The sequence below is a fragment of the Patiria miniata genome, unplaced genomic scaffold (genome assembly GCF_015706575.1).
Source record: "Patiria miniata isolate m_02_andy unplaced genomic scaffold, ASM1570657v1 HiC_scaffold_18, whole genome shotgun sequence".
NCBI classification, from domain to species: Eukaryota; Metazoa; Echinodermata; class Asteroidea; order Valvatida; family Asterinidae; genus Patiria; species Patiria miniata.
The window spans coordinates 9,548,981-9,605,802 of NW_024037056.1; the positions used below are offsets into that span (position 1 = coordinate 9,548,981).

The following is a 56,822-nucleotide window of genomic DNA, read 5'->3' on the forward strand; positions in this document are numbered from 1 at the left end:
AAAGAAATCATGCTGTCTATACAAACGACAACTTGTCCTTTGTAGATCACCAGCCGGTCTCACCAATATGGCGTCAAATTCGTACATTGTGCGGCTCTTTATTAGCTATCCAGTCTTTATATAGAGATCAGTGGATTCAGCCCGTGAACAAACCCGCGCGCGTACTTGACCGTTCGCGCGTTCATGTGCATGAGTTGATAACCGCGTGTCGTTGAGAACGGACGTGGATTGCGGCGTCTCGTGGAGAACTGACGTGTGTGCGTTGTCGTGTTGCAGCACGGACGTGCTGACGACACACCGGAGGCACACAGGGGATCGACGCTTGGTCCGTGTGTTGCTACCTCGTGGGCTGTACTGTATCCACTCGGCCCTCGGAAGTCCTCATATCCTGCCGCCGGTAACTTGGGGTTGCCCGATAGTTAAGTCGCAATAGAACATGGGGATAGCGCTGCGAATAGTCAGCCCTTAAGACAGGTGCCGTTTCAGTACTAATTGTTGATTGACTCTTACATTCCAAATTGAACCTAGTGGAGAATTTAGAGAACTTGATTGTCATTGTTGTCTGATAAATAAAGGTGTCAGTATATGCTCCTTAATCGTCTGTTCAGTCTGTCAGTCCGTGTCTCTTCCGAACGTACGCATTCCCTAGGTCACCTACATCGCCGCTCGTCAAGGCTTACCAAAGGTATAAGTCAGGAGGCCAGGGCGACCCCAGTTCAGGGGAGCCCCGGTTCCAGCGCCACAATAATAACGTGCCGAAGTTATCTTTCCATGTTTTCAGGTCCGTGTGAAGCTGAAAGCTACGCAGATTTGACATGGCCTGTTACGTTAGCAGGATCAACTGCAGAGTCATTGGAGAGATGTCCACTTGATACCATAAATGGTAAGAACACTACGCCACCCTGCAAAGGCTCTTCATTTTTCTATTTCAACAATATAATCCATCATAGTTATTGGCATTTCAACCCTTATGTAGGCCAACTTCCTAAAACGAGTATTTCTACAAATAATTTCTCTCATCAGCCGGTGAACCTCGAGCTGTGAGGAACTGTTCAGTTGTAGAGCCTCCTTTGTATTTCAAATGGGAGGAGAACGAGCCTCGTAGCTGTGGTGAAAATAGGAACGATGTTACCTTTGCGGACGTCGTACAGGTGTTGTTGTGTTTAAATTGGAAACAAAATCGGTCAAAGGTTTTTAAATATAGGATCAATAATTTCGAAAAACAGCTATAGTCTGGAAAATCCAGTCACAACTTTTAAGGCCAAAAAAAAAGTCTCCGGTTTCTGGTATCGAGCTTGCCCCAAAAGTGGTGCGGCTACGCGGCTTGTTTTTTTCCTTTGTTTTTTTTTCTTCAAATGTCGGCTGATGACTGCAAATGGTGCCAGACTAAATTTAATGCAAAATATATGGGAGTCCAGAGAGGCCACATAAAGATCATACTCGATCGTAACCCCATCTAAAAACACGTTAAAATTGAGCGGCAGCAGGATTCCAGTCAAACCAGTGAGTTCGGCGGTTTTGAGACATCATCTTACATTGAAACAAAAAACACTTTTTTTCATATTGCCGACGCACATGGCTACGGCGACGCGCGCGCATACCAGAAACCGGAGAATTTGTTTAGGCCTAATCATTCGTTTTTAATTTCTAAGAGGTAAACCTATACGTATTTCAAAGCAGATCTGTTGCTTGAAACATGTGTCCTTCTAAGTAAATATATACATATAAGATCCAGTTACCATCTTTTGGTTACAGGTTGAGGTAAGTACAGGAAACGTGGTTGAAGTGGCCGAATTTCTGGCCAGTCAGACGTCAGAGTCGCAAGAGGGTGCAAAAGATGTGGAGCTGGTGTCCAACATTCTTGCAAACATTGTCATGGCAGGATCTGGCGACACGGAGGTGTGTAATAGTGATAATTACAAATTACTTCGAGCAAGTGTTGGGAAAAGAGCCCGATTTACGAATAACGTCAACCTAATAGGCTACGTATTGGGATTTACTGTTTTCCTCTCTTCTTATTATTTAGCTAAAAATTAATGAATCATCTAAATCTTGGAGTATGTACCGGGGACTGTTGGCCATATTACCACGAATGCTCAGGAAACTCCTGACTCTCAGTTTTCCGATATGAATTAGAAGTCAGAGTACAAATCATCTTTGACAAGAGATTAAATAATTGAACCAAACCAGAACGCAACCATTAGGGCCCACCACATAAAAATTGTTCTGAGAAAGAACCAAAAATAAGCAACGAGCTCAAATGTAATGCATTCGTAGTGATGTCATTGTAAAGGTTACTGAATTGGTGTTGGAGACTGTAAGCAATGTCATCATGAGTGTTGGGGAAAACTCCCGTTTCTCAGTTTTCCGATATAAATTAGAAGTCAGAGTACAAATCATCTTTGAAAAGAGATTGGATAATTAAATTGAACCAGAACACAAAAATTAGGGCCCACCACATAAAAAAATAGTTCTGAGAAAGAACCAAAAGGCAAACAGCTCAAAGGTAATGCATTCGTGTTGTTGTCCATGTAAAGGTTACCAAGTTGGTGTTGGAGACTGTGAACAATGTCATCATGAGTGGTGGGGAAACTCCTGACTCCCAAGCTCCCGATTTCAATGGTAGTAGCTCCTCGGCCATTATCCAGTCCTTAGAGAGTCAGGTTTCCCTTTCTCTGAGACAAGAAGGTAATTTCAGTATACGTCAGGACACCATCCACGTCGAGGCAGTCAGTCTGGATCCAACACTGGCTCAAAATGGACTCAGCTTTGTATCTGTACGACATCCTGGACAAGGGTCACCACAAGAGGGCTCACTTGTTGGTACTGAAGTCCAGACGTTCATGGATAGCAGCAACATCCCTTTGAGTATCGATGTGTTGGCATCGGTTCAATTACCAAGGAACATCATTGACTTGATCCAATCATCTGACAGTAAGTAACTTCAGTTAGGGCCAATGCTTTTGATTGTTTTTTCTGAGGAGTATAGATTCTCTTGAAGGGAAGTTGAATTCTTTGTTTGGGGAAGCAGGTTTGAAAGAAGATCTGACACCATGACACGGACGTTATTCAGCTGAAGAGAAAACTAGCTGTTTCCCAAAATGTACATTTACTACTTTACAGCACATTATTTAATTGGTATTGCTGAATACCATAATCACTTTAACTGAATTACGTTTGCTTATTTAATCTGAATGTAGGTGACAGCTCTGCAAAACTGCAGGCCAGTTTTCTGATCTACGCTGACGATACGTTGTTCCAGTCCACTTCAATCAGAGAGAATCGAGGGGAGAAAAACTCGACTCGTAAGGTCGCTGGATCTGTCGTCTCACTGACTGTGGAGAATACTGAACTTGTCAACCTTACTGAGCCAGTCGTGATCAAATTCAAGGCAAGTTAATACGTGTCTAAGTAGGAAATTGTTTGCAGTGTAAATTATTAACGTCCCAACAATATTAATGTCCCCAAACGTCGTTCATGTCATGTGATAGGAATACATCAATCAAACTTTGATATTTGTATAACTTTAACATATCTCATAACAGATACAATCCAATCATTAGTTTGATTTCTAAAACAGGCACCTGATCATACCACGAGTGAAGAGTTAGAGACGATCCAGTGCGTGTCCTGGGACTTTGAACTTGAAGATGGAGTCGGTGATTGGTCACCAGCTGGCTGCGCGCGTACACAACTGCACAATGAGCAAGTCTCCTGTAACTGCGACCACGCAACAAACTTTGCCATCCTCGTGGTATGTATCATAAGAAGAAAGAATCGTCGCCTTCATGATAATCTTTGAAGAATCTTTCCATGAAAAAAATCATAGTCATCCCATCTATCAAACTACGTTTCAAACTTTGAGAATTTGAAAACTGTTTCGTTGTTGAAAGATTCAGCTAGCTACTCTTGTCATGTTAGCCACTCTTGGTCTAAAATTGATCTTTAAAAACTGTTTTCCTTTTTCCTAAGGATGTGAAGGGCCAGGCACCTGATGGTTTAATTGACGCTCCTGCAAAGAAAGCGCTTGATATCATCAGCCAGGTTGGCTGTGCATTATCAATCATAGCACTGGCCATAACGTTGATTATATACCTAGCTATCAGGTAAGATAGGTCATGGTATAACCATAAGTAGGTACTGTCCTCAACTCTGAATGGAATGCTTTGGTAAGGTCTTGTGTCCGTGAAAAAGGCCACGGACAACTAAATGTCACATGGAGCTACGTCTGGTAATTAAGTAGGCGGGTGTTCCATCAGGTTATGTCCCTTTCATCTAGGAGCATCTTGGTAAGGCGGGCTTGTGAGACCTCTTATTGTCGTTGTGCAGTTGGATTCGAGATGGTCTTAGAGATAAGAATGCAGTGATGCATAAAAGCCATATATTTTTTTAAAATGCAAGTCTAGATAATGCAAGCCTATCACTGTGGCGGTACGCGTAACCTCGTAGAGGTGTTTTGTGTTCACATCACACAGTATATCAATCTTTAACTATAAAGTATTAAAATCAATCATAAACACCTACTGGCATAGCTCTCCACATTTTTTTTAAAATCTTCAATTAACGTCCAAATGTCCAAATTAATTTGGTTTCCAGGAAGCTACGAAGCGGCAAATCTCGTCAGATCTTCATTCATTTCTGCTTCTCCCTGTTCATGTTGTACGTGGTGTTCCTTGCCGGCGTGGACGCCGCCAAGGTTAGTTCTTGAAATAAGATGACATTCAAACTGCTAGATATTTTAACCATTCCTACACCCCCAACACCCCAACTGACCCTAACAGCAAATGAAATGACTTACCTTCAAATGGCTTTTTGATACCCAAAGGCTACCACAGGTGGTTGTGCGTTCGTGGCAGCTTTACTCCACTACTTGACTCTGTCCACTATGATGTGGATGGCCGTTGAAGCCAGGAACATGTACGTCAGTACGGTGAAGGTGTTCCCAGAAGACACGCCTCACTACATGCTCAAGGCTTGCCTCATCGCTTGGGGTGAGTTCCTGTTCTGGCAAAATGTAGCCTTTTTAAACCCTTCCAGAATTATTTAAATCATTATTATTTGAAAGGTATGATATGGTTTGGAATTTTTGGAATACTCCTTTTGTTTTCCCTTTTTAGGCTCACCATTGATTGTCTTGACAATCACTTTAGCTGCAGCGTCTCATCACTATGGTAACGAGCATTAGTAAGTACATGATATTGTTGTCTTTGTTTTAATAGAGGGACGCTTTTAGGTTCATCTGCAAATCAACACGATCTTGGATACGATGTTTGTAAGAGTTCGGCGTTATCTAAATTTTGGAATATATTTTAAACCACTCTCAACACACACAGAATATTAGATTAAGGATGATGTGTTCTGAAGTAAAACAACTGGGTCTGAATGAATCATGATCATTTTGTTTTATCCTTTCAGTTGCTTCATTGAGCCTGGCCTTGTGCTTTATCTGGGCCTCCTTGCTCCCATTGGTCTGATCCTCATCCACAACATCATCACCTTCATCTTGGTCATGCGCAGTCTGCTCAAGGTCAGAGAAGCCTCTCACTCCCAGCAGATCTCTAAACGCCTCCAGAATGCCGTAGCCATCTCGGCCCTAATGGGCGTGACCTGGTGTTTTGGATTCCTGGCCATCGAAGGAGCGACGTTTGCCTTCCAACTTATCTTCTGTCTGGCCAACTCCTTGCAGGTAAATGGAAAAATATCAAGCTGTTTACTAAAGTCTTCGAAAAAAAGTATGTTCACATGAAGCTGATTTGATTTTTCAAATTATAAATAGCAGATGTACCTCTGACATGATTAAATGTTCTCTTTTTTTTTGGAAGGGCGTTGTTGTCTTCATCATGTTCTGCGTTCGTCGCGAGGAGGTTCGTTCCGCCATTGCACCGTACCTCAACCGTATCAGTCGCCGTTTGACAATCGCACGCCCAGCTAAGTCCAACGATACGGAGCTGGTTTCAACATCAGCAGGTCCTACTTCAGCATCCAGCATCAAAACTTTCAGCTCTGATGTCTCCATTTCTGGAACCCAGTAAACGTTGACATTAAGAACAAACATCGGTATCGGTTTACCACAGCTCAACCCCCCCCCCCCCCCAGCCCCCCACCCTTGGGTGCGCCACTGGTTTAACAGCTATAAGGGATCGTTAATTTCTTTCATGTATAGTGATCATCCAAAGTAGAACATTAAGACATATACCTTTTGAAGTGTCAGCTGAGCGAATATCGAAAATAGTGGGAAAACCTTTTTATCACGAAACACGCTTTCGTCCGCAGCGCTCTGTACTTAAACATTCCTTGATTTTTGCTCAATCAGAGCAGGCCAGACGAAATAATTAAACGGGGTGTTTGGTACCAATATAGGCCAATATGATCTTTAACCAAAATAAGCCTTTTGATGGTGATTCAGCAGGTTACTTTTGAGAATATGCAAATACCTTTAAACATGGTGAACAATGCGTGTTCATGAAATATTTGAATTTTAAAAACAATGGTTTTATTTCTTCAGGTTATTTTTTTTATTATTAATATGTATTGTATTGTACATCTTATCATTGCCTCCATGGTGAGTAACACAGTGTTTTAATTCGTGCGGTAATCTACTCTATTAAAGCACTATTGCATTAATCACATATAGCTGGAGCTGTCATTAATTTCTGAAATTTTTACAGCTTTGTTACGACTTTGGAGGTTATTAGAGTACAACTGTTTGTATAATCAAGGTTATGTTACACAGATACATTACTGCTTTGCAGGCACTTGTCAATGAAACAGTTTATATCTTACTATGTTTAATATTATGGCAGAACGTATAAGCCAATAATTATAACATCATACTCAGTTATTTTCAGTGTTGTCGTAAATGGTTTTGAAAATGAAGGTAATTTTAAATCATACCTTTTTTGTGATATGAATAATGCGTTGTCAAGAAGATGTTTTTTTTCTGTTTTGAAATTCGTTAAAGAGAATATTGGAATGAAATTTGCCTATATTTGCACCATGTTGGTACTTTATAGCAGTAAAGGCACGATATATAATTAACAGTTTAGAGAAAATAAGACAAAGAAGCGGATGTACAGGCGAAAAAAAAAACCTTTGCATATTTTAAAATTTGTTTTGTGCTTGCACTATAGAACGTTCAATTGCTATTGCTGTAAACATGTGCAACAAAGATATCCACGATATGTAGCCATATTTGCCGTAGTTTGCAGAGATCTGCAATACATATCGTTCTGATCGAATGAGGGAAATGAAAGGACGTAATTTTCCGGATAATAACAGGTGAAAATCCCAGTTATTGAAGCAGTTTAGTAACTTTAATAGGACCTCAACATTTTGGGTATATAACAAGTGTAAATCGCATCATGTCTATCACAATTAATTCGTGAAACAATCACGTACTATTCGAAAACATTAATGATCTAGTCTCGGATCAACGGATATATTCCATGGGGCCTTGACTAAGACGTTACTTTGTCGTTAGTCAACCCACACCTTGAAGACAATTGTTACTGATATTCAACTTGAAATTACGAAAAAACAGTGACTTCAACAGGTACTGACTTGTAACATGCAAAATCCATTAATCATTCATCATTATCCATTCTTCAGACTTCATAAAATATTGGCTATCAAGTGATGCAATGCATTTGCTTTATTCGGGTAGAATATATAGACGTGATCAAGAAAGATGGTAACAGATATAGGGTAAATCGTTATAAATTTAGCTGTATGTAAACCTTTAGAGCTTGTACACTAGAACCTCAATATATCCTCGAGGTATACGCTTATATTAAATTGAATCATTTTGTTGGGAAACTCAAATAAATAACATATAGTGGGTCTACTCACTTTAGTTACCCGCAATCACTCGATCACGTCTCTTCTGGCTTTAGAGATGTTATACAGGTTTTTCCTCTCCGTTTAATGTATTTGGCAGCCAAATTGATGATGAATTGTGGTGGCAATGTATTCATTGGCAATGAATTCAATCAAAATCAACCCTTGAGAAATATGATAATCAATAACCTCGTTTACAGTATATATTGAAAGGCATGTTTTCCGACACCTAAGCAAAATCCTACCCTTTAATTAATTGAGCAAATATTCCTGCATCTTTCAACTTGAACGGATGTAAAATGGTATGGACGCAAACTTAATGAACCTTCTGTCTAACATTATTACGAAAACATAATTTTAGCCTATTTAGGAACGTTATTGTCGTCACCGTCATTGCCATAATTATTGTCATCATCAAAGTACGAAACAGCTACTGCTCCCAAAACTGTTCACAATTTTAGAGATGGCCCTGGGGTAAAAGGCACCGAAAAACTAAATACATTTTTTTTTCTGTCGAATACCATTTTAGTGCGCAAACAGGGGAGATAGGTATTGGGTCACTCCCATCCCCACTGAGGCCTTTATTCACACCCAACCCTACACACACTTGCTTCCCACCCTACCCCTCAGAATTTGGGGAGGGAGACACAAAATAACTTTTTTTATAATTAAAGTAATATGTATTGAGTGCTCCCTGCTCAGAATGAGGCCACCCCAGCCCCCCCCCCCCCCATTCAACAAATTCCAAAACCTTAAGAAGAAAGCAATCCCTCTGTTGTGACTGTGTACCATCTGATGTGTATTAAAACCCAGTGTTGTGCTAAAACTTTAACTGTACATCAGTGAAAAGGGTGACTTTGATAATTTTTCGTCAAGTTTTACATCGAAAGATTGTAGGATATACAAAATGTAACATCTTAGTTCCAGATGCTAAAATGTTTTTTTTTTCATTCGTCGTCATGTTTTTTTTTTTTCCGTCCGAGGTTCCTCTGCATAAATCTCCCTGAATCGGGCTATATTTCCTGCCCTATACAATAAAAGAAATATTTCCACACCAGAAACCAAATGGAGAAACCTCTGTGGAAGTAGCGGTAAAATTCCCTCGGAGAAGCCATGCGGGGATAAAATTGTCCACATTTTCAAAATATGGTCATATATGGTCATATTTCGGGCGCATTTCTAATAGCTTAAAATCATATTTCCCAAAGACAAAATGTTTTGAATTGTTTGTGTGTCTTCATGGCAGCCCTAAAAAAAGGTCTTAGAGCAAAAACGTGATTGTTAACTAAAATGTCAGGGTTATGCATTTATTATATTATGTCAATTCTTACTCTCTAAATTGCAAAGAGTGAAATTAGAGACTAGACGTCTAAGAGTGAAAATCACTATTATGTTTGATTGAAAAAGTCTGAAAAAATGAAATACTTCAGACGAAGCTCGAGTGAAAACTTGATCTTTACGATTGAAGGAATTTCACCCTTAAACGTCTAGTCCCTAGTTTCCAACTGTGGGAGTGAATCTTCACTGGAAGATGGAGTGAATTGTCACTCTTTGGAATTCAGAGATTACTGGACTATTAATGACAAAATACTAAACAACACTTTAAAGAGTTATAATATTAATAATTGATGGCTGAAATGCCTTTATTGCCCCCCCCCCCAAAAAAAAAAGAACCCCGAGATCTCCAAAAGTCATTATGAGTTTCATAATTGACTTGCCACGCATGTAATGTTAGTAGTCACGCTATTAGTATCGGCTCTGTTCAGCTGAAAATAAATTTGCGGAAGTGTGGTATGTAGTATAATACACTGTGCGGTCATTGTACTATTTGCTAAATTTCATTTCAAATAATCTGTGTGTTCAAACAAACTGCACTCTTATCAGCCAGTTGCTGACTCAAATGAGCATATATGGATAAGTTAGTGGCTTTTGTAATCATTCATCGTCAAGATTGTTATCAAAAATTGGTAAATAAATGTGTTTTCTTTCTTTTCTTTCCGTATATAGTCGTATTTCACTTCCCTTCACGCTTGGAAAGTTATGCTTTTTTAATCGTGAATCATGTAGTTGACCTTTCCAAGTTTGAATTTCGTGCAATTATTCAAAATTACAATTAAACAGATGTTGGTGGAAGCCTTGCTTTAGTAGACATTTTTTTTTCTGTCTAGGATATGTTTAATATTCCTTTTTTTTGTGAGCGAGTTTGAATGCCAGATGATCTTAATCCGATTCCCAGCTATGTAGGCTTGTCAACATTTACAGAAAGCCAAGAGTTGCAATAAGCCCAACTCATCCCTATGCACGTAAATGTGCAATTCACAGTAAGTTTTTTTTATGTTATTTATGACCTATGACACAATTTAACTTTGGTTCAAGACAACCTAGAGTTTAGTTCCCCAAAAAGAAATCCAACTTGGGAACCTAGATCCGTCCGAGTTTTCCTTTTTTTATGAGTAAACTATAATATCAGATGTTCTGCTGGGCTGACAAATAAAGCGGCCTAGCTGTCGATGGATGATATCTGAAAATAGGAAGATGAAGTGAAAACACGTTGAGAGAGGTACCTTTAACCACCAACGATTTTACTTGTTTTCTAAGATTGTCCAACTTGTATCATGAGTTTTCACGATCAATGTAATTATAACATCCACATCTCAAATATACTCCTTTCCTTTCCAATTTGCACATATTAATTTGAAATGTCATACTGCATATTTGCGGGATAAGATTGTAACATTTTAACTTCGAAAACAGTCGTGTTTCCGTAACCCACAGCGCGACGAATTGATTCTGTTTTACCCAATATTTGCAAAGGCAGGCACCAGACTATTCCTCATTTGCATACGTGTTTCCACATTCAAATTGTCCCTTACCAGGGTGAGAGCAGGTAGTGTTGGGTGCGTACTGCTCGACGCCCTGGGGACGAGGTTGATTTTTTTTTTCGTGTCGATCGATCGATTCAGATTATAGATTGTTGTTGATTCTATCGACAACAAATAAGTACCAGTTATCTGATCGAGATGTCTGTGAAGAAGTAAATCATCAGCTTAAGCGGGGACTGCCACATCAAATAAATTATTGGCGTAAATGCATAATCACGAGTCTCGAGCGAAAGCAAACGGCCAAATGTTTCATGCTTTGAAATAGTTCATGAAGCAAAAAATACAAACCTTTTCCTACCAATTCGTAATTTCGATTGTAAGTTGCCCCACTCCGGTAAAACTCGAAGGATAGGAAATATTTCGGTTGAATTTTTATCAGATTTAGTTTATAATGAGTTTTATCTCTAGTACAGAGAGAGAACAGACTTGGATCCGTGTTGGATTTTTGGCCGACCATCACGATATGTTTCAACTGTTGAAACTAATCGTGGCTCCACGGCCGACCATGCACGACCTGTAGTATGCCGAAACGGTGCTCAAGATGTCGTTCCGAGTTTCAGGATGTCGTCGAGTCTTGCGTCTCAGCACTGTCTTATCGTGATCGGGACGCTACATCGCGACAGTGTGATGGGGGCTACAGACATCTCACAACATAATAGCACATTTCGAATACGTTGCTTGTAATGACAGTTGAATGCAATCCATGCCAAGTCTCTCATTCTAAATTATAATCACTTTCCATAAGGCTTTTTGGCTCCTTTTAAAAGTGAAGAAGAAATATACGAGGCCTACACTAATACATAATCAAATGTAACCTAACATAATATTGTGGTGAGTTCTACCGTGAGAAACGCGGAGACTTAGAGACATGTACGTTTCAACTATTTTGTTACTGTCTCTCGGACACAGGTCTGACCGGTTCAGAATCGGAACAACAACTCAACTAATACCTGTCTTGTAAACTGTACTTAACAAAGTGTTTACAATGGAATAAAATGGAGCTACTTACAGACTACCTCAAGAAGTGGAGACTCAAGCTGAGCGTTGCCAAGACTACTGCAACTGCCTTTCATCTCAACACCAAGGAAGCCAATCGACAGATGACTGTTCTTCATAACGGGACTCCCCTACCGAACAACCCCCACCCAACTTACCTTGGAGTGATACTGGACAGACAGCTGACATACAGACAGCACCTCGAAGCCCTACGAGCAAAAGTGTCGGCAAGGAACAACTTGTTGCGTCGCCTGGCTGGTACATCATGGGGTGCATCAACATCCACCCTTCGCACAGGAGCTCTAGCCCTGGTTTACAGCTCTGCTGAATATGCTGCGCAAGCGTGGTGCAGGAGTACCCACACCAGAAAGCTGGACTGTGTACTAAATGACACCATGCGGCTCATCACTGGATGTCTCCGTCCTACACCCACAGATCTCCTCCCAGTCCTCGCTGGAATCGCACCACCAAGGCTACGCCGCGAGAATCTGACACACAAGCTCACAACCAAATCCCTTGCCGATGATGACCACCTTCTTCACAAAATTACGACAGAATCCCAGGACCTAGGTGGCCAACGCCTCCGATCGCGTCGACCTTTCTCCCGACATGCAGCCGCCCTCAGCAGATCCGACTTTAGCCTAATACAAGAGTGGGAAAAGGGCTGGGAAGGGACGGTTCGCCCAAGGCAGTTCACTGTTCCCCCTGGCACCAAAGCTCCTGCTGGCTCGGAACTACCCCGGAGGAAGTGGGTTACACTGAACCGGCTGCGAACTGGGGTTGGGAGATTCAATGCCAACATGCACCACTGGAAACTCCGGGATTCACCGGCATGCACCTGTGGTGCAGATGAGCAGACGGCAGATCATATATTATACCACTGCCCCGACCTCCAACCTCCTGACGGGATGACTGATCTGTCGTGCCCAAAAGACGCACAAATCAACTGGCTTACGCAGCTCCAAGAAATAGCCTGATGTACAGTACTACTAACTACACGAAAGAAGAAGAATGGAATAAAGAACCAAACATTCTAATAATAATATTTACGATAAACTTCTAGAACTTAAAGCTACAGTCCATCATTTGTAATTTGTGCATTTTGTTCGTTTGAAGAGTTCAAAGTCTAATGAAGGATACTTAGCAACTCACCTGATGAAGTTTCAGCAAAGCTTCAGCTGTACATCCCGAGAAAAACAGCATTCTAAGATCTCAATTTCAAATCAAAAGTTACTGAACCATCAGCCTTGACTCCAGGGGCGCGTGCTCGTTCCTTACGCTAACCCCTGGCTGTGATGATGACGTAAATGACGCTGAATGGCTATTCACAGCGTACTGCGCGGGCATTTCGAAGATTGCACGCCGGGCGCGCCCATAATGCGCTCGCGCTCGAGTGCTTAGCTTTGCACATAACGTCACATACGAACAAAAAAATTATAAATTAAAAATTCGCGAAGCCTGTACGATATGGATTATGTCAGCCGCGTTTTTCGCTAAAAACCCCCTGTATCTGTGGTTGTAAAGGCACGAAAGGGGTACGTACATTTAATACAAATCTTTGCTAATTAACACGGTGACTGCTCTTTGTTCCGACAACCTAGATTGTGTTACTCCCGGTTAGGGTTAGGGTTAGGGTTAGGGTTAGGGTTAGGGTTAGGGTTAGGGTTAGGGTTAGGGTTAGGAATAGGAATATGTACAGTCGGAACATAGGGATGTCGGAACATAGAGGTGTAACTATTAACACAACGTCCAAACGTTGTGTTTCAAAGGATTGATTCTTCAAAATCACAACTTTTAACATTTTAATGATGGCGCCGGCACGTAAAACGGATAAACTGCAGCCCTAATTATAATGTACCGTATTTTGGTATATTTAAATTACACAATTCCAGGGGTTACGATCGCGCAAGGCATGATGGGAAACAACATGGCGCTGCAAGATCGTACCCACGGGGCACGCGGTTGCTGAATCATGTTTTGAATTGTTTTGAATTGCAGCTATACGCGACGTCGCGCACTGATCCGACGAATACTAACAACCGCGCGCGCGTGTGCGTCGTTCCAATACTTGTGCACGCTGCGCTGAATAACAAAACGAACTACTAATTTGAAATTTCCTACGGTGCTTCTTAAGAATCACCGTTGGAAAATACCTTCTTTCGTTGATTACTTCAAAATGACAGCTTCCCAGAAAGAATAATTTCACAGGGAGTTTAGTTCCCCTACTATCTTTCAACCAAGTTTGTTTTTTCAACAATAATTACGCCAGTTACTTTTCGGATGACTGCAAATGATGGACTCTAGCTATAAGGTAGCGTGTAGCGTGGCAAAACAACTTTACGCACTCCGTCGAAAGAGGGCGCTGGCGCGACCAAAACAAGTTCGCGCTGCTTACATGCGTCTTTGATTTACGCGCACGCACAAGTCATCGCTGTGTAAGTAATTCAGAGGATATTTTACCAATAATCAATAAGCAATTAATCAATAATCGATGAGCAATAAAGTCTGTGTAATTTCACAACACTCCCCCCCCCCCGCTTCGTTTGAGAAGTTTCCTGCACGCAGAGGAGGTAAGTCACTTAACAAAAAAAGTCACATACGTGTACAATATACTTAGTGAATACGTAAGCAATCGATTGTGGAGATCAATCTATGTCAAGGAAAGAAGTGTTTATTTCATTAATTAACTAATACAAATTTCAAATGTTCCCTAAATTCAATTATCGCTCTAACCGTTCAACTTATCTTTTCTTGACAGGTGACGATCCGGGACTCAGTGGTTCTCGTTCAAGTGGCCCGATTTCGTCAAGGAGGACTAGGGCCCGTTGCCAGACTCAGAAACAATACAATCTATTAATTAGAGTCACAAAATGGTTAAACAATGATAGCCTCTGGGCCTTCTAGCTTAAAAACTATAAACATAACTTTTCAAGAACTGAAAGATACAGCTTAACAACAAATGAACATTAATGTTTTTACGATCTGTCTTAAGAACTGTACAACTTGTCAGACTCAAATTAACAATCAATCAGTAGATAAATTGTCGTACTTAACTCACTCACTAATAAAATCGAAGTAACGATTAGTAATTCGCTCACAATGAACATTGTATCGCTTTATGAACTATTCTTGCGATCTCATACAATATCCATCAATCACGGCAATGCTACAAAACTAATTACACTCAGCGTCTCCACAAACAAGATCTATAAAGCTACCAACACTAATGAGTAAACATCCTAAAAGTAGCTCTATACGGAGTGCAATATACAACAATAACGTCTCGAGAAAACGTCCTTGCTCCCGAGAAATATTTACAAATTAATAAAGCATCGAACAATTGTAGCGTGCCGAGGGGGAGGGTGGCGACTATAATCCTCTAAACGATTACAGAAAACTTACGAACTTAATCAAGAAAATACAAGTTGAAAATCTTTGATGGAAGCTCCCTTTTTATATTTTTGTATTAATTAGGTTCTAAATACACAAAAATAAATTCATTTCATTCAGTTTAGCAATTCGCTTTCATAATGAAAAATGATGTGTTTCAATCAGTTAAATTACATGAGATCCGAAATTAGAAGAGTGAAACTCCTGGTTTCTTAATTTTTAGAGAAACTTACACACTTAATTAAATTACTATAAAGGTGCAAGTTAATTGATACAAATCACAAACAAATTATAGGCCGGCAAAAATAAATCAAAATCAAATTTCACTTCTCATTTTTAAAACATTAACAATTACAATTTGAAGGTGTGCGACCACCCAGACCAGAGAATACCAGTTACAGAAACAAAATAATGCAACATTTGACTCGTCTACACATGTCAACACCCAGCTGCTGGCAAGAACCAATTAGAATGGGATTAATCCCCATTTAACAAAAGATCTGAGCGAAATTCCAAGACACGCCCAAATTTGCATAAACCAAAAATGCTGGCTTATGAGGAATGCACAAACAAAATTACAAATTCCACAGTAGCCAAAAAAAGAAATATTCAGGAAAAACTCTTAAAATTCATAACCAGGTAGGCTATTAATGTTCATGTACCGTGATGTACATTTAATGACATGTACATGCACTCACATAATGCATTTCAAAAATTAACCGGACTAGTTCTCGCCAGCAAAACCTGTGAAAATATCAGTCATCAATTTTCAATCCCCCCAAATACCATGTCAAGGAGTTGCAACAAAAAATTAAGACTGGGCTAAAATGGCCACCATGTCACGCCGACACACCCAGGCCCTACCACCAGCCCCCAAAAAACATCCGTCCAAAATACAACAAAATCTTCAAAAATATACCTTAAATATGTCTACAAAATACACTATTGCAACTCCTTAGTACATGGAAATAAAGAGGTAAATTTAAAGACGAGGCAACTCACCAAACACAAAAGCGAAATTTTAACCCAACAAAAAAGTACAACATGCTTGACTCGAGGCGGGGCAGCAGCTGCTGAATTCCACACAACAATAGCTACGTGTACAAAATACCTAGCCAAGCGAGGGCAGCACCACATTGCTTCAATTTAAATGGCGCCCTCTTGTGATAAATAAATAAATCAAAAATGTTACACAATTATTCATTTCTAAAATTTGAGCGACCAATGTCCCTCAAGTATCCACTAAAATTATAGACACAATGTACAGGTACATTCCGAAAACCGGGTAAAACGTTTGACAACAAGATATCGCTAATACCAATCTCGCTCAAATTCCAGTCACTTAAAATTCAATAGGCAATCATCAACAATAAACGAATAGGATTGTAACGATCAATAACGGTCGTCAACATTAAGCGAATACAATAACGATCGTCGACAATAAGCAGATACAATAACGATCTTCAACAATAACGATCGTCGACAATAAGCAAATACAATAGCGATCGTCGACAATAAAGCAAATATAATAACGATCGTCAACAATATGCAAATTCATTAACGATCGTCGACAATAAGCAAATACAATAGCGATCTTTGACAATATGCAAATTCAATAACAATCGCCAACATTAAACAAATCAAAAAGCGATTGTCATCAATCATGACAATAAGAATAGGGTCGTCGACAATAACCGATAAATAACGATTGTCAACAATAAGCAAATACAATAACGATCGTCGAGAATAAGCAAATATAATAACGATCGTCAACAATAAGCAAATACAATAACGATCGACAACAATAAGCAAATATAATAACGATCGTCAACAATAAGAAAATACAATAACGATCGTCGACAATAAGCAAATATAATAACGATCGTCAACAATAAGCAAATACAATAACGATTGTCGACAATAAGCAAATATAATAACGATCGTCAACAATAAGCATATACAATAACGATCGTCAACAATAAGCAAATACAATAACAATCGTCGACAATAAGCAAATATAATAACGATCGTCAACAATAAGCAAATACAATAACGATCGTCGACAACAAGCAAATATAATAACGATCGTCAACAAGAAGCAAATTCAATAACGATCGTCGACAACAAGCAAATATAATAACGATCGTCAACAATAAGAAAATCAAATAGCGTCGACGATCACCCGACGATCATTACCTTCTCTCCCCTCCTCACAAGGAATCTTAACCATCCACTTGTATAATACAGTTTAGCAAGCTTCAATGTTCAGTTCAGCAAAACGTCAAAAAATACCTAACAACATTGATCATGAAAGCCGGTTCTAAAATGCCTCGTCCTTAACAAAAACTTAATCACTGGAAGCGATCATCTCTAGCTATTTTGTGAGGTTTCTCTTTGCCCACCCAAAACACTGTGACGACGGATGTAACGTTGTCGTCCTCGATGTCCGCGACATCTTGTACTACCAGTACCTCTGTTTGACTTCTGCCGTAGTAAAGCGACTCCCGCATGGGCTGCTGTGACGGAACCATGACACCAACAGCTGCAATCTATCTGGCCTGCCTTCCAGCGAGGTCCAGCACTTGTACAGCACTCCCCGATGCCGTTCCAACAGTTCTTATATCAGCCAATATCTTCGCACCTCAGGTTAAAATACTGCAGTGGTATTCCTCTCAGGGTGTTCACCGTGATCCATCATACGGTGCAACGAATACCGCGTCGCTCCTCCGTAACTCCGCAAAGTCATCAATCCATGCACATCCGAGTCCATGCTGCGCATCCCACTCTTCTTTTCAACCACTAAGACTCACAAAGTTTCTCAGGATGATCCATGTTTTTGTCCAATGTTTTCGACGGTCAACTCGTCGCGGATGCATGTAGTGTGAATCCAAATCATCATTACGATCAGACGTAGTCTCTAAATTATTTCAAATTGTCACGATTTCTTCAGCTCCAGTGTTATCTGCATCCTGTACCCCATGTCGTGTCCTGCTAATATCTACATTGTTTTTCTTTCGGCCCGACCGAGGCTTTGCGAACAGACTCGGCCTGCCCTAATGTTTCTGTTGCTGCGGAGAGTAGAACTGGGCATAACGCTGATCTGCCGCTTTCAGCTGGAAAAGCGGTACGTTCTCGAAACTCAGGTGTGACGGTTTCTACCGGCGAGTGTCCCTGTTGCCGGGAATGACATCCAGGTTGTCTCAGTCTCGGCTTTGGAGGAGTCAGAGCACAATCGGTCAGTCGTGCCATCAGCGAATGCACAAAAAGTCGCCATGAGTAAGTCCATCGTGACACTCAAAGTAAGTCCAAGGTAAATCCAAAGAAAGAGTCGTAGATCCATTTTGTCCACGTCGGTGTTTTTCTCATTCGTGTCATAATCCACAGAAAAATCCACAGCATACAAATCGCAGTATAAATCCAGATCGTCCCACCGCTGCCACCAATTTGTGGTGAGTTCTACCGTGAGAAACGCGGAGAGTTAGATAAACAATCATGTACGTGTCAACTATTGTATTACTGTCGCTCGGACCACTGATCTCTATATAAAGACTGGATAGCGGATATGCATACAACATTCACACAGTAGACTTTGCATATAGACCGCTTGCAGACGCGTTCGATAATCGACGCGCAAAGGCGCGCGACGCCATGTTGTGGGACAGGCGTATATCAATTCACGCACATTTTGTCCCATAACATGGCGTCGCTCACCTTAGCGCGTCAATTATCGAACGCGTCTGCAAGCGGTCTATTGACCAATTCGCCCCGGTCTCACAAAGATGGCCGCGTATAACACGAACGTTCTACGCGTAAATACGCGCGCGTTGTATCAACAGTTGACGCGCATTTCGGTCACGTACACATATTATGATGTTCTAAAAGGGACATATTTCCGTAGTGATTATTACCACGACGTTAGAAAAATTCCAGTTATAAAACCTTGGTCAGTTGGTCAGTAGTGGTGGCCAAAATATAAGTCAAGTGAACCGCGACGTTACAAAAGAAATCATGCTGTCTATAAAGACGGCAACTTGTCCTTTGTAGATCACCAGCCGGTCTCACCAATATGGTGTCAAATTTGTACATTGTGCGGCTCTTTATTAGCTATCCAGTCTTTATATAGAGATCAGTGGCTCGGACACAGGTCCGACCGGTTCAGAATCAGAACAACAACTCAACTAATTCCTGTCTTGTAAACTGTAACTTATTAATGGTGGACCAGATTCCTATACTCAATGTCCTTTTCCTGATTACATTTGTTGCGACATCACTTCCCTCAATCTACTACGTAGACCGTGTGCATTCCACTCGGGTACCCCTGCAACTTTCTGTTCCGATCGCGATCCATGTATCCGTCGCACCCGTCGTACCCATCGTGGCTGCAAGGCTGGCAAACATAGGCGGAGAAAGACCAACAGGTGTATACCTGTTCTTATCGGCAATCGTCCATCTATCTACCAACCTGTTTCCAGTGCACAAAGACTGGAACATAAGCATAGTCGTAAAGACTATCGGCTCTCCACTAATAATATCCCGGTTCCCCTATCCAACACTAGTCCTGTTACACATAGTAGAGTGGCGCTCTGGAATGCACATTCAATGGTGAACAAATCGACAGAAATATGTGACTTCATCATATCCGAAAACCTCGACATTTTGGCTGTCACCGAGGCCTGGCTCAAGGGTGACAGTCGTGATGGTCCTGTATTGGCAGAAATACAACACACCCTCCCAGATTACCGCCTCTTGAAACTTGCACGAAAAGGGAAGTCTGGAGGAGGCATTTGCATCATCCTGCGCACGTACTACAGGACCGCTTCAAAGCCCCACTCCTTCCTAACCTTTGAATGCTTGGAGGTCACTTTTAACTCTCCTGGGCACGACTCACTCACACTTGTAACAATTTACAGGCCACCCAATGCACGAAGAGGTCTCACAACCGCGCAGTTTTTTGCCGAGTTTTCGCAGCTCCTTGAAACTTCCAATCTCCTCACAAGTCATGTAGTAATTTGTGGAGACTTCAACATCCACCTTGATTGTCCAATGCATCCTTTAACTAGAACTATGAATGACCTACTCTCTTCTGCTGGTCTAAAGCAGTTAGTTTCGGAGCAAACCCACACACACGGGCACACACTCGACCTATTAATTGTGTCTGAAAATGAACACTGTGTTGAATGCGTGTATGTTGTACATGCCATGCCATCGGATCACGCGGCTGTTGTCTTCAAAGCTGCCCTGTCACGCCCCGTCACCAAAAAGAACAAAGTTAATTTCCGTAACCTCCGGAGCATTGACTTTACTAGTTTCAAGACCAGCATCGAGGACTCATTTGCTAAAGTCACTCACCTAGACGCTCTAGATCTCGAAGCTAAAACAATTTTCTTCAATAACACACTCAAGACAACCCTTGACCTCCATGCCCCGGTTAGGACGACATATGTCCAACTTCGTCCACATGCTCCGTGGTACGACGAATCCCTTCGGGCACTGAAACGCAAGAAGCGATCGACGGAAAGGAAGTGGATGAAGTCCAAGTTAACTGTTGACAAAGAACTCATGCATCAAACCTCCTCAGAGTATCGCACGGCACTGAAAGTTGCGAAAAAAGGTTACCACCAACAGAAAATCTCCAACAGTAACCAAAGTAATCTATTCCGCATTGTTCGGAGTATGACAGTTGAACAACCTCTACAGGTCCTCCCCTCACATAACTCAGACAGGGATCTCGCCCAACGCTTTATCCATTTCTTTGAAGACAAAGTACGTGGCCTGCGTTTGGCATTTGACGTTGCAATACCTCAACAATCACAAATTAATATCACCGGGGTCAATCACTCCTTTGAAAGTTTTCTCAAGGTCTCAGAAGCAGAGGTCCTAAAGGTCATCAAATCTACAACGATCAAGACCTGCCCCCTCGACCCTGCTCCTGCATATGTCATCAGCAATTGTATTGATGTTCTTCTGCCTGCGATAACTGATATAACAAACCAATCTTTGCAACATGGAATTTTTCCACCAATCCTAAAAACGGCGTTCATCACTCCAATACTAAAAAAATCCTCACTTGATCCAGAGATCTTGAAGAACTACAGGCCTATCTCCAATTTGCCTTTCTTAGGAAAGGTGATAGAGCGTGTAGTCAGTCAGCAACTTATCTCCTACCTCAATAGAAACTCCTTGCTTGCAACATTCCAGTCCGCCTACAGACAACACCATAGTGTCGAAACAGCTGTAGTTCGAGTATACAATGATCTTTTACTCAGCCTGGACATGAAGGACGAAGCAGTTCTTGTTCTTTTGGACCTTACCTCTGCCTTTGACACCGTAGACCAATCAGTCCTGCTTTCCCGTCTGAACCATAGATTTGGACTGAAAGGTACTGCTCTAGACTGGCTTGCCTCATATCTATCGGGAAGACAACAGGGAGTAGCCATAGGAGATGAACGATCCGACTCTATGACACTGAAATGGGGAGTTCCACAGGGGTCTGTGCTGGGCCCACTCTTGTTCGTGTGTTATACAACTCCAATCCAAGATATCATAAAGGCAAGCGGTCTCTCCCACGCCCTGTATGCAGATGATACACAACTGTACATACCCATGAAACCCTCCAACAGACACCAAGCAACACAACAAATCGAGAAGTGTCTTTGTGACATAAGGGCATGGATGACAAGCAACTACCTCGTTTTGAACGACAGTAAAATGGAAGTGCTTCACTTATCATCTTCATACGCCAGAGGGAGCCCAATGATTTCCCCCATAACCTCTGGTGACTTCCACGCTCAACCGACTGAATCAGTTCGCGATCTGGGTGTGATTTTTGATAGCCACCTTAGCATGCGCCCACAGGTCAATGCCGTTTGCCGCAAAGCATCCTTTGCTTTGAGGAGAATTGGTCAAATTCGTCATTGTCTCACCAAACACACAGCAGAGATCCTGGTTCATGCGCTAGTATCATCACTCCTCGACAATTGTAACAGCCTACTAACTGGTCTCCCCGACAAGGATATACAGAAACTGCAACTTATTCAAAACTCTGCTGCCCGCTTAGTCTCTCTCTCTAAGAAACGCCATCATATCACCCCTATACTCAGAGACCTTCATTGGCTCCCAATCCAGCAGCGAATACAATACAAAACACTCCTACTCACGTTCAAGGCCTTGAATGGAAAAGCACCCAGTTACATCTCCGAGCTTCTCCGTCCATACATTCCGTCAAGATCTCTGCGGTCATCTTCTCAAGGCCTCCTCACAACAACCACAGCCAGGACCAAGTCATACGGCTCCAGGGCGTTTTCTCATGCTGCACCCGAGATGTGGAACGCCCTACCATCCTCACTTCGAGCAGTAGACACTCTCGACCAGTTCAAAACCAGCCTAAAATCCCACCTATTCCAACTAGCCTATCCACACACATTGTAGAACATTATGTTTTCAGTCAGCTTGTAACTTTGTATAAATTTGTATCTATGTTTATTGTTAAGCGCATTGAGATTTCTTTCGGTTATGTTATGCGCTCTAGAAGAATGATTTATTATTATTATTATTAACAAAGTGTTTACAATGGAATAAAGAGCCAAACATTCTAATAATAATATTTACGATATAATTCTAGAACTTAAGGTAGCGTGTAGCGTGAAGCGTGGCAAAACAACTTTATGCGCTCCGTCAAAAGAGGGCGCTAGCGCGACCAAAACAAGTTCGCGCTGCTTACATGCGTCTTTGATTTACGCGCAGCAGGAATGCATCGTCTGTGCAGGTGCTCTGCGCTCAAAGCGCGCACGCACAAGTCATCGCTGTGTAAGTAATTCAGAGGATATTTTACCAATAATCAATAAGCAATTAATCAATAATCAATGAGCAATAAAGTCTGTGTAATTTCACAACAATATGATATTGTAGGCCTCCTTTATTTCTTAACTTTTAAGGGAAGCCTAAAAGCCTTCTGTAAAATGATTATAATTAAGAATAAGTCTTGGCAATAGTACCAGCTGTCGGGATTATGCGTGAGGATCATTCCTAATTTGCTCCGGAGCAGTGAACCATTAACCGCATCGATGTTACTAAGGTTGCCATGGTTGCTGCAATAACTCCTAACGACACGAAGACCCATTGGTACTCTCCAGTGAGATCATGAATCCATCCTGTTGAAAAGGGGGAAAAAATATTCAAATGAAAACTCAGCAGAATATCAGTCGTAATGGTTAAAAACTTGTTAAATGGCTTCGTATATTCTGATATGCAAACAATTAAGCCAACAACAATTAAAGGTGATTCCTGTTAATCTATGTCAAAAGGAATATTTTGGAAGAATGCGTTTGACATAGGCATAGCCCTAGTTCCGATATTCCAAGAAGGAAAATATATTTTGTTGTTGTTTGAAGACCTATTTGTCTTAACAATACAACGAAACCCTGGATACCATAAGTGTCGTCGACAATTTTGTTTTGATTTATTACTCACGCGGCAACATTTTTTTTTACTTTGAATTACCATACATTTACTTAAGTATATCAACATAATGATGATTTAACTGATTGTTGTCTTACTTTTGATTATTAAGGACAATATAACGAATGTTAAAAATGATGAATTTTTGATGCAGTTGATAAAGTGCTGTGAGGGGTTTGAACGTGCAGGTCTTCTATACCTGCTAGGGCGCCTCCAAGAAGCATGCCAATACCATGGGTAACAAACAGCCAACCATAGGCCGACATGTGCCGATCACCAGTCACGTCACGCATCAGCACAAACATCAAAGGGTATATAACACCAAACGCGACTCCCGAGACAAAGGCTACGGCAGCTATGGCTATGTAGGACGTAACAACAAGAGGATCTAGCATGTTAGATGCAGCAAAGATCAGACATGAGATGGTGAACAGACTTGTGGCTTTGATGTGACCGCGATCAATCGGGAACCCGTGGCTTATGCGTCCTAGCAGGGATCCAGCGCCACCAAACGTCGCCAGGAATGCCGACGGGGAATCCCCAAAGCCCAGCTCCACTCCTTGGGGAATGAGATACAAATGCCACATCCCGAATAGCATTCCTTCCAGCGTAGATACCACTGAGATAATCACAAACAGCGGTTCCGCAAGTATATGGGCATCAAAGCGCTCGCGCACGTATTTCACTATCTGTCCAAAGTTGAACTTCGCGGAATTACCTTCTTCGTCCTGATCTCGCCCATCAGCCAGACCACCGGACTTGGGTGATGCATTCTCCACAATAGATCGACTAGGTACCAGACTATATTGCGCTGGTAACGAAGATTTATTTCGAGGCCGGAGTAGAGCGCCACACACGACGTAGTTGAAGCTGAAAGCTCCCATCAGGCCTAAAGCGCGCCTCCATCCGTAAACCGACACAAGGTATTCCATTACTGGTGGTAGGACCATCATACCTGTGGTCCCTCCGGCAAGGGAAGCGCCATTTGCAAAGGCGAAGTCGTCTGGAAAATATTCCATAAGTGGTTTTGTAGAGGATACAAAACAGAGAGCCTGGCCGACACCTGTAAGTCAGAACAAAGAAAAACAGCATTTTCGTCCAACTTCTTTCCATTCTTTCAACGGGGGCGCTTTTCCAATCCGACGATCATTAACACTATACATGTATTACAGATTAGTGTACAAATACCCCCGTAACCCAGCTAGCTCTGCCAGTAGGTTGTGCACAGGCATATATAATTACCAGTTTAATTTTGTTGGGTGTCAGAGTGGGGGGGGGGGGCGTTTTTACAAATTTATTTTAAAGAATTTTTCTATTTAAAAAAGGCGGAGGCGATAGCAACATGAGGATAGTCTGACAACTGTAGGTCAGGCAGCCTTTGTGGCTAAAAATAAACATGACGACTTTGATAGATGTTTTTCAAAGCTCGGCTTCGTTTCCGAATTCGCTTCATCACTTATAGCTTTAAATATGACGATCGAATTTTTTATAAATCCCTTGCTTCACATATCATACAGTAATGATATACAGTTCGATATTTCTAAAACATTGACTAATGTTAACTTGGAATTTTCAACAATATGCAACCAAATATTACTGTTAGAGACCACACCGGGTTTTGGAGAATCCCAGCATTACGGTCGTCAAATTCAAAATATTACATGGCGCAGGAAAGTTCGCCCCTCGTGTACGATTAGAGTGTAAACTTCATGCATACTTGATGCACAAAATCGTTGTTGAATTTTATGTTTTATAAATGCAAGCAATGAATGTCAATTATCAACTCATTTCTTAAAGCTTTTAACAAGCCTGACGATCACTTGACGTGTGTTTGAATGAATTACTAGCGGATAAAAAGGGTCAACTTAATTCTTTTGCCGATTTGAGGTTATTACATTTCGTATAATTTATAGCCCAGCTTGCATGACATAATAACTATAGCTATGCATTCCCGTACGCAGTAGTTAATTCTGTATTGTCTCCATGTATAGGCATATATATGTACATGTGCGAAAGCGTCTTCGCCACTGGAGTGCACAACAGCGCCCTCTTGTGACTGACTGTTATAATTGCCAAATCCTTGTCGAATCACGTTTCCAGATAATGCTTAGTCCGTAAAATCCTTGTTAATGACTCCAAATCATCATTTGCCTTTATAATCCAATCACCAGGTTAATTATAAATACCCCCTGTGCGTGAATTACTGAAAGTGAGTATAATTTGGTTAATCTTCATACGATATTTGGAGGGATTTCACTTCACGTTTATCATGTTTATTGTTAGATTTGGGTTGTAATGTTCATTGTACTGATTTATATTGGAATCACATGCCATGTCATACCTACACACATTTGCATGGGGTTAATTCTTCGCTGGGGATATTTAGGGACCCTTTTGTAAATCCAGTGTTAATTTATAAGTGTTTTGGCCCTTACCTCCATATATTTGGGTTTATGTAAACATGTTGTGTATATTGCTGGGCTGATTATAGTGACATACGTTTATGTTGTTAATGTTTATGATATGATTAGGATTTCCTAGGCATGTGCACGTATTTATTAGTTCCCTTTGTGTTTATTTCTTCTTGTAGGACCACAGACTACACAGACCTCACAGACCACACAGGCTTATACATGTACTAGGACCAGACCAGGCCAAGTACCCATTTAAAATAAAACCAATCTCAGCCCATCACCGGTGTGACCGCCTCCTTCTTTTCATGGTGCCGAAACCCGGGATCCTACAACCAGTGACCCTTGGATCACCATTTCAACCTCCAGAATGTCTCAACCACAAGATGACGTTCTCGGTCAACCGACCAATTGCCATACAGGTGATGTGGCTATGGCCAACAGCGAACACTCCTCCCATCGCAGCAACCGGTCTAATAGTTCCGTCGCTTCCCACCTATCTGGTCTGAGTGACAAATACGCAGCAAAGATGCGGACCCTTCGAAAGAAGATTCGAGTTGAGGAGTTGCAGCACCAGTTAGAGGAAGAAGAGGCTGCAGACCAAGCACTCCATCGTATTGATGACCAAACTCGACAAGCTCGACTCAAGGCTGAAGAAATAGAGCGTCAGGCTTTGAGAGAGCGTGAAGCCATATCTACAAATTTGTCACGTCAACGCAGATTGCGTCATGCTCAACAGGAGCTAGTCGAAGCTGAAGCCATCAGCGCCATGATCAGTGATGATACAACACTGACAGATGTCACCATTACTACGACAAGCCAGGGTACAATCCCCGTGTGTACTTCTGCACAACCTGTGCCCTCTACATCTCCCGTAGAGAACCGTACCGTACCAGATACATCTCTTCGAGCCATCCCAAGTCTTACAACCTTTGCAGTGTCAAAGATTCCTTCGATGACAACACTAGTCAGTGGCCACCCCACACCATTGTGTGCTGATGGACATGCACCCATGACAACCAGTCACATGTCACCACACTCAGCACATCAAGCTCAACCTGTTCCCACCGGTTCCCCTCCGATGGTACCCGGTGCAACAGCCATTGACCTCCTTGTAGCTTCGTCCTATGGAATTCCCAAGCCGGCTCTGCCAAGATTCTCCAATGGAAGAGAGAAGGAATTTGCCTTACTCCGCATGGCCTTGGACAACCTTATCAACGTCCATCCACACCTCACAGAACAATACAAGTTCCAGGTGATGCTCGACCGACTTGGTGGTAGAGCATTGAAACTTGCCAAGTCCTTCATGTACACTCGTCAGCCCTACACTGAGGTCCTAGCTGCTCTTACCGACAAGTACGGCCAACCCCGACAGCTCGTCCAGTGCGAGATCGCAGCCATAATGGCCACCCCTGCCATCAAGTATGGTGATACTGAAGCATTTGAGGAGTTCTCCCTGGATGTCCTCTCCCTTGTGGGGATGCTACAATCCCTGGAAGGTCCTGACGGCATTGAACTCCGTTGTGGCTCGCACGTCGACCGTCTTCTCAGCAAGGTTGCCCCCAGCCACAGGACGAGTTTCATGGAGCACTGCCTGAAGGAGGGCATCTTGAAGTCGAACTGTAGTCAAACCTACACCCTACCCCAGTTTGCAAGTTGGCTCCGTAGGAAATCTCAGTCACACAGCTTTGCCAGTAGAGCAGTGTCCGGGCATACTTTGAGTAACCCAAGACCGCAGCGATACCAGGAGCAGCGAATATCCAGGAAGGATACCCCAACAGCAGTACTCATGACAGTACCAAAGCCGAAGTACAAACCCCAGCCTTATTGTCCCTTTTGTGATAATAAGGAACACTACCTGGGTGGATGTCCACAACTCAAGAAGCTGAACACTGATCAGATCGTCAGTTGGATCCAGGACAAGGGACGATGTTGGAAGTGCGGTCGTGCACATAAGCCCGATGAGTGTACCCTCAAGAAGCCATGTCACACCTGCAAACAAGTACACTTAACTGTACTTCATGATGCCGCTCACAAGACTACCAGTCATGTCTTCAGAGTGCAGACATCAAGTCTGAATGTCTATGTTGACAGGCCAATCCGTCCGCATGGTGTGATGTTAAAGGTTGTGCCAGTTCTCCTTCATGGCCCCGCTGGCACCATTGAGACATATGCTATCCTGGACGACGGTTCTGAGAGAAGTATGCTAATCCAGACAGCAGCCGAGAAGTTACAGCTTAAAGGCCAGCCAGAGACGGTCCTCCTTAGAACTGTCCGTGATGACATAGTCGAATGCCAAGGTTCGGCTATGTCTCTGCAGGTGTCACCCAAGGGAAAGCCCCACATCAAGTACACCATCAATGGAGCCTTCTCTGCCACCAATCTGTGTCTCTCGGTGTACACATATCCAGTAAAGGCTCTCCAGCAGCGGTATAACCATCTCCGTCACCTGCCGCTACCAGTGATTAACCAGGCATCACCGATGTTACTCCTTGGAGCTGACCAAACAGATCTTATCATCCCCCAATGCCCAATAAGATCTGGACCCCGTGGTGCAGCAGTTGCTATCTACACAAGGCTTGGCTGGACCCTCCAAGGACCCACTTGGAATCATGATCTACAGCTGGAGCAACGAGTCTTCAAGACATCCACATTCCCGGTTACAAATGACCTCCTGCAGCATGTGCAGATGTTATGGCAGGCAGATGTGCTCCCTTACGCCAATGATAAGGAAGTCACCCGATCCAAACAAGACCAGTATGCTCTTAAGATGCTGGGGTCTAAAACCACCCGTGTCAGCCTTGATGGTGTGCAACGTTATGCCACGCCCCTCCTGAGAACCAAGGATGGAGACAGATTCCAGGTAACGAAAGATGCAGTTCTTCCTACACTAAGGAGAGCAGAGAAGCGGCTACAGAAGCACCCACAACTGGCGAAAAAGCACAACGAGCTTATCACAAAGCTGGTCGACTCAGGTCATGTGCCAGTTCTACCCGATGATGAAGCCGCAATGTCTGATGAATCTTGGTTCATTCCTCACCACACTGTTCATCACAATGGGAAGTACCGACTGGTCTTCAATTGTTCTTTTCAGTACAATAACCAAGTGCTCAACCAGCATCTCCTTCCCGGACCACAACTGGGTGCTTCCCTCATCGGCGTGCTTCTACGTTTCCGGCAGCACGCCATAGCCATCTCCGGAGACATCAAAGCGATGTTCCACCAGGTGCGACTTCTACCAGAAGATAGGCCCCTCTTTCGCTTTCTGTGGCGAAACCTGAAGGTGGAAGCAGAACCACAGATACACGAATGGCAGGTCCTCCCTTTCGGCTCCACATGTAGTCCGTGCTGTGCGACCTTCGCACTCAGGAAGCATGCCAGCGACCACAAGGAGCAGTATCCTGAAGTAGCAGAATCAGTCGACAAGTCCTTCTACGTCGACAACTGCTTGGACAGCTTACCCTCATCCAGAGAAGCCAAGCACCTGGTCCATCAGATGCGAAACCTACTGGCCGATGCCGGGTTCGAGATACGTCAGTGGGCCAGTAACGACCCTACGGTAGTTGAGGATCTCCCACCAGATGCTCGGTCCAATGGCTGTGAACTTTGGTTGACCTACGGTGACACTGACTCCCTTGAGGCCACCCTTGGACTGCAGTGGGATTGCAGCACAGACAACCTGCAGTACCGCCACCGAACAGTCGACTAAGAGTCCCTTAACATGAGGAACATGTACAAAATATTGGCAAGCCAGTATGATCCCATCGGCTATCTCACTCTGTTCACTACCCGAGCCAGAGTGATCGTCCAAGACTTGTGGAAAACCAAGTGCAACTGGGACGACGTTCTAGAGCCTGGTGCCATCAGAGACCAATGGCAGGCCTGGGAAATGGAGCTACCAGCACTGACCGACATCCAGTTGGATAGATGCTACACACCTTTAGCGGTAGATGTTAAGCCATCAAGCTACCAACTCCACATCTTCTGCGATGCATCAGAGAGAGCTTATGGTGCTGTAGCCTACCTTCGAGCAGAAGATAAACACCATCATATCCATGTCAGCTTCGTCATGGCCAGGTCCCGGGTTGCCCCCAAACGACAGCTATCCATGCCACGCTTGGAGCTATCGGCTGCCTTGGCTGGTGCTCAGCTGTGCCAGCTACTCAAGAGAGAGTTGAGTTTACCTGTAAAGTATGTTGTCCTTTGGAGCGACTCGACAACTGTCCTCACCTGGCTGAAGTCTGAATCCTGTCGCTATAAGGTCTTCGTCGGCACTCGAGTCGCGGAGATCCAAACCCTCACTGAAGTCAAACAGTGGCGCTACGTCAATACCAAGAACAATCCGGCTGATGACCTCACCAGAGGCAAGACCCTGATGGAGCTTGCCCAAGAGTCCAGATGGCGAGACGGACCCCCATTCCTCTTGTCACCTCCTGACCAGTGGCCTGTCCACCCGGCCACACCACCAGAAGATGTTTCTGAGTACAAGAAGTCAACCTTCTGTGGTGCCGTGGCTGTGGATCCTGAAGATCCTCCCGACCTTTCCAAATGTGACACGTGGGAAGACCTCATCATGGCTACCAAGGAGCATCGTGATGGGGCGGCCGACACTGGTGACCCACCTGAGTTGGGTGCTGAAGATCGAGCCAACATCGAGCTGCTACTGTACCGCCGTGCTCAGCAAGGAAGTTTTCCTGATGACTTAGCTGCTCTTCAGGCTGGAAGGGATCTTCCTCGAGATAGCAAGCTCCTCCAGTTAGCTCCAGAGTATGATGATTTCACTGGTCTCATCCATGTTGGTGGGCGTCTACGGCAAGCGGAAGACATCCCCAAAGATTCCCGTCATCCCATCGTCATGGATCCAGCACATCCTATTACCAAACTTCTGATCCGAGAATATGATGAGAAACTACTTCACTACGGGCCTGAGCGTGTGCTTGCAGAGATGAGACGTAAGTTTTGGGTTCTGCGAGGACGAGAGGCCATTCGCAAGCATCAGCGCAAATGCTTTGGATGTCAACGATGGCAAGCCAATCCTGATGTACCAAAGATGGGAGATTTGCCACCAGCACGCCTGCGACTGTACAAGCCGCCATTCTTTTCCACCGGCGTTGACTGTTTTGGGCCAATGACAATCAAGACAGGGAGACGCACCGAGAAGCGCTGGGGCATTATCTTTAAATGTACGACTACCAGAGCGGTGCACCTTGACCTGCTAGAAAGTCTCAGTGCTGACGCCTACCTGATGGCCTTTAGACGGTTTGTGTCCAGAAGAGGGAAGCCCTTCGAGATACTGTCCGACTGTGGTACCAACTTTAAGGGCGGAGCTTCAGAGTTACATAAGGCATTCTCTGCCATGGAACCCAGACTGAAAGAAGAGCTCTCCAAACAACAAGTCAAGTTTGTCTTCAACCCACCGAAGGCCCACACTTTGGTGGCGTGTGGGAGAGGGAGATAAAGTCTGTCAAAGCTGGCCTGAGAGTCGTCCTCAGTCAGGCTGTACCAGAACCAGTCCTGCGCACCGTTCTGATAGAAATTGAGGGTATTCTTAATTACAAACTGCTGGGTTATGTTTCTTCAGACATCGCCGACCTAGATCCAGTTACCCCGAACCTCCTCTTGATGGGACGACATGATGCAGCGCTGCCACAAGTTGTCTACCCAGCAAGGGACCTACTCAGCCGACGACACTGGAAACACAGCCAGGTGTGAGCAGATCACTTTTGGTCGCGCTTCATCGGGCTGTACCTACCCTCTCTGCAGATACGACAGAAGTGGCAACGAGACGGTGCAGAGATGAAGCCTGATGATGTTGTCATGATCGTTGATCCTGCACTTAGCCGGGCTCAGTGGCCCATCGGACGAGTCGTCGACACCTTTCCTGGACCAGATGGTCGTGTGCGCACTGCCAGCGTGAGAGTGAGGAAGAAGAACTACACTCGCCCTGTCGCCCGCCTGATACGACTCCCAGAAGTCACCGATGAAGGTGTCAAGGATGACCAGGAAAACGACAAAGATCCAGCCCTAATGGACTCTGAGTGAGAACTGTAGTGGCTCCGATGCTTTCTATTCCATAAATTTTAGTGCCCAAATTTAGGGGCGGCTGTGCGAAAGCGTCTTCGCCACTGGAGTGCACAACAGCGCCCTCTTGTGACTGACTGTTATAATTGCCAAATCCTTGTCGAATCACGTTTCCAGATAATGCTTAGTCCGTAAAATCCTTGTTAATGACTCCAAATCATCATTTGCCTTTATAATCCAATCACCAGGTTAATTATAAATACCCCCTGTGCGTGAATTACTGAAAGTGAGTATAATTTGGTTAATCTTCATACGATATTTGGAGGGATTTCACTTCACGTTTATCATGTTTATTGTTAGATTTGGGTTGTAATGTTCATTGTACTGATTTATATTGGAATCACATGCCATGTCATACCTACACACATTTGCATGGGGTTAATTCTTCGCTGGGGATATTTAGGGACCCTTTTGTAAATCCAGTGTTAATTTATAAGTGTTTTGGCCCTTACCTCCATATATTTGGGTTTATGTAAACATGTTGTGTATATTGCTGGGCTGATTATAGTGACATACGTTTATGTTGTTAATGTTTATGATATGATTAGGATTTCCTAGGCATGTGCACGTATTTATTAGTTCCCTTTGTGTTTATTTCTTCTTGTAGGACCACAGACTACACAGACCTCACAGACCACACAGGCTTATACATGTACTAGGACCAGACCAGGCCAAGTACCCATTTAAAATAAAACCAATCTCAGCCCATCACCGGTGTGACCGCCTCCTTCTTTTCAGTACATATACATGTAATTTTGCATTACAGCCTATACATAACATGTGTTGTCCTGTCCTGTCCTGTCCTGTCCTGTCCTGTCCTGTCCTGTCCTGTCCTGTCCTGTCCTGTCCTGTCCTGTCCTGTCTTGTCCTGTCTTGTCTTGTCTTGTCTTGTACGCATAATAAATTGTACGTCAGTCTGGTATTAAGCTTTTGTTGCTCATACTTGCTAATACGAAACATACGGCGATTTGGTTCGACGACACAGAGAATGAAGCAGCACACATAGACACGGCAGCCACGAATCCTCCACTAATGGATAGTTGCCGAGGGGTAAATGCCTTCAACAAAGCACCGGCAAGTGGTCCTGAAAGACGTAACAAAATGCGGTTATATCAAGCCGCACAACAAAAAGAATTCTCTGAAAGTTTGATAATAAAAAAAAATGGTGGCTAGAATAAAAAATGGAGACAGGCGACCCGACCCTTTTCTTATGTTTGACTTACCAACTAAGATGTAACCAGCGTCGATCAATGAGGTACTGATCACCCCTACAGCCACTGAACTGGCCGAAAGGTAGGTCATAAAGTAAGGCAAGAATACCCCGAGTGCCTTGAAACCTCCCAAAACGATGAAGCTCAAGACGAAACGCGACACTAGGACCATCCATCGCAAGGGGTGGGGTCGGCTTGAGATAGTCATGCTGTCATGGGTTCGGCATGTGTCGATGAACTGCGTTGATAAAAAAAAGAGAAGACAACAATGCTAAGTGAGCAGTAGCACACTTAATGAGTTAACTGACATAGAACTGCTGCCTGTATGTAAACCGGGTCAAACACTCTGCCGCATGCGTAAGTTTTCCTTGCCGATTTCAGATGGTGCTACAGTTCTCTACAAAATGGCGCCAAGACTCTCGCATCAAATGTGAAGAAATAAGCTGGAATCGCACCCAAAACAGCAGAGTTTTCCCGCTTTGAAATCCCCTTTCAACAAAAGCTTTAAAGGTAGAGTATATCATTTGCAGCTATTCAAACAATATCTGACGAAATTATTGTTGAAATGCTAACTTGGTTTAATGATAGTAACAGTACAAAAATGCCTGTGAAATTACACCTTCTGGCATGTTGTCATTTTGAAGAAAACAAACAATAGGGTGATTTTCAAAGATGCCCTTGAAGACACATTTTTTTGGAAATTAACGTTAGTAGTTCGTTAATTCGGCGAAACTGTGAATGGGCGCGCGCAAGCGTTGACGCGACGCAACGCGACAGGTGGGCGATTGCTATAATTTGTCTGTTCAGTGCGTGACAACGCGTAGTTACAATCGGCTACATGAGAACGTGTCCCGGATGCTGATTTCGGGCGCAATTCATAACGTGACCCAGCAACTTTTGAATTGAAATCGAGATCCTATAGATCTATTTTTTGCGGAATATACATTCACAGACAGGCCATCGGGTTAGCTGTTAAGAACCCTCCTATAAATTTCGAGCACTTTGGTTGTTTCAAACGAAAACTATGCACAATGCAGAAATCGATATATTTACCTTTAATGTTCATCGGCTGTACCAGCTGTCGACCAGTAGTCGCTTAGTTGCACCTTTGTTATAACAAGTTAAATCGTTTCATGCAGTAGTCTGAAGCATAAAGTCGGAAAACTAATGGCACAATCTACAAATAACTATATATAGGCGTTGATATGGCATCCTGCGAATTCTGAAATGAGTGGAACGGCAGAATTAGGCCCTCCCCTTCGTTGAAACAATACCACGGATCATAATGACATCATCAGTGTACACTTCAACGGTGATATAATTACAAGGGGCCTTATTTGTTATGCCTGAGAAACCGTTTCATTGCTTTACCATCAGCTTGACCCACACGTGCGTGACGGATATCTCATTCCACACGTAAGCGGAAAACAAGCCATATTTTGTACAGTTAGGAGAATTGAGCACTAAAACATTTAGCAAAAATAATTCTTCTCTCGATAAACGTCAAATAATCATGGTCAATTCACATAACTGAACATTCCTTACAGTTGTAAAACTTCACGCATATATTTGAACATCGCACACATATTTCTGAAATATTGAATTTTGAAACGTTTGACACCACAGATGTAGTATCCTTGCATGGAAGCTATGTATATTATTACTATTAGGCACCTAGTGCTCTGAAACCACACACCCAAACCCAGACATTACCTCATCCACATTGGAATGCATGAACCCCAACTTACTAAATGAATAATGAATAAGGCCCCAACTTGGATCAGATTGCACCCTAGAACAATGTACACTGTAAAAAATTTGCCCGTAATTTTACGGTAAAAGCACTGTCAAACGGGTTGCCAACAAAAGACCGTAAAATTACGGTCAGTTACGGGTTTCCAAAAATGACGGTGACCGTAATTTTAACGCGAATTTCCCGTAAATTTGACGGCAATTTGCCGTAAAGTAATGGAATACAAAGTGGGTGGCGTCAAAGCTGAGTGTAGGGGTATAGGGCGGGGGGGAAGGTTCCAGTTGCAGCAGCTGGGAGTGGGGTATGCATACGTCTTGCAGCTTGTCTTTTACACGCATAGTGGTTTTCAAATCACTTAATGTGAAATTATCTTTAAGTTGTAACATAACTTGCATCTGTAAGTTGTAATTTTCATTTACAACTTTTTACCGATCCCACAGAAAAGGGTCAACCTATTGCTGGTCAACACCGCAGGATTAGCTGTTCGTGAGTGCACACGAATCACAGCTTTAAAAACTAGGCGGTTATGAGGGTTTGAAAGGGGAGGGGTTTTGAAAAGTTACGAATACAAAGCATTGTGAATCCCAGCATGCGTCAGGGCACCAAGTTTTACGGGAAATGCACGTAGCACGTTCTTTCTTGTGACGATACGAGCAATAACGGTAATAAACCGTAAAAAGTACGGGAAATTGACAGTGTTTTTCCGGTTTCTGTTTACAGTGTAGCCCTTTGATAAGCACAGAACCTCATGTGATGGACTGAGATGTACTGGGACACAATAAACCAAGCAAGCATCAAAGCAACAACTGCTATCCATGTGCTAGTGACAAGCTCATTACATTACATTGGCGACGAGGATTCAGGAACAAAATTGGGGGATATATCAACATATTAACTTCCCAAGATGGCACGATGCACCAAAGCTGCACCAGACCACCTCTAGACGTGGCAGATCACAACCTTGCCGTAAATATTCTCGGCATCGCGGATCAGAGCATCCCGCAAAAACGCCTACTACAAGATCCAGTCATGACCCTCGTGATCATCCGAGCAACAGCAACTGCTTCAAGCCACTTCGCAAAAATCTACCGGAGTACGGAACAGCAGACGGGCACCAAACATGTCCAACGCCATAATCAGCAATGACCCACCAAGCTCTCCGGATAGCAACTCCGAAGATGAAAACGTGTTCTAAATCGAACATGATTCAACCAACCACAAGAGTGTTATCAACAACACCAAAGAACAAACAAGCGTGTTAACAACAACACCAAAGAACAAACAAGCGTGTTAACAACGACACCAAAGAACAAATAAGCGTGTTAACAACGACACCGAAGAACAAGCGAGCGTGTTAACAACCACACCAAAGAACAAACAAGCGTGTTAATCATGTGACAGATTGAACAAAAGCGCATCTTTAGTATTCCTCTTACCTGTTTAATTATTCATGTATTCATATAATTCGAGCGCCCTCTGTGGCCGCACGATCTTTCAAATTTACCCGCGAAGGATCATTCTGATCTCTGACGTCGGCAGAAATAGTCATCACTGTCTAATTCTGTTCTTCTATTTTGCCGACAGGTAATGATCCTTTCCATTTCTTTAGAATATCTTTATATATTTACACTAGAACCATTTATTTAAATTAATCATACTTATTAGTATTATTACTATTGCATTTGGCTCTAGAAACTAGCCTTTTGAAGTTATTTTAGTTTGAGAGACGTAGGTTGGTTTAGGACCAGAGAGTCCCGACATTCGAAACCGATTTAGCATAATCAGATCTTGCCTTTATTCATTTTCCTTAGATCTGACTGTTATAGGAAGAGCAAGTAATGCTCCTTGCGTTTATATTGATAAGATTGTTTAATATTTGTGTTTTTGTAAGTTATTTCGTCAAGCTAAAATACGTTTTCAAGATGGCGGATGCCTTGAAGGTTTTGGCGGGAACCTGCCAGTAAACGTACTAATATTTCATTATTTATATCTTTAATGTTGCCATCCACCTTTAATCTTTGGCCAAGCTACTTTAGTCGATGTTCTTTTGGCAACTATTGGATTTTTATTGCCGGTTTACTTTCATAAAATGTATGATTCCGGGAAGAAAGAAACCCGACCGGCTGCCATTTTGAATTACCTCAGCCCAAGTAGGACTTAAGTTCAAATAATAATATAGATAAGCTAGTTTTGACAATTTCATTCATCATTTAATAGTATGTTTTTTAATTAATTGGATTCTGATCTCTGACGTCGGCAGAAATAGTCATCACTGTCTTAATCTGTTCTTCTATTTTGCCGACAGATTTAAAAATAAAGCCCGGAGGCAAGTAAATCCGAGTTGTTTCCACATTGATTCGATTTATACCGGTCACAATCACAACACCAAGAAATGAACGAGCGTCAAGTCTGACCAACTACAAACGAATGAACGTCAACTCTGACCACCTAACAAACGAACTTCACTCTGAACGACAAGCGTCAACTCTGACCACCAACAAGCGTCAACTCCGACCAGCATGACCAGCCTAGCCATGGACTAACAAATGTCAACTTCTACCAACACTCGTCAACTCTGATATTCATGGAAAAGTGAGTGCACAACTAGAACACCAATAACTCTTTGGACATGTTGGAAACGACTGAACTTTAACTGGAACACTGGAAAATCATCGGAAACAACTGAACTGAACTGTATATATTGCAATGAATCTCTTTAAGTCTATGCTGTACATGATCATACTTTCTTTTTAAACCAGATTAACTTGATCTACTGCTTCATCATGTTCATGAACTTTAAACATTGAACAATGAACATTTCTTTACTAATTAACTGTATAAATTAGATTTAGATTTACATTGATCAACTATATTTCAAAAATTAGATCTAGATTGAAGTCACCATTATATTATTCATTGCTATACGATCTCACTTGCTGTATATTAGCCGGTTCCATTCTAAGGTGAGGAGGGATGTAGTATCCTTGCATGAAAGCTATGTATATATTATTACTATTAGGCACCTAGTGCTCTGAAACCACACACCCAAACCCAGACATTACCTCATTCACATTGGAATGCATGAACCCCAACTTACTAAATGAATAATGAATAAGGCCCCAACTTGGATCAGATTGCACCCTAGAACAATGTAGCCCTTTGATAAGCACAGAACCTCATGTGATGTACTGAGATGTACTGGGACACAATAAACCAAGCAAGCATCAAAGGAACAACTGCTATCCATGTGCTAGTGACAAGCTCACTACATTACAACATAGCGGTTCTTCAGGCATGCGCCTAACAAGTCCCTACTCATGCGCTCCGTCCAAACTATAGTTGGGACTTCCCAAATATTAAGGTTAATTCTTGTCGCTTCGCGAAAACACGGATCCTTCACATCAGGACTAACGACTCAGACAAACTCCTGGTTAGACGCGTGCTAACGGCCCGTGCAGGTGGCAATTATCATGAATACTTGTCAACAAAGACTCAAACAGCTTATACCGCTTCACTGCACGCGGTGGCTATCTAATGTCCAGGTATCGAATAAGCCTTTTCGGAGTTCCAACTGCGTATTCATAACCTGTGACAACGCGCATTATTTGTCTCAAATGGCCTTTGACAACATCGCGCCACTGACTTTACAAAAAGGCTGTTTGTGCATTGTGGGTACTGTCAAAGGGCATTTGGGATAAACAATGTGCGTTGTCACAGGTTACGAATGCGAGCAGTTGGAACTCCGAAAAGGCTTATTCTGTGAAGCCAGCTAATTATTTATTTGAATATTCTTGATCCTACATTTTTGGCTTTAATTACTGAATTCTGATAAGTGATAACTACATAACCATGTTAACGCTGAGCACAATATCTTTTTTAGCACATCAACTATGAAATGTTGCATTTGTTTATCGGTTCAGGACCACATCTCTCCAAAACGTATAAATGCAAGCCTAATTAAAACGAGATTGTGGTAAAAGGTGTTCTCCTCGAAATATTTGTCACATTTGACGTGTATTTCCCGGGTATATACTTCATCTTTGACGTCAAAAAGCTGGACAATACCATCTGTTATATCCTGAAGTATTTATTTTTAAACACCTTTGAAACAAGTATATAGAACATAAGGAGTGGTTTTGCTTAACGTTTTATGCATATTTCCATTTTAGATGTCATGCAACAAAAAAAAAAAACGACAAAATGGTATACCTGGAAAAATCGTGATTAACATGTCAATGGGAATTTAGGCTTCGTAGGACTACCAAGAACAACCCGGAAACCAAATTTCAAGTTTCTACATAAAGTATTTCTCAAGTTATCGTGCTGACAAGAGTTAACCTAACCAAAACGTTACACACACACGCACACCCATACTTGTTTCACATGACTAGTGTGGACTTTCCATTGCTTTCGTGTAGTTAAGAAAAACCAGTGAAAAAACTCATTTTTCTCAAACTGTGAAAACTCTTTCAACCCAATTTTTTTTCTATGATTCCCTTTAGTGTTTCTCTTCATTCAGCTACAGATAAACCTAACCCAAAAATGCCTCTAAACCTGTTTTCCAGAAATGGGGAAACACTGTGTGGACGTGGGGTAAGTCCACACAACGTCGGTGCTACCTACATTATGTGGACGTCTTTTGTTCGGAAGTCCACACTGCGTATGTAAGACAAACTCACACACACACCCACACACGGAAGGACAAGGCGGAAACAGTATGCCCCTTCAGCTTCGCCGCGGGGCATAAAAACACTGACTGATAATTATTAGCCTACGTCCACACAGTCTTAAAAATAATCATTTCCTTTCCAATTTGTTCATAATAATATGAAATGTGATACTGCATTATTGTGTCGATAAGATTGTAACATTTTAATTTTGAAAACAAATCGTGTTTTCGTGACTCACGCCATGCTCACACCGCGACGAATTGATTATATTTTTACCCCAGACACCACATACAAAAACAAACGCTGATGTAAAGCACTGGATTGCACCAGACTATTCCTCATTTTCATACGTGTTCAAAAGTTTTGCACATGCAAATAATCTAATACCAGAAAAAGAGGGCAGGTAGTAGTGGGCGCGTACTGCTCGACCACCTGGGAACGAGGTTGCCACAGATTGACATTGTATACCTCTTTACCGTAAACATAAGCAGACGAACAACTCAATTACGAAAACTGTTTTGTACTGTTATTTTCACTAAATACTTGCATGTTGTCTTACAGATATCTCAGAACTTTATGGAACGTTTCGAATACGTTGCTTGTAGTGACAGTTGAATGGAATCCACGCTGATATATGTTTAGAATCTTGCAGAATATATAATATTGCAGGCCTCGTAGATTTCTTCTAAACTTGGAGAGCAGCCAGAAAGCCTTCTGTAAAATGTACTTAATTACAAAAATGAGAGGCTTGGCAACAATACCAGCTGTCGGGATTATGCATGAGGATCATTCCTAATTTGCTCCGGAGCAGTGAACCATTAACCGCATCGATGTTACTAAGGTTGCCACGGTTGCTGCAATAACTCCTAACGACACGAAGACCCATTGGTACTCTCCGGTCAGATCATGAATCCATCCTGTTGAAAAAGGGGAAACGATCTGAAAATGAAAACTCGGCAGAAAATCTGTCGTAACAGTTGCTAACCCGTGTTTACCTAAAGAAATTCATGGTTTCGTATATTCTGATATGCAAACAGTTAAGTTAACAACTATTTAAAGGTACTTCATGGTCAAAATGAGTCAATAGGACAACTTTGGAAGAATACTTTTGACGCAGGCCTACTTTCAAACTTGCAAAAGAAGGAAAACGTAGTTTGTTGCATTGTACATGTTGTATTTATAAGGCTTTAAACTTCAAGTCTACAGCAAACAAAACACAGCTCGCAATACGTCAAACAATAAGACGATTCCCGTGGTAGAAAGGGGGTATAAACGGTTCAGAAAAGTGCCATTTTGATGAGCTTGACGACCAGTTTAAGATACAATCACTGCCAAGCACGGCACGAGGGGATACAAAAGTTTAAAGACACCGGAATCGTCTAATCGTCTGACGTATCGCGAGGTTCTTTTTTTTGCTGTAGACTTGAAGTTTATAGCCTTAAACATGCATTATAAATACAACAATTTAAAAAAGGAAAACTGAGCATAATATCAGTCGTTATAGTTGACGAGTTGGCTTCGTATATTCTGATATGCAAACAGTTTATGTTAATCTATATTAAAAGGAATATTTTGGAAAGATGTCTTAGACATAGGGCTAGTTCCGATATTCCAACAAGGAAAATATATGTTGTTGTAGTTTGAAGTCCTAGGTCGACCTATTTATCTTAACAGTACAGCGAAACCATGGATATCTTCAGTATTGCTCGACAATTTATGTCTTGATTTGATTGCTCACGCGGCAATATTTTTTTGTCGGTAATTAACAGTACATTCACTTACTTATCAACATAATGGCTTGACTGATTTTTGTCTCGCTTAACCTTACTTTTGATTGTTTATGACACTATATCTAATGTTAAAAATGATGAATTTGTGATGCAGTTGATAAACTTTACCTGCTAGGGCGCCTCCAAGAAGTACGCCAATACCATGGGTAACAAACAGCCAACCATAGGCGGACATGTGCCGATCACCAGTCACGTCACGCATCAGCACAAACATCAAAGGGTAGATAATACCATACGCGACTCCTGAGACAAAGGCTATGGCAGCTATGGCTATGTAAGACGTAACAACAAGAGGATTGAGCATGTTAGATGCAGCAAAGATCAGACATGAGATGGTGAACAGACTTGTGGCTTTGATGAGACCGCGATCAATCGGGAACCCGTGGCTTATGCGTCCTAGCAGGGATCCAGCGCCACCAAACGTGGCGAGGAATGCCGATGGGGAATCCCCAAAGCCCAGCTCCACTCCTTGGGGAATGAGATACAAATGCCACATCCCGAATAGCATTCCCTCCAGCGTAGATACCACTGAGATAATCACAAACAGCGGTTCCACAAGTATATGGGCATCAAAGCGCTCGCGCACATTTTTCACTATATGTCCAAAGTTGAACTTCGCGCGATTACCTTCTTCGTCCTGATCTCGCCCGTCAACAAGACTACCGGACTTGGGTGATGCATTCTCAACAATAGATCGACTAGGTACCAGACTATATTGCGCTGGTAACGAAGGTCTATTTCGAGGCCGGAGTAGAGCGCCACACACGACGTAGTTGAAGCTGAAAGCTCCCATCAAGCCTAAAGCGCGCCTCCATCCGTAAACCGACACAAGGTATTCCATTACTGGAGGGAGGACCATCATACCTGTGGTCCCTCCGGCAAGGGAAGCGCCATTTGCAAAGGCGAAGTCGTCTGGAAAATATTCAATTAGTGGTTTTGTAGAGGATATAAAACAGAGAGCCTGGCCGACACCTGTAGGTCAGAACAAAGATACAAAAACATGTATGTTCAAGTTCTTCGCAACTGTGGGTGGGATTAGAATATTTCCAGGTACAGTCGACAACAGTTTAATAACAATACTGCAAGTCAGACTTGCGCAATCCCCCTGACATGCTGGCATTTTTTTATACAGTCGGTTTCCCTAACCCAAATGGAACATTTCTTTTGTTTTAGCAAAAGTTACCTTAAACTTTGACCCGTCGGCCTCAAAAACAACAGGCTTCTTAAGATTATCGAGAACAACACACACTCCAAATTTCTAGTTACTAACTAATAAAAGTATTCCTCAAGTTATCGCGCCGGCAAGATTTCTACTGTTTTAGCAAAATGGTGACCTTGACCTTTCACCTGTCGGCCCCAAAATCAATAGGCTTTTTCAATGGACTACCAAGAATTCAATACAGTGAGATAAAACATTTTGTGAATAATGCATAGGTGTTCAGCAAATATTATAAATACAATATATTTAAAAACTATTATAACTACATGTACAGTTTTTAAACTGTACATGTAGTTATAATAGTTATAACATGTAGTTATGTAGTTATAATTTTTCGTGTTCATTGAATCAACTTTAAAGTAAAGCATTTAAAAATGCTTTACTTTAAAGTTGATTCAATGAACACGAAAAATTTGGATCTATCTAAAAAAATATTGTTGTTACTATATCCACTGATTACGGGGGGGGGGGGCAAAACCCTGCGAAAACCCTATTGGGAGAAAACACGGGGAAATTCCCATCCGGCTCCTTCTTATCTTCTTATTATTATGGCAACCAAGTTTGTCTCCATGTATCGGCATATACATGAACATATACATGTAATTTTGCATTACAGCTTATACATGGCTTGCCTTGCCTTGCCTTGCCTTGCCTTGCCTTGCCTTGCCTTGCCTTGCCTTGCCTTGCCTTGCCTTGCCTTGCCTTGCCTTGCCTTGCCTTGCCTTGCCTTGCCTTGCCTTGCCTTGCCTTGCCTTGCACGCATTAAAAATTGTACGTCTATTTGGTCAAGCTTTTGTTGTTCATACTTGCTAATACGAAGCATACGGCGATTTGGTTTGACGACACAGAGAATGAAGCAGCACACATAGACACGGCAGCCACGAATCCTCCACTAATGGATAGTTGCCGAGGGGCAAATGCCTTCAACAAAGCACCGGCAAGTGGTCCTGAAAGACGTAACAAAATGCGGTTATATCAAGCCGCACAAAAAAAAAATTGTCTGAAAGTTTGATAATAAAAAAATGGTGGCTAGAATAAAAAATGGAGACAGGCGACCCGACCCTTTTCTTATTTTTGACTCACCAACTAAGATGTAACCAGCGTCGACCAATAAGGTACTGATCACCCCTACAGCCACTGAACTGGCCGAAAGGTAAGTCATAAAGTAAGGCAAGAATACCCCGAGTGCCTTGAAACCTCCCAAAGCGATGAAGCTGAAAACAAAACGCGACACTAGGACCATCCATCGCAAGGGGTGGGGTCGGCTTGAAGTAGTCATGCTGGGTTCGGCGTTAATAAAAAAAGAGAAGACAACAATGCTAAGTGAACAGTATCACACTTAATGAGTTAACTGACATAGAACTGATGCCTGTATCTAAACCGGGTCAAACACTCTGCCGCATGCGTAATAAGCTTTCCTTGCCGATTTCAGATGGTGCTACAGTCCTCTACAAAATGGCGCCCAGACTCTCGCATCAAATGTGAAAAAATAAGCTGGAATTGCACCAAAAAAAGCAGAGTTTTCCCGCTTTGAAATCCCCTTTCAACAAAAGCTTTAAAGGTAGAGTATATCATTTGCAGCTATTCAAACAATATCTGACGAAATTATTGTTGAAATGCTAACTTGGTTTAATGATAGTAATGGTACAAAAATGCCTGTGAAATTACACTTTCTGGCAAGTTGTCATTTTGAAGAAAACAAACAATAGGGTAATTTCCAAAGATGCCCTTAAAGACACATTTTTTTGGAAATTAACGTTAGTAGTTCGTTAATTCGGCGAAACTGTGAATGGGCGCGCGCAAGCGTTGACGCGACGCAACGCGACAGGTGGGCGATTGCTATAATTTGTCTGTTCAGTGCGTGACAACGCGTAGTTACAATCGGCTACATGAGAACGTGTCCCGGATGCTGATTTCGGGCGCAATTCATAACGTGACCCAGCAACTTTTGAATTGAAATCGAGACCCTATAGATCTATTTTTTGTGGAATATACATTCACAGACAGGCCATCGGGTTAGCTGTTTAGAACCCTCCTATAAATTTCGAGCACTTTGGTTGTTTCAAACGAAAACTATGCACAATGCAGACATCGATATATTTACCTTTAATGTTCTTCGGCTGTACCAGCTGTTGACCAGTAGTCGCTTAGTTGCACCTTTGTTATAACAAGTTAAATCGTTTCATGCAGTAGTCTGACGCATAAAGTCGGAAAACTAATGGCACCATCTACAAATAACTATATATAGGCGTTGAAATGGCATCCTGCGAATTCTGCAATGAGTGGAACGGCAGAATTAGGCCCTCCCCTTCGTTGAAACAATACCACGGGTCATAATGACATCATCAGTGTACACTTCAACGGTGATATAATTACAAGGGGCCTTATTTGTTATGCCTGAGAAACCGTTTCATTGCTTTACCATCAGCTTGACCCACACGTGCGTGACGGATATCTCATTCCACACGTAAGCGGAAACCAAGCCATCTGTTGAACAGTTAAGCCCCTGTCACACCTTTGCGTATCTGAATTCCTTATGAGTTCCTTATCAAAAAATTTCAATACGCAGCCGTACGCTCAATTAACGTCGAAATGTTTTGATCACTTTGACTTATGTGCGACGCACATCTAGCGTAAAAGTAACGAATTCAGCGCATCCATTGCGTATGAGATAGGTATGAGTAACGTATGCAGTGCGCAAGTTCGCCATCTGTGCGTTTCTCATAAGTTACGAATAAGTACAATGCGCTGCCCGCTCGCAGGACGAGCGGTACTAATTCGTGCAATACGTCGCTATGTATACGTCCAATATAGGAGGTCAGCGTATTGCCGCGTATGAACGGCTTATCCCTCCCGAACACATAGCGTACTCGTACCGCGCTCGACCGATGCGGGACCGATGCGCTGCGTATTTATAACATGACCTGCGTAACAGCGTACGCAGCGTAGTTTTGTGCATGCCCAAAACTATCCAGCGTACTGGGCCGTACCATGCGTATATCTGCTTACATAAAACCTACACAAAACGATAGAGATGCATATGAGGTGCGTATTGTGCGTACGACTGCGTATGAAAAAAATGTCAATGCGCAAGTCATAAGGAATTAGGATACGCAGAAGTGTGACAGGGCCCTTAGGAGAATTGAGCACTAAAACATGTAGCAAAAATAATTCATCTCTCGATAAACGTCAACTAGTAATCATGGTCAATTCACATAACGGAACATTCCTTACAGTTGTAAAACTTCACGCATATTATTTGAATATCGCACACATATTTCTGAAACATTGAATTTTGAAACGTTTGACACTACATAGCGGTTGTTCAGGCATGCGCCTAACAAGCCCCCACCTATGCGCTCAGTCCAAACTATAGTTGGGACTTCCCAAGTATTGAGGTTAATTCTTGTCGCTTCGTGAAAACACGGATCCTTCACATAAGGACTAACGACTCAGACAAACTCCAGATTAGACGCGTGCTAACGGCCCGTGCAGGTGGCAATTTTCATGAATACTTGTCAACAAAGACCCAAACAGCTAAGCCGCTTCACTGCACGCGGTGGAGATCAAATTTACAAGTATCAAATTCTGTCAAGCCAGCTAATTATATTTTTGAATATTCTTGATCCTACGTTTTTGGCTTTAATTACTGAATTCTGATAAGTGATAACTACATAACCATGTTAACGCTGAGTACAATATATTTGTAAGCACATGAACTATGAAATGTCGCATTTGTTTATCGGTTCAGGACCACATCTCTCCAAAACGTATCAATACTTGCCTAATTAAAACGAGATTTGGGTAAAAGGTGTTCTCCTCAAAAAGTTTGTCACAGTTGACGTGTATTTCCCGGGTATAGACTTCATCTATGACGACAAAAAAGCTGGACAATACCATCAATTATATCCTGATAATATCAATTATATCCAATTATAACGTTTTATTCATATTTCAATTTTAGATGTAATGCAAAAAAAAAACCGACAAAATGGTATACCTGGAAAATTCGTGATTAACATGTGAATGGGTATTTAGGCTTCTCAAGACTACCAAGAACACCTCACAAACCAAATTTCAAGTTTCTACCTAAAGTTTTTCTCAAGATATCGTGCTGACAAGAGTTAGTTAACCTAACCAAAACATAACACACACACACACGCACCCGGACAAGGCGGAAACAGTATGCCCCTTCAGCTTCGCCACGGGGAATAACAAAAACACTGACTGATAATTATTAGCCTACGTCCACACAGTCTTAAAAAAAATCATTTCCTTTCCAATTTGTTCATAATAATATGAAATGTGATACTGCATTATTGTATCGATAAGATTGTAACATTTTAATTTTGAAAACAAATCGTGTTTTCGTGACTCACGCCATGCTCATACCGCGACGAATTGATTATATTTGTACCCCAGACACCACATACAAAAACCAACGCTGATGTAAAGAACTGGATTGCACCAGACTATTCCTCATTTTCATACGTGTTCAAAAGTTTTGCCCATGCAAATAATCCAATACCAGAATGAGAGGGCAGGTAGTGGTGGGTGCGTACTGCTCGACCACCTGGGAACGAGGTTGCCACAGATTGACATTGTATACCTCTTTACCGTAAACATAAGCAGACGAACAACTCAATTACGAAAACTGTTTTGTACTGTTATTTTCACTAAATACTTGCATGTTGTCTTACAGATATTTCAGAACTTTATAGCACATTTCGAATACGTTGCTTGTAGTGACAGTTGAATGGAATCCACGCTTATATATGTTTAGAGTCTTGCAGAATATATAATATTGTAGGCCTCGTAGATTTCTTCTAAACTTGGAGAGCCACCAGAAAGCCTGTTGTAAAATGTATTTAATTACAAAAAAAGAGAGGCTTGGCTAAATACCAGCTTTCGGGATTATGCATGAGGATCATTCCTAATTTGCTCCGGAGCAGTGAACCATTAACCGCATCGATGTTACTAAGGTTGCCATGGTTGCTGCAATAACTCCTAACGACACGAACACCCATTGGTACTCTCCGGTCAGATCATGAATCCATCCTGTTGAAAAGGGGAAACAAATCTGAAAATAAAAACTCGGCAGAATATCAGTCGTAACAGTTGCTAACCCGTGTTTAACTAAAGAAATTCATGGTTTCGTATATGCAAACGGTTAAGTTAACAACCATTTAAAGGTACTTCATGGTCAAAATGTGTCAATAGGACAACTTTGGAAGAATACCTTTGACGCAGGCCTACTTTCAAACTTGCAAAAGAAGGAAAACGTAGTTTGTTGCATTGTGCATGTTGTATTTATAAGGCTATAAACTTCAAGTCTACAGCAAACAAAACACAGCTCGCGATACGTCAAACAATAAGACGATTCCCGTGGTAGAAAGGGGGTATAAACTGTTCAGAAAAGTGCCTTTTTGATGAGCTTGACGACCAGTTAAAGATCCAATCACTGCCAAGCACGGCACGAGGGGATACAAAAGTTTAAAGACACCGGAATTGTCTAATCGTCTGACGTATCGCGAGGTTCTTTTTTTGGCTGTAGACTTGAAGTTTATAGCCTTATACATGCATTACAAATACAACAATTTAAAAAAGGAAAACTGAGCATAATATCAGTCGTTATAGTTGACGAGTTGGCTTCGTATATTCTGATATGCAAACAATTTATGTTAATATATATTAAAAGGAATACTTTGGAAAAATGTCTTAGACATCGGGCTAGTTCCGATATTCCAACAAGGAAATATATGTTGTTGTAGTTTGAAGTCCTAGGTCGACCTATTTCTCTTAACAGTACAGCGAAACCATGGATATCTTCAGTATTGCTCAACAATTTATGTCTTGATTTGATTGCTCACGCGGCAATATTTTTGGTCGGTAATTAACAGTACATTCACTTACTTATCAACATAATGGCCTGACTGATTTTTGTCTCGCTTAACCTTACTTTTGATTGTTTATGACACTATATCTAATGTTAAAAATGATGAATTTGTGATGCAGTTGATAAACTTTACCTGCTAGGGCGCCTCCAAGAAGTACGCCAATACCATGGGTAACAAACAGCCAACCATAGGCGGACATGTGCCGATCACCAGTCACGTCACGCATCAGCACAAACATCAAAGGGTATATAACACCAAACGCGACTCCCGAGACAAAGGCTATGGCAGCTATGGCTATGTAGGACGTAACAACAAGAGGATCTAGCATGTTAGATGCAGCAAAGATCAGACATGAGATAGTGAACAGACTTGTGGCTTTGATGTGACCGCGATCAATCGGGAACCCGTGGCTTATGCGTCCTAGCAGGGATCCAGCGCCACCAAACGTCGCCAGGAATGCCGATGGGGAATCCCCAAAGCCCAGCTCCACTCCTTGGGGAATGAGATACAAATGCCACATCCCGAATAGGATTCCCTCCAGCGTAGATACCACGGAGATAATCACAAACAGCGGTTCCACAAGTATATGGGCATCAAAGCGCTCGCGCACGTATTTCACTATCTGTCCAAAGTTGAACTTCGCGGGATTACCTTCGTCGTCCTGATCTCGCCCATCAGCCAGACCACCGGACTTGGCTGATGCATTCTCAACAATAGATCGACTAGGTACCAGACTATATTGCGCTGGTAACGAAGATTTATTTCGAGGCCGGAGTAGAGCGCCACACACGACGTAGTTGAAGGTGAAAGCTCCCATCAGGCCTAAAGCGCGCCTCCATCCGTAAACCGACACAAGGTATTCCATTACTGGTGGGAGGACCATCATGCCTGTGGTCCCTCCGGCAAGGGAAGCGCCATTTGCAAAGGCGAAGTCGTCTGGAAAATATTCCATACATGGTTTTGTAGAGGATACAAAACAGAGAGCCTGGCCGACACCTGTAAGTCAGAACAAAGAAAAACAGCATTTTCGTCCAACTTCTTTCCATACTTTCAATGGGGGCGCTTTTCCAATCCAATCCATTATATTATAGATTAGTGTACAAATACCCCCGTAACCCAGTTAGCTCTGCCAATAGTTTGTGCACAGGCATATATAATTACCAGTTTAATTGTGTTGGGTGTCAGAGTAAAATTTATTTTAAAGAATTGTTCTATTTAAAAAAGCAAAAGCGAAAGCAACATGAGGATAGTCTGACAATTGTAGGTCAGGCAGCCTCACTGGCTAAAAACAAACATGACTGTTTCTCAGATGTGACAGAAGTTTTCAAAGCTCGGCTCCGTTTCCGAATTCGCTTCATCACTTATAGCTTTTAATATTTCGATCGAATTTTTAATAAATCGCTTGCTTCACATATCGTACAGGTATGATATACAGTTCGATATTTCTGAAACATTGACTAATGTTAACTTGGAATTTTCAAAAATATGCCACAAAATATTATTGTTAGAGACCACACCGAGTTTTGGAGAATCCCAGCAACGGTCGTCACATTCAAACTATTACATGGCGCAGGAAAGTTCGCCCCTCGTATACGATTAGAGTGTAAACTTCATGCATACTTGATGCACAAAATCGTAGTTGAATTTTATGTTTTATAAATGCAAGCAATGAATGTCAATTATCAACTCATTTCTTAAAGCTTTTAATAAGCAAGGCAGTTAATATAACGTTTATTATACTCGGAAATAAACGGGCGTTAACTAAGATTGTCGAAGAAATGAATATGGCAAACTTCGGAAATTTTCGGAATAAGGAGGCATTCCTCTCGTTTTAGTCACTTGACGTGTGTTTGTATTACAATGAATTACTAGCGGCTACCTGACCTAAGATTAATCAGGAATAGTAAGAAACTTTTGGTCTTGAAACCAGACTTACATGAGGAATGCCAAAGCTGACACATGCTAGCGCGGTTGCTGTGCAAAGGTCTGCTTATTATATAGTCCGTCTGATATCTTTTGCACATTGTTACATATTGCATTGCGCGCATAATGAATTGTACGTCTGTCTGGGAAAGCTTTTTGTTGCTCATACTTGCTAATACGAAGCATACGGCGATTTGGTTTGACGACACAGAGAACGAAGCAACACACATAGACACGGCAGCCACGAATCCTCCACTAATGGTTATTTGCCGAGGGGTAAATACCTTCAACAAAACACCGGCGAACGATCCTGAGGAAAAGACGTAAAAAAGGAAAAACACCGAGGTTACAACAATGATTTGTCTGATATTAGTTTTGATTACAATGTAATGAGACGTCGTTTACGAGGCACCGTACAATTGGCACACAGCCCAGAAAAAAATGTATATAAACGCCTGCACTCAGTGCGTGAACGCGCGAATATCAGCCCTTTTCTGCCTGCACACCAAAGTGTAAGTAGCGTGTGCATTCAAATGAGCACAATTTTATTTTCTTTACATTCTAATGTCACAATGCAAGTTCTCTGCTACCGCTGGGCTAGGTGTTAGTTTATTTTATGTTGCCGAAAGGAGTGATTTTGGGGTGAATTGTTTTTGTAATCTCAAGGTTTTAATCACCGTGTTCATCGTGTAAGTCACATGTTGATTTATTGCAATACGACCGTTTCAAGTCAGGTGCAATTTGGAGGCCTAGTTCACAACACAGCCGTACACTGGCAAGGCGTTCGAGGAACCCGGAAATCTTTGGAACCGAGCAACTTTAGAAATACAAACTTACTGATTATAATTTATCATTGGCAACTTTATTACAATTTATAGAGCTGGAAGTTGAATCGTATATGCTTTTTGTAACACTTGTTTAAATCCAGAACTATCACAATTGATTTTGTGAACAAGTAATCTGTAACAAGTTCATGAGACCAAGCATAATTTGACTCCTCTGCCCTCTTAGTGTTTTGATTTGTCTGTTTGCCTTGATTGTTCTTGGCGCCCTTAAATGTAATCATGTTAGCGGACCTCCTTGATGGCGTACCGCTACAATAAAATATATATATATTTTGATGGTGGCAAGAATAAAAATCGGAAACAGGCGACCAACTCCCGCACAGATATTTGACTTACCAATTAAGATGTAACCAGCGCCGGGTAAGGAGGAACTGATCACTCCTACAGACACTGAGCTAGTCGAAAGGTAAAGTATAAAGTAAGGCAAGAATACCCCGAGTGCCTTGAAACCTCCCAGAGCGATGAAGCAAAAGACGAAGCGCGACGCTAGGACCATCCATCGCCAGGGGTGGGGTCGGCTTGAAGAGGTAGTCATGTCGGTTCAGCGTGTGTCGATGAACTGCGTTGATAAAGAAGAGAATGAATGTTTAGTGGCTAACAGTAGCAGCTTTATGAGTTGACATCGAGTTGCTGCCCGTATCTCAACCGGGTCAATTACACTGCTGCATTCGCACACTCAACCGTATGGTTGCAGAGTCAAAGCGTCTGCAGTTGATGAGCAAAGCTTATCCGATTACGTACTTAGACGCTATAACAGAGGAGTGAAATTCATGCACCACAGAGAAACATTTGACACGGACGTCGCTAGACTATTTTGAATGGGGGGGGGGGGGGGGGGCGCATCATGAAATTTGCCGACGGACCGTCACGCAAAATGAGTGAAATTGATCATTTCCGTCGAAAATGAATGGATGGGTAATGAAGTTGATTACTTTGATCGGATTTGAATTTTTCAGTGGGATAAACTCAACTTCAAAAGTGAATCGTCAAAACATGGCCCTATCATATTTGTGGACCAGCTAAAGGGGAATATTACACTACGGACGCATTTTTTTTGTAATAGCAGGCAACCATGTCAGATCAATCAGTAAAAAAATTGACAAGAAATGTAGGTGGATGCCGCCCTTGTGACCCAAATGTACCTTATTTGCATAAAGTGTTAATCCCTGCCGTGTAATATATTTATTCCCATATTCTGATATTCTGTATTTTTTTTTTTAATTTATATAGGTGATTCTACTTATGCACTGTTACTGAGATAATATTTTCTTCAGCATATAAGTGACTGAATAATTATGAGGACATTGTAAAGATCCAAATTGGCTCTTATTATACCTAAATAATGCGCGCATTTACCTTGTCTCCAGATGTCATCAAGACAAGTCTCAGCACTGATTAGCCTAAAATTCACCAAGTTGCTTACTGGCACGGTTACCCTATTAAAACCAGAGGGAAAATAATGTGAACCATTGTGATATTAGTGATATTAAGCTCAGCAAACAAAAACGGGGGAATTCAGCTGGCTGTCCGTAAACTGGGCTTAAATTAGGCTAAATGTCGCCTAAAGTGGGAGACTTGAATAAGTTCAGAACATCCCCTTTCCCCAAAAAAACAAAAAAAAACATGCTTGCAATAATTATGTCAATGTCAATTTTTGTTTCTTTCCATTATTTTTTGTTCCCATAATTTTGGGAATTTCCTTGAACTTTTTCAAGTTTCTAATGTTAGGAAACCCTTCACTAATTAGGCCAATTAACATACACCTAGTTTTCTATTTTTGTTTCTTTACTGGGCTAAATATCACAATGTTATCATTGTCCACATTATTTTCCATAAGGTTTTAATAGAGTACTGTGCCAGTAAGCAAATTGGTTATTTTTAAGCTCATCAATAGTGAGGTTTGTCAAGACTGGATTCAGGAATATTGACTCTACACATTTTTTTATGTTTTATATTGTCCTGGCCACGTGGTAAACACACCCGGGGCCATCTACCACCAGATCGTAGTATGGACCATAGTACATCCTTCAGAGGGGGTGTCAGTCTTGTGATCATACTGGAGGGGTTGAAAATTGGCGGGAAAACCCTGTGTGCTTGTGCACATTTACATAGGCTTGTGTAAAAATGCACTACATACATTGGGATTATTTCGATCACCCCTGTGACCAAAATGGAATGTCAAATGGGGTTATGTCTGTGGTTTTAACGGCTGTTTGGGGCCTGAGAGATACTCCAGACATGCCAGAGGTTAATCAGGGGTAAATGGGCTGGTTGTGAGGGTCGGGTGGCTCAAATTACATTTTGTAGAAACCACATTCCATACAGTCATTGAATAGTAAACATTAAAGGTGCTCGCTCATATCTGGAAACAAGGTAAATGCGCGCAACTTTTGGGTATAATAATAGCCATTTTGGATCGTTACTTATGTTACCTCATTATTATTCAGTCACTTATATGCTTTGGAAAATGTTATTGAAGTAAGGATGTGTAGGTAGAATCATAGCCTTGGTCAATGCTCTCATCGTTATTCGTCCCGTACGCGGTCAATGGTAAGGCATATATCCTCGGCCTCACGCGCTATGCACATGCATGTAAAAATACAGCGCGAACAGCGACCTCACGCGGCCACTATTTTTATATGCAAATCAGTTGGGGACGATCGAGAGCCTTGGTTCAATCGTCCATGTGAGGTTTTGGGGGTGGTGCTCATTATGTTAATAGCCTTAGCTGACCTTAAATGTCGTTTTCTTATTGGTCGATCGTTGTGTGGAAACTTGCATAGTGAAACGTGGCACCGCCGTACATAATCCATACACGTACACGTTGTTTGTCTCTGCACACGGCACCAATGCACAAAAACTGTGGTTCCTGCCACGTCCGCAAAAGGCGAATAGGTGCAAATAATTTGATGACGTCCGGATTTACCAAGGTGTGATTGGACACTCCACTTATTAGCCCCGCCTACACTTATCTGTATTCGCATACGAGGTCGTACGCTATAAATCCAGCGCAAAATAAAGAAAAACATAAGCTTTTGCCGACGATTGAACCAAGGCTCGAGATCGTCCCCAACTGATTTGCATAAAAAAATAGTGGCTGCATGAGGTCGCTGTTCGCGCTGTATTTTTACATGCATGTGCATAGCGCGTGAGGATATATGCCGACGATTGACCGCGTACGGGACGAATAACGACGAGAGCATTGACCAAGGCTAGTAGAATCACCGAAATATATATTTTTTTTTATAAAAAAAAATATGAGGGAAAACATATATTTCACGGCAGGTATTTGCCCTCTTTAGCTTGATCCATGATTTTGAGTCGTCACTAAGAATCAGCTCAAGTCGTAACTGCCGGTGAGCGAGCACGTGGCCTACGTGATTGTGTTTTCCACAGCTGTAGCTGTCAACCGCCGTATATGAAGCGACCTCGCGCTGACAAACTTGCCAAATGAGGGGGGGGGCACCCCAACCCCCCTCCCCCCCTCAAGCGACGCCCGTGCCTTTTCAACGTTGTGTTTCTCCAAAAATATGTTCATTGTGATTGAAATGTTTAATTATAACGGAAGAAGACATTTCAAACTTCATGTCAGTGAAATACTCGCCGTCACCAATGCCAAAACGTTAATACTGGTTACAGGTAAAGCTGACCCAACTCTATATATTTTTATCAATTTCTAGGAATTTGTCCAAGTTGTTATTTCACTAGTAGTTAAACACTTATCATAGTATATTCCGAATTTCAGCTTAATATGTTGCTGCAAACGCTAATGTTACACCTTGAACTATCTCCAAGGAAAATTTCGACAATGATTTCTGCCGATCCTACCCATGCAAAGCGCCGTAGGCACTACGGTTGACCGATTTCGGCCCGGCAACACAATAACGAATGGCATATTAGCATTTCCATTAGCGTCACTCGGCCGGGGGTGACTTGGTGTGGGTCTCGGTATCGACCAATGGAAGCCTGCAAAAAGGACGATATTTATCAATTACTTACAAACTAGAGAAATTAATTTTCAAAGATTTCACCCGCCAACGTGAGCATGTCTGTGTACATGTAGTTTCATAACGTAACCTTTAGAAATCGCCCTTCGCAACCACACGACTGCACTTTCCTTGCCGATGTTCAATGGTGCTAAAGATCTCTCAAAAATGGCGCCCAAACTCTTTAATACGCAATCAATGTGAAGACATACGCTGGAGTTGCACATAATTAAAGCAGGGTTTTCCTGCTTTGAAATCCCCTTTCAACAAAAGTTTTAAAGCTTTATAACATTTGCAGCTATTCAAAAAGTAATTGACGACATTCTTGTTGAAAAGCTATTACTTGGTTTAAAGATGGTAATGGCACTCAACTCTCTATGAGCTGTCGTTTTGATAGAAACAATTCTTTTAAGAAGGGTAATCTCCAAAGCTTCGTCTGACGACACTTTTTTGGAAATTTCCGTTAATCCTGCGAAGCGGTTGATGCTATGATTTGTCAGTTCAGTGCGTGACATTGTGTAACTGTAATCGGCATTAGAACGTGTCCCGACGCTGATGTCCGGCGTAATTCAAAACATGACTCAGCAATTTTTGAATTGAAATTTAGATCCTATAAGAACCCTCTTATAAATGTTGAGCATTTTTGTTGTTTCAAACGTAAACCAATTCAGAAATGATATACTCTACCTTCAATGTTCTTCAGCTGTACCAGCTGCCGACCAGTAGTTGCTTAGTTGCACATGTTATAACAAGTCCAATTCGTTTCATACATATGTCGCATAATTTCAGAAAACTACAAAACAATAAATAATTCAGCGAATTATGGCATCCTTGGAATTCTGCATTGGGTGGAACGGCAATAGCACTACCATTCGTTAAAACAATTCCACGGGTGGTAATGATATCATCAGTGTACACTGCAATGGTGATATTATTATGTCAAGAGGCCTTTTTAGTATGCCTTTTTTATTATTATAATCCGTTTTATTGTTTTATTATCAAACCCACACGTGCGTGACGGATATCTCATTCCACATGTAAGCGATGAACTTTGGTTAATAGTGGCGTTCGTTTAAGGTAGCTCGTGTATAACGCGTGTAGTCTCATGGACGTTTGGTCCATGAGAGTGCAACTGGGAATCCGGGCAAAGTTGAAATTCCCATTTTGTCCGTCTAGGCAATGTGGGAATTCAAATACTGCCGGGCAAAATTAGGAATACATCCGAACTTACTCCATTGACAATATTATTGTGCACAATTTTCAACGTACTTGGATGATTGGCATGCAAATAATTACACAGATAGTGCCCATTCCAATTTTCTTCCAATTTCGATGTAATTGCTATAGTCAAGCTAAGTCCCTATTTAACCTCCAGCTTACCTTGCCTTGTCCCCTAGGCTGCCCGTTTAAAGTGGTCCATGTGTGTGTTTTTACAGTTTTACTGTATTTTTTAGAAACACTTTTATTTTTTAATC

General features: G+C 42.1%; 6 protein-coding genes across 6 annotated transcripts; 3 read left to right on the top strand and 3 right to left on the bottom strand.

The window, feature by feature from the left end:
* The first annotated feature begins 1,125 nt into the window (after positions 1–1,125).
* Positions 1,126–6,073, top strand: LOC119725106 (adhesion G-protein coupled receptor G6-like). The gene is made up of 11 exons (XM_038196467.1): positions 1,126–1,153; positions 1,730–1,899; positions 2,538–2,934; positions 3,201–3,391; positions 3,581–3,754; positions 3,973–4,106; positions 4,597–4,696; positions 4,826–4,991; positions 5,118–5,184; positions 5,416–5,686; positions 5,823–6,073. Exons 1-11 carry the CDS (start codon positions 1,126–1,128, stop codon positions 6,030–6,032), a joined length of 1,908 nt encoding a protein of 635 aa, XP_038052395.1. The 3' UTR covers positions 6,033–6,073.
* Positions 6,074–23,129: 17,056 nt separating this feature from the next.
* Positions 23,130–24,580, bottom strand: LOC119725107 (monocarboxylate transporter 12-B-like). The gene is made up of 2 exons (XM_038196469.1): positions 23,761–24,580; positions 23,130–23,254 (listed from the first exon to the last, which is right to left on the bottom strand). The coding sequence occupies exons 1-2, from the start codon at positions 24,578–24,580 to the stop codon at positions 23,130–23,132; spliced, it is 945 nt and encodes a 314-aa protein (XP_038052397.1).
* Positions 24,581–26,342: 1,762 nt separating this feature from the next.
* Positions 26,343–29,681, top strand: LOC119725108. The gene has a single exon (XM_038196470.1). The coding sequence runs from the start codon at positions 26,343–26,345 to the stop codon at positions 29,679–29,681; it is 3,339 nt and encodes a 1,112-aa protein (XP_038052398.1).
* Positions 29,682–29,693: 12 nt separating this feature from the next.
* On the top strand, positions 29,694–31,430 carry LOC119725109. The gene has a single exon (XM_038196471.1). It carries the CDS (start codon positions 29,694–29,696, stop codon positions 31,428–31,430), a length of 1,737 nt encoding a protein of 578 aa, XP_038052399.1.
* Positions 31,431–40,479: 9,049 nt separating this feature from the next.
* Positions 40,480–42,270, bottom strand: LOC119725110 (monocarboxylate transporter 12-like). Its single transcript, XM_038196472.1, has 2 exons — positions 41,586–42,270; positions 40,480–40,604 (listed from the first exon to the last, which is right to left on the bottom strand). Exons 1-2 carry the CDS (start codon positions 42,268–42,270, stop codon positions 40,480–40,482), a joined length of 810 nt encoding a protein of 269 aa, XP_038052400.1.
* A 5,466-nt stretch (positions 42,271–47,736) lies between these two features.
* Positions 47,737–51,896, bottom strand: LOC119725111 (monocarboxylate transporter 12-B-like). The gene is made up of 4 exons (XM_038196473.1): positions 51,698–51,896; positions 50,686–50,826; positions 48,721–49,589; positions 47,737–47,754 (listed from the first exon to the last, which is right to left on the bottom strand). The coding sequence occupies exons 1-4, from the start codon at positions 51,894–51,896 to the stop codon at positions 47,737–47,739; spliced, it is 1,227 nt and encodes a 408-aa protein (XP_038052401.1).
* Between the last annotated feature and the right edge of the window lie 4,926 nt (positions 51,897–56,822).

Excerpts from the sequence above, each read along its gene's own strand:
- LOC119725109 (XM_038196471.1), top strand. The coding sequence starts at position 29,694 with ATGAGGAACATGTACAAAATATTGGCAAGCCAGTATGATCCCATCGGC.
- LOC119725106 (XM_038196467.1), top strand. The coding sequence starts at position 1,126 with ATGTTACCTTTGCGGACGTCGTACAGGT. Across the intron at positions 5,185-5,415 it reads CACTATGGTAACGAGCATTA|TTGCTTCATTGAGCCTGGCC; the intron begins GTAAGTACATGA and ends TTATCCTTTCAG. Across the intron at positions 5,687-5,822 it reads GTCTGGCCAACTCCTTGCAG|GGCGTTGTTGTCTTCATCAT; the intron begins GTAAATGGAAAA and ends TTTTTTTGGAAG.
- LOC119725107 (XM_038196469.1), bottom strand. The coding sequence starts at position 24,580 with ATGGAATATTTTCCAGACGACTTCGCCTTTGCAAATGGCGCTTCCCTT. Across the intron at positions 23,255-23,760 it reads TCTTGGAGGCGCCCTAGCAG|GATGGATTCATGATCTCACT; the intron begins GTATAGAAGACC and ends CCTTTTCAACAG.
- LOC119725108 (XM_038196470.1), top strand. The coding sequence starts at position 26,343 with ATGTCTCAACCACAAGATGACGTTCTCGGTCAACCGACCAATTGCCAT.
- LOC119725111 (XM_038196473.1), bottom strand. The coding sequence starts at position 51,896 with ATGACTACCTCTTCAAGCCGACCCCACCCCTGGCGATGGATGGTCCTA. Across the intron at positions 50,827-51,697 it reads CGCTGGTTACATCTTAATTG|GATCGTTCGCCGGTGTTTTG; the intron begins GTAAGTCAAATA and ends TCTTTTCCTCAG. Across the intron at positions 49,590-50,685 it reads CGTATGCTTCGTATTAGCAA|GTGTCGGCCAGGCTCTCTGT; the intron begins GTATGAGCAACA and ends TCTGACTTACAG.
- LOC119725110 (XM_038196472.1), bottom strand. The coding sequence starts at position 42,270 with ATGGGAGCTTTCAGCTTCAACTACGTCGTGTGTGGCGCTCTACTCCGG. Across the intron at positions 40,605-41,585 it reads TCTTGGAGGCGCCCTAGCAG|GATGGATTCATGATCTGACC; the intron begins GTAAAGTTTATC and ends CTTTTTCAACAG.